The sequence below is a fragment of the Nicotiana tabacum genome, chromosome 10 (assembly GCF_000715075.1).
Source record: "Nicotiana tabacum cultivar K326 chromosome 10, ASM71507v2, whole genome shotgun sequence".
NCBI classification, from domain to species: Eukaryota; Viridiplantae; Streptophyta; class Magnoliopsida; order Solanales; family Solanaceae; genus Nicotiana; species Nicotiana tabacum.
The window spans coordinates 145,723,730-145,795,818 of NC_134089.1; the positions used below are offsets into that span (position 1 = coordinate 145,723,730).

The 72,089-nt window shown below is 37.5% G+C and overlaps 3 protein-coding genes and 1 pseudogene across 3 annotated transcripts; all 4 read right to left on the reverse strand.

Annotated features, from left to right (window-relative positions):
- Nucleotides 1–37,865: 37,865 nt before the first annotated feature.
- On the reverse strand, nt 37,866–39,966 carry LOC107791687 (septum-promoting GTP-binding protein 1-like). Its single transcript, XM_016613786.2, has 6 exons — nt 39,525–39,966; nt 39,316–39,436; nt 38,814–38,910; nt 38,665–38,704; nt 38,480–38,563; nt 37,866–38,216 (listed from the first exon to the last, which is right to left on the reverse strand). The coding sequence occupies exons 1-6, from the start codon at nt 39,870–39,872 to the stop codon at nt 38,052–38,054; spliced, it is 855 nt and encodes a 284-aa protein (XP_016469272.1). The 5' UTR covers nt 39,873–39,966; the 3' UTR covers nt 37,866–38,051.
- Nucleotides 39,967–41,810: 1,844 nt separating this feature from the next.
- On the reverse strand, nt 41,811–42,239 carry LOC142165441 (secreted RxLR effector protein 161-like). The gene is made up of 2 exons (XM_075223994.1): nt 42,151–42,239; nt 41,811–42,036 (listed from the first exon to the last, which is right to left on the reverse strand). The coding sequence occupies exons 1-2, from the start codon at nt 42,237–42,239 to the stop codon at nt 41,811–41,813; spliced, it is 315 nt and encodes a 104-aa protein (XP_075080095.1).
- Nucleotides 42,240–42,285: 46 nt separating this feature from the next.
- On the reverse strand, nt 42,286–48,241 carry LOC142165442 (uncharacterized). The gene is made up of 9 exons (XM_075223995.1): nt 47,822–48,241; nt 47,099–47,695; nt 46,801–47,004; nt 46,565–46,614; nt 45,671–45,852; nt 45,249–45,548; nt 44,890–45,055; nt 42,730–42,794; nt 42,286–42,542 (listed from the first exon to the last, which is right to left on the reverse strand). Exons 1-9 carry the CDS (start codon nt 48,239–48,241, stop codon nt 42,286–42,288), a joined length of 2,241 nt encoding a protein of 746 aa, XP_075080096.1.
- A 1,337-nt stretch (nt 48,242–49,578) lies between these two features.
- LOC107791686 (glutamate receptor 3.4-like) lies at nt 49,579–56,292 on the reverse strand (annotated as a pseudogene).
- Between the last annotated feature and the right edge of the window lie 15,797 nt (nt 56,293–72,089).

The window sequence follows — 72,089 nt, forward strand, 5'->3', positions numbered from 1 at the left end:
CATGTGCTTTGAGGTAAGGTCGTGTGTTTAGACTAACTAGAGTTTTGAATTCACTGTTAGGTTAGTTCTGAAAAATTGTTCGAACATGTTGAACTTTGTGATTAAAGAAATTTAGTTTAACTGTTTGTAAGTTAGTTTAATTGCATCAAGTTTAGATTAATTGGGATTAATTATTAAGTTTCATTGCATCATTATTCTTGTTCTTCATTTTGTTACTGTTTTTCTGCTATATTTGTATGTTTTGAATTCAATTTTGTTTAGGTTTTAATTAGACAATTACCTTGATTTAATGGTTAGCTAGACTATTTTGTTTAAGCTCTAGTTGTTTTTAAGTTTTAATCGGTTTAAAGAATGAAAAGATAATAATAAAGTTTTTAGGGGTACAATTGAAAAACAATTCATGGAATTCAAGGTTGGAATCACCTGGATGGTTCAAGGAGGTTCCAAAAGGTTTCTGAAATCAGAATTTAGGTCAGATTGGGTTAAAATTACAATAAGTAGAACTTAAAGGGGTAAAATTGGGAATTTAAAATGAGAAAAATATCAGAAAGTTCTAGTATTGGACATCTGCCCCCATTTTTAACATGAAAATGTTGAAATTGGGTAGAAAAAGAACAGGCCCTAATGTGCAATTTTGTTAATTTATCTTAATGTGAGGTTGTTAAATCAAATGAACTGATTTAGGCTCTTCTCTGAATGCATTTGTTGACCTAAGCATAAAAATTGGAAAAAAAAAATCAGAGTTGCTTCTGTTCCTAGGTCCTTTTAATTAAGTATGATTTAGGATTTGCCAACTCTATAATATGCTTTTTTTTGAGTGATTTGTTGCCACAGATCTGGCGGATGTTCATGGATTTGACCATCGATTGGTCAAATTTGTAAACCCCAAAGCCAAAAGATTGTTCCAGGAATGTTTGTAACAAGTTGTAGTTTAGAGTATACCCATGTAGAAAGCTATACATGTTTAGGACTTTAATGTAAATTCTGAGCTTGAATGCCTTGTATTATCTATTTTAATTAAACATGTTTTGAACTCACTTGTTGTAATTAATTTTGTTACTGTTGGGAAAATTAGTAATAATTTTTATTACTGTTACGATTAGAGTAATGGCCTGATATTGAAGGGGTTAGGCTATGGGCTAGACATTAAAGCCCAATCTTCTGTCCATGCAATTTTATTTTGGGCCAGACTTGTAAATTGACCCAATTGGAGAATTACCTGAACAAGTCTGGACTCAGGTAGTTGGGCCTGGGTATCAGGCCCAATAACTTGTCCCCAACTATGAACTCATTTTCTGAAGTTAATGTAATGCTAATTTTACTTAGGGTGTTAGAAATTATATTAGTATAGTTAATTCAGGAAACTTGAATGCAATAGTTTTTCTGATGAGATCTTACTTTTGTGCGAATCAAATTTGGGCTTGGACAATGTTTGATTAGCGATTCTTTTATTGCTGAAAACACAACCATGATAGGCCCAGTCAATTTAGAGTTGTGACTGGGCCAGTTTTACAAATGGTCAGTTGGGCCTATTTTCTCATATTTTAAGCCTATAACAATTAATGTTAGATTATCCTAAGTAGCTAAAATTCCCTACATGCTGCCACAGATCTTTTTCAGTAATCTCACAATAGTTTAAGAAATAATCTAAACATCGTAGTTTTGCTTTAGGCGCAATAATAAATCATCGTGACTATGGGTACGGTTTCCGTGACATAGTTATGATACATAATTCCCAAATTCGAGTGTGTATTTCATGTGACCCGATCATAACAACTTTGAATAATAATAAATAAATATGTCGCAAATTACGGGTGCATTTCATGTAGCGTAGTTTGTAATGTGTTCCAAAACGGCAGGTGTACAACAATCGTGGCTTGTTCCAAAATAACTCCAAATAATTAAAAGCGGTTATAAAGTTAAAAATGCAAAATAGGTTTAAAACATGTAATAAATCAAATAATTAGGCCAATTATTAATAGTTAAGCAACCGTGCTAGAACCACGGAACCCCGGGATGCCTAACACCTTCTCCCGAGTTAACAAAATTCCTTACCTATTTTTTTCTGGTTTTGTAGACTTTTAAATAAAGTCGATTTTCCTCGATTTGAGATTTTTAATAAATCGGTGACTTGGGACACCATAAATTATTTCAAGTGGTGACTTTAAATAAATAAAATAATCTCATTTCGATTTATGTCACTTTAATTTGAAAAACTCCCTTATATCCCCCTCGGTTAAAAAGGAGGTGTGATAGCTCTGGCAATTCTGCTGGGGATAAGAACCCAGAACTTCTGGTTCAGGGTTCAAAATTCGAGCTTAGAATAACTGTTATAGTTGGCTTTTATTTATTATCTTATTTTTACTGTTTGAGCCTAATGCGCTAAATGTCGCTTTTTATCGCTTTGATATTGCTTGAACTGTATATAAACTGTTACGAAACCCTCTTCTATCTGAATCTTCTAAATCATCTGGGAAGCGTTCACTTCGTGTGGCTTCTTTTCTGTTAGAGTCATATCCCAATTTTAGAATGAGGTTCGGATAAGTTGCAAAGCCGGTGAAGCTTCTGTATTCCCGGTATGCTCCCCCCCTCCCGGCTCGAGTTGTCCGCTTGGGTAAGCCGGGTCTAGAACAAATACACCCAAGTTTTAAACCTAAAATTACATAACCTCATGCTGGATCCCTAGTAGGAGCGGTCGTTTGCAACACGTGCATTTGACTTTGGGGACTCAACACAGGGGTTGGGTCCGTCTAGGACAGGTGCACCCAAAATAAAAGGACCATCCTGATGCATTTTTACGTGCTACTTGTACACTTATTGCTTCATATTGCATGTTGACCGGCTTCTAGAATAAGGAAGAAAAGTCGAGAAAAAACAAATTGAGGTAAGAGAGAGAAAATTACCCATTTTTCTAAATTCTGGTGTTCAAAATATCTTGAAACTCTGCCGAATTTTTTTTAAAATAAAAGAAAAATAAGAAAAAATTATTTTAAAATATTTCATATTTTTCTGTTGCATCAAAGCTTACCGAACTACGCAGGTTTGATTCTCACCGGATGTGAGATACGTAGGCAACCCTCATCAGGTCCAACCTCGCTTTTGCAAAAATAACCCAAAATTATGAAACATTGTCATTTTTTGTCATAAAATTTAGGTGATGTTGTTTTTGTCCAATTAGCCAGAAATGTCCCGAGGGGACACCGGAAGGCCGTTTTTGCAAGGATAGCCGCCTTTAGTCCTTTTTCTAACTTTTGGCCACTTAGCAAACACAACCCTAAAATCTTCCCTTCTGAAGTGCTGAAGGGACGTATTTGCAAAGGTGGCCTTGAGCTTTTGAGTTACATTTTGCAAAAATAATAACCTTCCTTTTGGGGTCAAAATAAATCACATGTTTTTAACCAGTCGCTTTAAATAAATGTGCAGGATGAGCACTATTGAAAATATACCTTTTCAAGTTGTAGAGGAAATTATGCTAGGACTCCATATGTGGTGGAACGACATGGGAGAGGTCAGCAAAAGTGATGTGACAAAGGCTTTAGGCGGGCTCACCGGTGTTTTGAAGGTTAAACCAAGGGCGAATATAATCGAAGTTTTAATACCATTTTGGGACCTGGCGCACAATGTGTTCCACTTCTCTGATTTTGAGTTGACCCCTACACTTGAGGAGATAGCAGGCTATGTTTGTCTTAACGGGAATCTCAAGCACCGATATCCAATAGCACCAACAAGTTTTTGGACCTTCTAAGGATTAGTTGGGAAGTCAAAGATGGAAATTTGGCTGAAGGATTCTGCACATTCCACTTCCTATACCACCGTTATGGGGACCCCCACGGTTTTGAGGCTCCGGATACCGGTTTAAGTCATCACGGAAATAAAGATAAATGGGAAGCACGCCGAGGATTGGCCTTCTTAATGGCATTTTTAGCACTCTAATCTGCCCAATGAGTGATAGACATATAGAGTTGGGACTTGCAGGAGTGGCTGACTTCATGATCAAAAAGGCCAATGGCACTATCATACCAATGATCCTAGCATAAATTTACCGAGATTTAACTGTTTGTCGAGCGGGGGCAAAGTTTTTTGAAGGTTGCAACTTGCTTTTGCAAATCTGGATGGTAGAACATCTTTGCCATCGCCCGGGTTACATGAACTATGGTCTGACTGGTCTCAGTTGCATTGAAGAATATGAAAACCGGGTAGACGGTCATGAGTTCCCGGAAGGTACTGAAGTATAGTTTTCACATTTGGGTTCCTTGACTGCAAACCGAATTGAGTGTACATTCGGTTGGCTCCCGGTCAATGAAGTTATTTATATGTCGGCTAGAGTGTGTTTTCTTTTATTAATGGATTCTCGGAGTATTCAGTCGTATGCTCCGCACCGGGTTCTACGCCAGCTGGGTAGATACCAAACTGTCCCTCATGATGAAGATTTGAGTCAACAAGTTATTGAACTATGCCCAAAAGTTGCATTCCTAGAAGAAAAGGTTCGCCAGATTTGGCACCAGTGTAGGTTTCTGGAGCCACGGACTCGAGTACGGGATTTGTCCAGGGGTAATGTAGAACCTAGCTACACAGCCCAGTATGGTAAACGGGTTCGAGTCGATCAAGAGCCAGAACGACCCGCCAAAAAGCCCTATGTACAATAGTTCAATGATGGAGCGCAAGAACAATGGAATTGGTTGGCAAAGGAGAAAGGTTATAGGGCAACTATAAGCAAATTAGAAGGACAAATCAGAGACATTAAATTTGATAGTGGTTTGCAGGCTGCTGCGGATGAAGGAGAGAAGAAAAAGTTGGCCCGAGAAAATGAAGCCCTCCGAGCTCAGATTCAAAGGATGAAAATAGCTGCTGAGAACCCGGGAAGAAGCAGAACAGATGAAAAACTCATAAACGGTCTTAGGCGAAAAGTGTGTGATTATGGGGCTGATTTGGAAAACGCCAAAGATGAATTGGCAAAAGCCCAAGCAAAGTTGGCAAAGAATGTAGAAGAACGGGCGAGGTTTGTTCAGCGGCTAAAAGAAAAGTATGATAAAGGAGTCACGAGCTTAAGGAAAAAGCTGACTACTCTTGAGAATGAAATGGCTCAGAAAACAGAGAACTTTAAAGTAGAAAGAGAGCATTGTTATGCATTTATGTCTCAACTGGAAGAGTACATGCAGCAGTTGCAAGAGCAAAACCATACGGCCACCCAGGTTCTGGAGGCTTGGTCTCAGCAAATTGGACGCCTACTCCAAGAAAAGGGCATCATTAGAGAAAGGATTAGAGAAATTGTTGATTATGTTGTCATGAAATGCCATGAGTGTGAGGATATGACAAGGTCAATGTTCTTCGCCGCTGTGATAATTTTTGTCCGTCAGATAATGGATGACCTACACCGCCTCCAAGAAGATATTGCAGAGTAGCATTGGAGGCGCTTATATATTCTTGACCTTTTTGGTTTTGGGTCTGTGTTCTACTTTTTCGAGTATGTTCGTCTTTTTCAAGTCTGCTTGTTTTTCTGTTTTGAGTCTGTATGTTTTTATTTAATCGTCAGTATTTCCAAGGCTTTGTAATAGAAAAACCCAAAAAGATCTTATTTAATGAAATATTGAAAAAACCCAAAAATTTTCTTTTCTTTTATTCCGCATTTATTTTCTGAACTACGTAATGATCTGATTCATGCGTCATCATGATATGTAGGTAATCCCTATCGGATTTGATCATAGATATAGACAACCCTAGTGAAAAAAAGAGAGAAAAAAATAAAATAGCGCAAAGAAAGAAAATATTTAGGATTTGGAAGTGGACAAAAAGAAAAAGTCGGGATGAGATACGCAGCTATTGCAAAACATTTAAAAAAAACGTTTAAATGTTTAGGTGTATTGCATTCCCCAACATGCGATTCCTTATGTCTTAAATGTTTCAAACTAACCGGTTTGTTGTGTATGCTATTTAAGAACAAGTTCTCTTTTTAGGTGGTTGGTTTTGTGGTAACCTGGCTTCGCACCCTTACTTCACAAGATCTAAAGGGAGTGTCGCAATGACATCAGAGAGTCACTTACATATAATTAACCCTTCAGAGGATATCCCGGTATTGGTTATCCCAGCCTCAGAGTCAGCAACTGCTGAAGAAAATAGAATATTGCATCTCCACATGTTAGAGATATGGGACGCTTGGTCTAACGGCAGAGAACCGCCCAGTGCAATCCCTGGATTTTCCGAATTGATTCCCAGGACAAGTGGAACCTCCAACGTCCCTATTCCCGTAACCAACCCATTCATCCCGTTTGGTTACCCCACTATGTCAGCTAATTTCACCGGTACGCCTTCTGAGATTCGCCCCCAAGCATTATTTTCAGGAGTATCTTCCACGATATTCACTGCACCACCAGTCTCTACTACGACACAGCCAACAATGCCTAGGCCATGTTTCGAACCGTCAGCCTTCACTTTCCAAGTACCATAATTTCAACTAGACACGGCTCATGTCACCCCAAATTCCTACCCTCAGTACCCTCGGTATGAGTCTCCCATGGAACAAAAAAGGACTGTGAAGAACCCTGAGAAAGAAGAGATAACTCAGAAGATGAAAAGCATCGAACAAAGTCTTAAGAACATGCAAGGCATGAGTGGCCAAAAAAGTGTCTCCTACGTTGATGTGTGCATGTTTCCTCACGTTCACCTGCCCATTGGTTTTAAAATGCCAAAATTTGAAAGATATGACGGGCATGGAGGCCCAATCGCCCATTTGAAAAGATATTACAATCAGCTAAGAGGGGCAAGCGGAAAGGAAGAACTTTTGATGGCCTATTTTGATAAGAGCTTAACCGGAATTGCATCAGAGTGGTACATGGACCAAGACATCTCCCATTGGCACATATGGGACGACCTAGCACGGGATTTTGTCAGACAATTCCAGTGCAATGTGGGCATAGCTCCGGATAGTAATTCTTTGTCCGACCTCAAAAAGAACTCTTCAGAAAGCTTCCGAGAATACGCTATCAAATGGCATGAACAAGCGGCCAGGGTAAAAACCCCAATAGATTAGGCCGAGATGGTCAGTGTCTTCTTATAGGCCCAATAGGCTAATTATTTCCAAAACATGATGTCTGCCATGGGCAAACCGTTCGCAGAAGCCATAAAGATTGGAGAGATGGTGGAAAATGGTTTGAAAATAGGTCGCATTATGAGGCAATCAGCTATAAGAGCCATTTCCCAAGCCATCCAGAGTTGTCGGGAGGTTTAGCAAACCAGAAAAAGAAAGAAGAGGGAGCCATGATGGCTTCAAGCTTGAAGAATTCCCGTCAACCCCGAGGTTACTTTGGTTCCCCTCCCAGGCCTCTGCAACATTACTACCCTCACTAGGATGCAACATATGTTGTGACCCCTCATCCTTATGCAGTAATGAATGCCCATCCATACACTCGGCCACAACAACATTACAATTAGAACCGAGCTCCACCCCCAAGAAACAACCCTCCTCACTAAGCCCCGTATAATCCACGTCCACCACAGAATAATTATCCATATAATGCCCGTCCCCGTGAACCACCAAGAAAAACTAACTTCACACCCATTGGTGAATTATATTCCAGTCTTTTCCCAAAATTAGTCCAAATGGACTTGTTACAGCCTGTACCTCCAAATAGGAAAAACCCAGAGTCACCGTCCTACTGACCAGGTACCAGATGTGCTTATCACTCAGGGGCAGAAGGGCATGACACCGAAGATTGTTGGTCCCTTAAGAGGGCAGTCGAAAATTTGATAGAACATAAATGGGTAGTGTTGAGGGATGAGGAAGTACCCAATGTAACTAATAACCCATTGCCGGCTTACAACAATGGGCTAGCCATTGGGATGATCTATGCGGACAAAGAATTTGACCTAGCTTTGAAAGTTATCATTGCTATAGCCGACTTAGAAAAGAAACCCAAAGCGATAGCAAAACAAACCAAAGATGAGAAGAAGATCAACTCTGCTCCCCAAAGCGCAGAAAAGGTTGTGGAAACTAAGACAGGGGCAGTACCTACTAAAGATGCCATTCTCTATCTTCTTAGGGACCCTAGAAAGGAACAGTTCGTGTTGAGTCCTCCCAAAAGGCTTGAGCAAAACAAGGTTACGCTGAAGGTACCAAAGATGTACGTACCAAAGGGGACTTATGTGGCACGGGGCCAATAATTTCACCCAGGATGATTGAGTCTGTGGTTATCAGCCATGCACCATAGAATCCCATGAAAGACCCCACTATCATCCCATAGAACTACAATAAAGCAGTGGTCACATACAAATGAAAAGAAATCACGGGGGAAGTAAATGAAATGAACCAATCTGGGAAGTACCTTGATAAGTTATGGTATCTTGTGTTTTGATGATTTGCCAAACAATCTTGAAGAACCAGTTGTGATCAATTCCTTTAGTTTGGTTCTCATGGGGAATATGGTTGATTTGCAGGGGGAACAATGTGGAGATCTGGTTCTTAGGGAGAATATCAATTCTAAGTTTGTCATCATCAAAAAGGGGGAAATTGATAAGTTATGCCTCCTTTGTTTTGATGATTTGACAAACTTCATGAGAGAAAAGGATAAGGAACCTGATACAATTAGTTCTCTTGCGTTCAGAGTAACCAATCATATGTCTGGTTCAATTCTCAACGAAATCAGATAAGGGAACAACAGAGGGGACATATATGGATTAGCTCCCCTGGTCGTCGTATAGTCAACTCTACAGCTTTAAACATTCTCAAGACTTTAAGATCACAATGTTCCAGTTTGGGATATGGCTCAACTCTTCAGAGTCGAAGGAACAGCTGAGGGAACATGTCCCTACCATTACCCGAGGTGACTGTACGAAGTCAATTCTCTAGTTGGAAAGTGCTACATGCACACGCTACAGTGCAGAAACAGTGCAGCAGTCACCTTTCTGCAGAAAGCTTTTTACCTACCTTACTTACATCATTATATGTGAGGTCACACATGTATTATTAATAACAAGGGAGGTAAAACACAATCACTTGAACACTTGCAAAATCAAAAGAAAATATTCTCTCAAGTGCTAGCCACCACATCTCTCAAGAACAAAGCTACTGCAACCTCAAGGACCAGATCCAAAGATTGAAGATATCTTAAGTCCTTAGGTTTGTTGAGTCTTTGTTATGTTGTTCTTCACTTGTAATTCCTACTTAGCTTAGTTAGAAGCATTGTGTAGGAAACCCTTTATACATCATAAACCCTTGTGTTTGTGTCTTGGCTAGAGTTAGTCGAATTGTGAAGTCTTTGTAATAGAGTTATTACAAAGTGGCTTGTAATGGTGTATTTACAAGTTAGTGAGGGATTAAGAGGTTAATTCCTAGGTTACAATAGGTTATAATCTAAAGTTTGCTCAGTAGTGAAGTTGGAATCCTACAAGGGTAGGTCGTGGTTTTTAATCCCGTGAGCTGGGAGTTTTCCACGTAAAATGCCTCTGTATTTTTTATTTACAGCCAATTTCCTATGGGAACAAATAGAGAACCTAGTTCCTTATATTGTTTGGTCTCACAGTCTGTTGCTTACGGTGGGAACCGATAGAGAACCCGGTTCTCTATATTGTTTGGTGGACACTTAGTTTCTATCAATTGGTATCAGAGCAGGTTCTTTCTAAAAGGTTAACACCTGGAAAGGATCTACGTGGCTGCTCGACCAAACTTCGAGGAAAGTTAATCAACCGAAAAACCACCAAGGTTTTAGAAAATGGTTCGTAGAAATAGAGGCATTCCCAAGAAGGGAAACAATAACAAAAATAGTAAAGGAGACGATTGTTGTCATAAGTGCTTAAAGCCAGGACATTTCATCAAAGATTGTCTTCTCCACAATCATGACCATTACAAACACAATGCTGACAAGATGGTTAAGAGTAACCCGGTCCCCGACAGAAAGTTCAAGAGAAGAGAGTGCGCTGATAATATTGTAAAGCAAGCTCTGGATGCCTGGGGAGATTTCTCTAGTGAATCTGAGGGTGATGATGAACAGGCAGACACCTCCGTGATGTCCGTTGAAAGCAAAGCTGCAAAATATGATTCCATATTTGCATTGATGGCAAAATCTGATGATGATGTAGATCACAACGATGATGATGAGATAAACCTTCTGGATGTTCAAAGAAATTTGAATTCCTATTCTCAAAAGAATCTTATATCTTTGGCAAATGTTTAAGTTGATGCTTATCACTGTCTCATTAATGATAAAAATGCACTAACCACATAACTAGGAGAAATAGAACACGAGAGAGATGATCTAGTGGTGGTTGTGGTTGATCTAAGAGAGACCATTGAGAGTTTAGAAAGGGAAAAGGATACCTTGAATGAGAGAATTTCAAACATAGAGCACGAGAGAGATGACCTATTGGTGGTAGTTGTAGACCTAAAGAAAATAGTTGAGGAACTAAGAAGGGAAAATAGGCATGAACACTCAAAAGGGAAAGGAAGTTGCAAGTAAGGCACACCTTAAGCTTGAAAATAAGTTAAAATTAGTGAAATCTAGTTTGTGTGCTGAGCTTGAGAAAAACAAACAACTTCAAGAAAAACTTGGAAGATTGAAGAGTGATATTGAAAAATCACTTAAGTGGACCTGGTCCTCTGATTCTATCGCTGCCTTGTACACAAATAATGGGGGAAATAGGCAGGGAATCGGGTTCCAAAGGAAAAAGACTCCCTACAACCCTCATAGCAAGTACGTTACTATACCTGACAATTGGCTTTGCACTCACTGTGGCAACACTGGGCACTTTAAAGAAAATTGTAAGGCCAAAATTCAGTCTCAACATAAAAACAAAGTTTTTGCTAAAAACATAACTGCTGCTACGGAACCTGGTCCTTCACATAAAAAACATATAATGCCTGTTTGGACCAAAAGAGCCCTCATTCACCCCTTTCCTCATTACAAGTGACCCAAACTTGTTTGGGTTCCTAAGTCTAACCCTTGATTTTCTTGTGCAGGGAACAATGAAAGAGAGCAGTCAACAGTGGTACATAGATAGCGGCTTCTCGAACCATATAACTGGAAGTACAAATGATTTCCTTTTATTGAAGGCTCTACAGGGAGGGTGTGTATCCTTAGAAAATGGCAAGAAGGGATACATTTTGGGAGTTGGAAGGATCGAGAAGTCTCTTTCCCACTCTATTGACAATGTGTACTATATGAAGGGGTTAAAGTATAGCTTTCTGAGTATTTCCCAAATCTATGACAAGGGGATCTCAGATGTCTGAGTGCTATTGATGATAATATTGAGCTATGGCACAGCAGGCTGGGTCATGCAAGTTTCACGTTGCTGAACAAATTGGTCAAGAAGGACCCGGTTCGTGGTCTGCCCAAGACAAGATTCAAGGATCATAGGGTGTGTGATGCATGTGTAAAAGGAAAGCAAGACAGATCCTCTTTCAAGCCCAAAAAGGAAGTTAGCATCTCAGGGCGACTTGATCTCCTCCATATGGATCTATGTGGATCTATGAGGGTTCCAAGTAGTTGAGGAAAGAGGTACATATTTTCATCATTGAGGATGACTACTCCAGATTTACATGGGCCTTGTTCCTCAGAACTAAAGATGAGAGTCCAGCCAACATAGAGGAACCTGGTCCCTTAATTAAAATATCTAAAGCAAAAAACAAAGTTGTGGATGTTGTACATGGAACTCCAGCTACTGAGGTGAGGAACATGACACATGGATCAAATCTAGAAGAACTTGGATCCTCTCTTAATAAGATTTAGGTATCCAACTGGAAGCACAAGAGCTCACACCCTCTTCAAAACATAATCACTCGTCTTGATTCAGGAATTCAAACCAGATCAAAAGACAAGAAACTCACTTGCCTTCTCAGCCTTTTTATCTCAAATAGAGCCCATGAATATCAAGAAAGCATTGAAATATGCAGATTGGATTACAGCTATGCAAGAAGAGCTCTATCAATATAAGAGGAATAGTGTGCGGAACCTGGTTCCACAACCTACTGACGGAACTGTTATAGGAACCAGGATAGTATTCAGAAACAAACTTGATGAGTTTGGAAGCACATTTTTAAACTCGACAAGGCTTTTGTATAGGTTAAAGCAGGCTCCCTGTGCTTGGTATGAAAGGTTGACAAAATTCCTTCTAGAAAAATAGCTTTACAAGAGGAAAAATTGACTACACTCTTTTTTTCTGAAGAAACTAGGAAGTAACCTGCTTATTGTGCAGATCTATGTTGATGACATCATATTTGGAGCAACAATTGACTTTCTATGTGAAGAATTTGCAAAACTCATGGGAAATGAGTTAGAAATGAGTATGATGGGGGAATTGAATTTCTTCTTAGATTTACAAGTGAAGCAAACTCCCAAGGGGACAATGATAATACAATAGATCAAGAAGTTGCTGAAGAGATTTGACATGGAGACATCAAAAATCATTGACACTCCCATCGCCATAGCTACTTGTCTAGACATGGATGAACCTGGTTCCCCTAAATCAAACCATGTATAGAGGTATCATAGGGTCACTTCTGTAGCATACCAGATATTATTTTTAGTGTGGGTCTGTGTGCTGAGTTTCAATCCAATCCAAAGGAATCTCATCTGAAAGCTGCCAAGAGAATCCTAAGATATCTCAAAGGGATGCAGGACCTGGTTCTCTACTATCCCTCAGGAGATAACCTTGACTTAATAGGATATGTTGATGCAGATTATGTTGAATATCTGCTGGATAGAAAAAAGCACATCTGGAACGGCACATTTTCTAGGGTTATGCTTGATCTCATGGGGTACAAAGAAACAAACTGGGTGGCTCTTTCTACTGCTGAAGCTGAATACGTGGTTGTTGCTTCTTGTTATGCTCAACTACTACAGATCAAGTAATATCTTGAAGACTTTGGTATATTTATAGCTTGAACCCGGTACAATACAAGAGGACAAAACGCATTGACGTACGCATCACTTTTTGAGGGATAATATTGAAAAGCTTCTAATTTGTCTGATGTTTTGGAAGACGGAGGACCAGGTAGTAGACATCTTCACCAAGGCACTGAGTAGTGAACACTTTAAAAGAAATCGTCTGGACTTGGGGTTGATCAAGCTTAACAGAGGGACCTGGTCCCTCAATGATTGGCTATGTTAAGAAGGAAAGATACAATGCTAAAAAGTATTTTTCGGCGACATCTAACTCAAATCTATATTGTTACAGGTATACACATATGGCAGTTTCAAGACAAAAGCAACTGAGAGTGACATTGCACTTCTAGGAGTCTTTGCTCAAATTTTCAAAAACCGTCAAGGAACCTGGTTCCTGTGACTCAGGTTAGTAGTCTCTTCAATACTTATATGCCTTTTTAAATAGCTGAAGTGTAATGTCATTAATTTATTCTCATCTCTCTCTAAATGTTTGAAATCCAAAATGTTAAACCTTTTCTAAACTGACCAGTTGCCCCGAAAAAACCATTTCCTTCTCTCACACCCAACCAAAACTGATTCTTTTCTTCAAAACCAAAATCAACCTTATCTCAAAAAGAATCCTTCTCCCCAAATATGTCAGAAGTGAACCCAACTCTGTCACCTTCCAATATCCTAACTCTATCTAAATCAAACCCCCAAGAAGTCTTTGGTAGATTTTGATGAGAGTTTAACTGAAAGGGAATGGGGTAGATCTAATATTCTAGAGCGTGAGGCTGAAATTATTGCTAGGTTTGTAGAAGCCTTAAAGGATGGAGGAATTGGTGAATGTGCTGAAAAAGGAGGGGAACTGAATGAGGCACCCGGTCCCTAAAAGCCTTCTTAGGATGTTAATTCTGATGATGATCTTTTTCTCTTGGGTTTTGTGCTTAAACGAACCTCTGATCCAGTAAAAGGGATTGAGAAAAGTAGGTTGATTGATGATGAAGTGGTGTAACCTACTGATGTGGTGATTGTGGAAGAGAGAATGAAGTGAAAAAATCTCCATTTGTGAGAAAGAATTCAAAAAAAATGGAGAAAAGAAAGTTGGCTGAGAAAGATGCAATATATGATAAGGGTGAATAGATTGAGAAGAAAAAGGGGGAGACATGGTTACCCAGGGATAAAAAGGGTAGTGTAAGTGAGGAACCTGGTTCCTTACAGAAGCAAAAGGTTGAATTATCAGGTTTGGAGAGGTAGAAGACTCTGAAGTCTCAAAAGGTGTTATTAGGCAGAGCGTTGACTCTAATATTGCTGAAAAATGGAGGAACTTCTTGACATTGTTGAGTCTAAAAATAGAATCACCTCTTTGTTCCTCCAAGTCCCAACATTTATGAAGAAGAAGTAAAAACTTCTATGTTTTATGTGATACTCTGATGCTATATGTACGTATGACTGAGTTTGTTCTTGATGAGAAGAAGCTTGGGGAGATTCTTGGTGATCTGATTGATGGTTCAGCCTACTTAGATAGGTTGAGAACCAAGTCCTCGTGGACCCTTGGCAGAATAGAATGCTAAGTTGAAGGGTGAGAATGAAATATTGAGGAAACAAGTGAAAGAACTGAGAGATCAGATGATCATTGATCAAAGGAGAGTGAATGAACGAATGGAGAAACTCATCAAGGCCTTAGCCCATTACCTTTCCTCCTACCCAGTGATACATATTTTTCACTCCTTCCAAATTCCCTCGAATTCCTATCTTTTTTTGATCCCTATATTTGATGTCATTGGTACTTAGTTGTTTAAATTGTCATATTCTTTATTGTTGAAACTACTATGCTTTTGTTATAATTAATCTATTATGGGCAATCACTCTATTTTGTGCAATGACATTCACTTGTTGTTCTTGTTATTGTTTATGTTGTGTTGCCCAAGTGACATGAGTTAATGTTGATGAACTTCTTTTTGGTTGTGTTTCTTCTGTTATTCTTTTCAATGATGCCAAAAGGGGGAAGTTACATAAGTGTCAACAGGGGGAGGAACATAATCGAATTGATATGTTATGTTGTGAATGAAAGATAGCACTGCTTTGCAGGGGGAATGTTGCTGATAGCATATTGATTATATGTCTGATCCGCATGGGAACATGTGAGGAATCTGGTTCTCAAGGAGAACATCAATTTTGGGTTTGTCATTATCAAAAAGGGGGAAATTGCTCTAAGTTATGATGTTTCATGTTTTGATTAATTGCCAAACATTCTCAAGGAACCAAGTACGAACCAAATATGATCAGTACATGTAAGGAATCTGATTCTCAGAGAGAATATCAATTTGGGGTTTGTCATCATCAAAAAGGGGGAAATTGATAAGTTATGGTATCTTGTGTTTTGATGATTTGCCAAGCAATCTTGAAGAACTAGTTGTGATCAATTACTTTGGTTTGGTTCTCATGGGGCATATGGATGATTCGCAGGGGGAATAATGTGGAGATCTGGTTCTCAGATGAAATATCAATTCTAAGTTTGTCATCATCAAAAAGGGGAAAATTGATAAGTTATGCATCCTTTGTTTTGATGATTTGACAAACTTCATGAGAGAAATGGATAAGGAACCTGATACAATTAGTAAGTTACAATAGGTTGTAATCTAAAGTTTGCTCAGTAGTGAAGTTGAAATCCTATAAGGGTAGGTCGTGATTTTTAATCCCGTGAGTTGGGAGTTTTCCACGTAAAATTCCTCTGTGTTTTTTATTTACTGCCAATTTACTATGGGAACAAATAGAGAACCTAGTTCCCTAGATTATTTGGTCTCACAGTCTGTTGCTTACGGTAGGAACTGATAGAGAACCCGATTCTTTAAATAGTTTGGTGGATGCTTAGTTTCTATCATACCTCAACCGAGAAGAATTAAACAAAACAAAGTAGAAGCGTTTTCCGCTTAAAAATCCAATCAGTGCTGAAGAAGCAGAAGAATTTTCTGAAAGATGAAAACCTCGGACTATGCTGTAATTGATCAACTTAGAAAGACTCCCTCCCAGGTCTCACTTTTGTCCCTGCTAATAAGCTCGAATGAGCATTAGAAAGTGTTGTTAAAGACGTTGAATGAGGCATATGTTCCGGTTGAGACCACGGTTGAACAGTTGGAAAGAATGGCGGAGCAATTTTTCGAAGTCAACCGAATCTCCTTCAGCCGAAATGACTTGCCTCCAAAAGGAGCTGCCCACAACAAAGCCCTTCATTTGACTGTCAAGTATAAAGGATATTATGTGAAAAGGGTTATGTTGGACGGTGGATCTGAAGTCGACATTTGCCCTCTATCAACCTTACAAAGGATGGAAATTGGGACTGAAAGGATTAGACCCAACAATGTTTGTGTACGTGCTTTCGATGGAATCAAGCGGGATACGATAGGGGAGATCGATTTAGTCCTAACTATTGGCCCTGTAGATTTTGAAGTCACATTTCAAGTTTTGGACATGGACACTTCCTATAACTTTCTCCTAGGAAGGCCCTGGATCCATGCTGCGGGAGCCGTACCCTCTACTCTCCACCAAATGGTTAAGTTCGAACATGAAAACCAAGAAATAGTGGTCCACGGAGAAGACGAGCAATCAATCTTCAGAGACCCGTTAGTCCTATGTTTGGAGGCTAGAGAGGGTAGTGAACACATAGTCTACCAAGCTTTTAAGATCGTGGTCGCAGACCAGTGTGAGGAAGGAAACTCATGTCCTCAGCCCTGCTTATCAAACGCATCAATCATGGTCGCTAGTGAAATGATCAAACATGGGTACAAACCCGGAAAAGGGCTCGGGGTATCTTTGCAAGGCATTATAAAGCCCATCACTTTGACTGCCAGTGAGAAGTTCTTTGGTGTAGGCTTCCGAGCTACAAAGGCCGACGTAAAATGGGCTAATGAACATAAGAACAATAGGTAGGTTCTGCCTCAGCCGGTCTCGCATCTCGCCAGGACGTTTGTTAAGCCAAGGTATATAGAAGAAGAGGCCTTCACGGCCGAAGAAATTGAGGACATCTGTGGGGCAATGAGGCAAATGTTGTATGAGGTTCACATGGTCCAACCGGGTGAAGGCTCAAGCACTGCTGAGGTGCAATATATGGGGGCAAATGCTAAGCTTCAAAATTTGAAGGCTACTCCATTCCTAGTCAGGCAGGATCCTGGTAGTTCAATCTTGCCATCTTTTCTACATTCCAAGTTATTTCAGGATGTAACTCAAATGTTTTTAGTTTATTGTTTTTTAAATTCTAATGTAAACCCTCCTTCTTCAAATTCAATGAAATGAAATCAATATTTCATCGTCTATGAATCTCTTTTCATTATTCTTTCTGATTTTGTTATTTTTCTTCTCTCTCTCTTTTCAGTTCTAATAATGCAGACTTAAATAATATGACATGCTTGCAGACTTCATGCCCAGATCCTAAACGCTGTCTAACTGTGAAATAATGAATCAAGAACCAAAATATGATGAAGATGAGGCTTTTAGGGAAATAAATCGAGAACTGGAACAATTTGAGAATAAACCTAATCCAAACTTAAATGAAACCGAGCCAGTTAATTTGGGTAGTTCGAAAGAGGTCCAAGAAACCATGATAAGCGTTCACGCTGATGAAAGAACTAGGGATGCATTGATCCAACTTTTGTTCGAATTCAAAGACGTGTTTGCCTGGTCCTATGATGATATGCCAGGATTGAGTGTTGATTTAGTAGTGCACAAATTGCCAACTTATCCCGGTTATCCCCTTGTCCAACAAAAGTAGAGAAAGTTTAAAACAGACATCAGTGACAAGATCAAAGAAGAAGTCACCAAACAGTTGAAAGCCGATGTGATCCGAGTAGTCCGATACACCACATGGTTGGCTAATATGGTCCCAATGCCAAAGAACGATGGGAAAAACCGAGTGTGTGTTGATTATTGGGATTTGAACAAAGCAAGCCCCAAGGACAACTTTCCATTACCAAACATCCACATTCTTGTTGACAACTATGCCAAACATGAGATACAGTCTTTCGTGGATTGTTATGCTGGGTATCACCAGGTTCTGATGGATGAAGAAAACGCAGAAAAGATGGTTTCACCACACCTTGGGGCACTTACTGTTACAGGGCCATGCCATTTGGTTTGAAGAACACCGAGGCGACCTACATGAGAGCTATGACTGCCATCTTTCACGACATGATACACTAGGAAATTGAGGTGTATGTGGATGATGTGATCATTAAATCCAGAACGTAGGACGACCATGTGCGAGATCTGAGAAAGTTCTTTGAGCGTCTGCGTAAGTATGACTTGAAGTTAAATCCAGCTAAATGTGCATTTGGAGTTCCATTTGGGAAACTTTTGGGGTTTATAGTCAGTCGGAGGGGCATCGAGCTAGATCTAACAAAGATAAAGTCTATTCGGTATTTTCCCCCTCCGAGAACCAAGAAAGAGGTTATGAGTCTATTGGGAAGGTTGAATTACATCAACAGATTCATTGCGCAGCTGACTACCACCTACGAGCCCATATTTAAGCTATTGAATAAAGATGCGGCAATTAGATGGACATATGAGTGTCAAGAAGCTTTCGACAAAATCAAAAAATATTTGTCGAATCCGCCAGTATTTGTCCCAACCGAGCCTGGAAGACCTTTGTTCTTGTACTTGACAGTGTTGGAGAATTCTTTTGGATGTGTTCTCGGGCAACATGATGTTACCGTGAAGAAAGAACAAGCCATATACTATTTGAGCAAGAAGTTCACTAGTTATGAAGCCAAGTACACTTTGTTGGAAAGAACTTGGTGCACCCTAACTTGGGTCGCCCAGAAACTTAGGCATTACTTGTTGGATTATACCACCTATCTCATAACCAGACTGGACCCTTTGAAGTACATATTCCAAAAACCGATGCCCACAGAAAGGCTAGCAAAATGGCAAATCCTGCTTATCGAGTTTGACATTGTCTATGTCACCTGCATGACAATGAAAGCTCAAGCTTTGGCAGATCACCTAGCTGAGAATCCTATTGAGGATGAATATCATCCCTTGAATACTTACTTTCCGTACGAAGAAATAAATTCAATTGAGGTAATTCCGGAAGACACCAGTGCTTGGAAAATATTCTTAGACAGAGCTGCAAATGCAAAAGGTGTCGGGATTGGGGCAATTTTGATTTCGCCCATTGGTCAGCATTATCCGGCCACTTTTCTTCTGTATGAACAACAATGTCGAGTATGAAGCTTGCATTATGGGCATGAACATGGCAGTTGATCTGGATGTAGAAGAATTGTTAATTATGGGAGATTCTAACTTGATTATTCGACAAGCTCAAGGTGAATAGGAAACTCGAGATATCAAGCTTATCCCATACCGGCAACATGTAGAAGATCTTAGCAAACGGTTCAAATCCATCGAGTTCAGGTATATCCCTCGGTTCCACAATGAGTTAGTTGATGCACTAGCTACTTTGGCCTTAATGTTGCCCTATCCGGGCAATGTCCACATTGACCCGCTGGAAATCCAAATCCGAGAAAGATATGGTTATTACAATACAGGTGAAATAGAACCAGATATTCAGCCATGGTATCATTATATCAAAATATTCTTGAAAACAAAGAGACAAAAAGAGAACCATTAGAAGGCTCGCCAGTAGTTTCTTCTTGAGCGGAGAGGTCATGTAAAAAAGAACTCTAGACCTGAACCTTTTAAGATGGGTGGATGCCCAAGAGGCTGGAAAAATCATGAATATGTGGACCCCATATGATCGGATATATCCTTGCAAAGAAAATCCTTCGGGCAGGTTATTACTGGATGACCATGGAATTGCTTCAGTTTTGTCCGAAAGGATCATCAGTGTCAGGTACACGGTGACCTGATTCATGCACCGCCTTTAGAATTACATCCTATGTCAGCATCGTGGTCATTCGTTGCTTGGGGTACGGATGTCATTGGGCCAATCGAGCCAAAAGATTCAAATGGGCATAGATTCATCTTATTTTCCATTGACTATTTCACAAAGTAGGTTGAAGCAGTCACTTTCAAAGTCGTCACCAAGAAAGCAGTGGTGGACTTCGTGCATTCCAACATTATCTGTCGTTTTGGTATTCCTAAGACTATCATTATGGACAATGCTACAAAATTGAACAGTCATTTGATGAGGGAGGTATGCGAACAATTTAAGATCACACATCGGAATTCTACCCCTTATCGTCCCAAAGCTAATGGTGTTGTTGAAGCAGCAAACAAAAATATCAAGAAGATCCTCAGGAAAATGATTCAAAGTTCTAGAAAATGGCATGAAAAGTTGCCTTTTGCATTATTGGGATACCGCATAACCGTGCACAAATCAGTTGGGGTAATATCCTATCTATTGGTTTATGGCACTGAAGCTGTAATACCTGCAGAAGTTGAAATTCCATCTCTTCAAATAATTGTTGAAGCTAAGATTGAGGACAATGAATGGGTCAAGACCCATCTAGAACAGTTAAACATGATTGATGAAAAGCAAATAGCCGCAGTCTGTGACGGGCAGCTGTATCAACAAAGAATGGCATGTGCCTACAATAAGAAAGTGCGGCCTAGAAACTTTGAAGTGAGCCAGCTTGTTCTAAGGCGTATTCTCCCACATCATGAGGAAGCAAAAGGAAAGTTCGCTCCAAATTGGAAGGTTCCGTACATTATAAAAAAATTATTGCCAAAAGGGACATTGTACTTGGGAGACATTAAAGGAAATGACCCCAAAAATGTTGTCAATGCGAATGCGGTCAAAAGGTATTATGTTTAACCATTTTGCAGTACTAATATTATATGATTGGGATGACGAAGGCTTTCATTCTTGCTACCCAAACCTTTGCAAACCCTCTAAGCCAGTTACCTTCTTTGATTACCCTCTTTGGAACCCGAAAATGTTAAAAAAATCAAAAACAAAATTCCCTGAACTACGTTCGACTTGATTCCAAAAGGATACATAGGCATCCTCTCTTTGGTGTTCAGTCACACCAAAACAAAAATCCATATTTCCCCAAAGAGTGAAACTGGGGCAGAAGTTACAATGATCCGGCAATAGTTTTTGTTTGAAAGGTTCCAAAGTTGTAATTCAGTCCAAATTCTTTTACCCTAAATCCCGTTCAAGTCCTTACGATCATCGTTAAAGATATTCAAAATTGGAGGATGTGGTTACTTGGATCTGATACATAAAGATGAGAGAAATAAAATGAGAGAGTCTTATCGGTAAAACCCCGCACGGGCACCATAGGGCGATGGTAAGTAGAGAAATTGAGAATGAGAGAGTCTTGTTAGTGAAAACTCACAAAGAGCACTATAAGGCGACGGTGAGCAGAGAAATAAGAGAGGTCAGTTGGTGAAAACCCGCAAAGGGCGCCACTGATCGAAAAGGGATCCCTTACAACCATCAATATTGATAGAGTCCTGGCAAGGTTTCTCGATTTTTAAGGTATGGGTTATGATGGGTTTATGAGAGTTGGCTGGTTTACACAGATCGGGTATCCAGTCCAAGAAGCATGTCATGTTCATTGAAGTCTGCATGCACTCCAGATAAGTCCTTATTTCCTTTCCCCGAAAGGTACACCTCTTGTTTAGATTGATTATCCTGTCCGTTATTTACTTTTCTTTGAATCCCTTTCAATCTAATTCTGCTCTGAAACTAATACAAATAAAATATGAAAAGATGGGTTTACAGGATTTTGTTTGACAAAAAGTCAATGTTCAAGAAAGGCACCTAGCCTCAGCAAGAGCATCAAGTTGACCTCGACTGGCCATGATGGCCGATGCTTCGGAGTCAAAAACTCTTGAAAAGAAAAGAGATCAACGTCAAATGCCCATAAAGGCAAAATAGGGCGAAAAAGGCCAAGTCCCATACGGGTTAATCATCATATGAAGTTTGAGAAAAGTCAAGACCCCCGGGGTTTAGAAATGGAACCGACTCCCAAAGAACAAACAAGCAATGAAGATCTTTATTGAAAGAGCATGGCCAAGATCAAGTGATTGAAACAATCAAGGCCACAAAACCAACCACCATTTCAAACTGAAAAACTATTCTTTGTTTGAAAATAGGGGAAAACAGGTGCAATTCAAAGCAACCTTGCAAAAGCAGGTGCGATAAAATCAAAGTGCGCAGAAACCAAAATGGTTCTACAACAAAAGTCAACCCAAAAGGGAAGTCCCATCCAAGTTCTTTATTCATTCTCCTAAACAAGATCAAAAGAAAGAAAAAGAAGAAAAATTCAAAATCATGGTAGTATAGGGTCTCCAACCCTAAGCTGCGCCTTTTCCAACATAGGGTCTCACTCCCTAGTTGATGTCGGCATAACCCGATGACTTTTCTAATATAGGGTCCCACTCCCTAGTTGATGTCGGCATAATCTAATGACTTTTCCAACATAGGGTCCCACTCCCTAGTTGATGCCGGCATAACCTGATGACCTTTTCCAACATAGGGTCACACTCCCTAGTTGATGCCGGCATAACACAATGACTTTTCCAACATAGGGTCCCACTCCCTAGTTGATGCTGGCATAATCCGATGACTTTTCCAATATAGGGTCCCACTCCTTAGTTGATGCCAGCATAACCCGATGACTTTTCCAATATAGGGTCCCACTCCTTAGTTGATGCCGGCATAAACTGATGTCCTTTTTCAATATAGGGTCTCACTCCTTAGTTGATGCCAGCATAATCCGATGACTTTTTCAACATAGGGTCCCACTCCCTAGTTGATGCTGGCATAACCCGATGACTTTTCCAATAGGGTCTCCACTCCCCAGTTAATTTCATTTTAGATACAGGGTCTCCACTCCCTAATCTCTTTTTCTCAAGGATACACAATCCTGATTTTATTTCTTTCAATAGTAAAGTAGTTGAGAATTTTGTTACAATAACTCACGAAATTTTCCTAGTGAAAACTGGGGTAGATAAATTTTGTTCGTTCGTTTGTTTTGGTGTCTGAGCAGGTTATACCTCAAGACACACGGTTCGAGACAAAAAAGAAGAAAAAGAAAAGAAGTGAACTCAAAATGTAGAAGTGGAGAAAAGATGTAGACTGCTCAAGATATGATTGAAGTCACAAGCTTTGCATGCCCTGCCTTGATCCAAAAAGTTGAATAAAGAATGAACCAGCGTTTGCAGCTAACAAGCGTCAAGATTCAGATCAGAGTCTGCAGGAAGAACCAGTCGATACTCAAGATCAAGCTTCAGAAGGTTTATAGATAAGAATCTTATAACCCGTAACTGATAGGTTTAGTTAGTTTAGTTTTTCATTTTTGATTTTGGTGTAATAAGGAGCTCAACAAGCAGCAACAGCAGCAACAGTAGTGAAATCACAGCTTCTCGGTAGTCCCACCTACCAAAATTTCCAGAACTACATTGACCTGATTTCTTTATAGCCAAGGATATGTAGGAAACCTCCGAAGCAAGGTTCGGTCAAACTTTTAAAAATACTTCCCAGAGAGTATCCAAATGGGCAAAAATCGCTCATAGTTGCTCATTTTATATTTGCCCGAAAACTCTTTGTGTTTTCGAGCAAAGAGGGAAATTTGTGAGCATGTGATTATTGCCCTACTAGAAATACTCCTACAAAAATTAAAGAAATAGATTTTTCTAAATTGTTTTTAGTTTCATAGGATTTTTGTAGGATTTTATTAATTGTCTGCATTTTGTGCACATTTAATTTTGTTAAAATCATGAAAAGTACTACAAAAACGTCAAAAGTTCTTGCATTGCATATTAGGTTTGTGTTCGTATTTTAGGTTAATTAATTGTTTTATTAAAATGAAAATCACAAAAAAATATTGTTCATTTTACATTTTTAGCTTTTAATATTAGACTAGTAATTTTCTCTTCATCAATTTAGGATTAATTTTGTAAATATTATAAATAGATAATTAGTCCGATTTTACAGATTAGATTAATTTAGGATTTAATTTAGGACTTTATTTAATTTAGTTAAGTGTTTAAAATTAAAGAAAAAGAAAAGAAAAAAACAAAGAAAGGGAAAATTGGGAAAACATAATTTGGTCTCTGATTTTTGGGTCGCCCAAAGAACAAAATCAGTGGCCCAATTACATTTTTTTGTCCAATTACGCCCAAACCTCCCGATGCCCGATCCAATTCCTCCCCAACGAAATGACACCGTTTTCCCCTTTCAATCCTAACTGTTGGACCATTTTGATCCAACGGCTCGCAACTCACCTCCTCTTAATTATTTAAGTGTCCGAACCCCCCTCCTCCCCCCCAAAAAAAACCCTAAAAACCGTCTTTATTCTCTCATCTCCCACCTTAGAGACCCAAACCCTAGCCGCCCTAAGATTCCCACCGGCTCAACCCTTCTTCACCGCCCGGAAATCGCACTACGGCAGCGGAACACCTCCAAACCACCCCAAATTCACACCCTACACTCCTTTAAACGTTAATCCATCAACGTTTTCACCAAAATCCTCGCCGATTTCCATCAATCTCATATCTTAGATTTCAACCAAACCCTAAGCCGCCCTGAAACCCCCCAAAATCACGCTCCACAATCCCAAGCCTCCCTTCATCACTATCCTACCATCTATGTCCCTAAATTCCCCGTTGATTTCTTTGAATCCCAAATCTAAGAAACAGAAACCCTAGTTTTCCCCCTTTTCGATTTTCTTCGAGTTTTCAAGACTCGATTTGGATTAAGACCTACATTAATTGATCGTTCACAACAAGAATGATTGATTAACGTATTTTTTGGATCTATTTCGAAGTTGTTCTGATTCGCTAGAGTTCTTTCTTTAGGTATATTTCCTGATCTTTCTCCGTCTCTTTCTTTTTGCTTTGATGATTTTGCATGTGTTTTCAGTTAAGGTCGTGTGTTTAGACTAATTAGTGTTTTGAATTCACTGTTAGGTTAGTTCTAAAAAATTGTTCGAACATGCTAAACTTTGTGATTAAAGAAATTTAGTTTAACTGTTTGTTAGTTAGTTTAATTGCATCAAGTTTAGATTAATTAGGATTAATTATTAAGTTTTATTGCATCATTATTCTTGTTCTTCATTTTGTTACTGTTTTTCTGCTATGTTTGTGTGTTTTGAATTCAGTTTTGTTTAGGTTTTAATTAGACAAATACCTTGATTCAATGGTTAGCTAGACTATTTTGTTTAAGCTCCCGTTGTTTTAAAGTTTTAATCAGTTTAAAGAATGAAAAGATAATAACAAAGTTCTTAGTGCTACAATTGAAAAACAATTCATGGAATTCAAGGCTGGAATCACCTGGATGATTCTAGGAGGTTCCAAAAGGTATCTAAAATCAGAATTTTAGGTCAGATTGGGTTAAGATTGCAATAAGTAGAACTTAAAAGGGTAAAATTGGGAATTTAAAATGAGAAAAATATCAGAAAGTTCTAGTATTGGACAGATGTCCCCATTTTTAGCATGAAAATGCTGAAATTGGGTAGAACAACTCTAGGAGAAAATTTATCAGTTCTCTTTACTTCTGACACATACCTTAGGCATCCAAACACTCTCAAATGAGTGAGAGAAGCAGGAGCACCATATAATACTTCATATGGTGTTTTACCTTTGAGTATTGAAGTAGGCAGCCTGTTTATAAGATAAATTGCAGTAGTAAAACACTCTCCCCAGAATCTGAGTGGAACTGAAGCTTGGAATCTGAGTGTCCTTGCTACATTGAGTATATGCTTGTGTCTTCTCTCAGCCATTCCATTCTATTGTGGAGTGTAAACACAAGAGCTTTGATGAGTGATGCCTAGTGACTTGAGCAGTTCTGTCATTTGAGTATTAAAAAAATCACAACCACTGCCTGTTCTTAGAACTTTAACAGTAGAGGAATGAATAGTTTTAACCATTAAGAAAACGTTCCTAAGAACAAAAATTACTTTAGTTTTTGAGGGTAACAGATAATCCAGGTGAATCTGGAATGATCATCAACTATGGTTAAAAAAATACTTCTTCCCATCATAAGTAGGAACCATGTACGGACCCCACATATCAGCATGAATAATATTAAAGATGAAATGAGCAATTGAAGTACTTAAAAGAAAGGTAATCTTGTTTGCTTAGCAACTGGGCAAACAGTACAATATTTTTCGGTATTATCAAATTTCACAGACTATCCAAAGGTACATGACCTAGCCTCATATGCCATATGGCAACATTTATTCTAGTATACTCAGTGGTATTTACATTGATAGATCTTGGAACAGAACTTGAGTTTCTTGTTGTAGGTGCATCATCAATTGCTTGTATTATACTCCTAGAGGTGAGCACATACAAGCCACAGTCTTCCTTAAAAATCCACTTCACTTGTCTACTGAAAAGATCCTGAAATATACAAAAGTCAGGAAAGAACATAGCTACACACTCCAACTCCTTTATAATCTTTGAGACATATGACATATTGTATCTGAACTCAGGTATATGTATTACATTAGTTATTTTGTGTCCAGGAAGTATGTATGTGGAGCCTAGGCATCTTACAGTTGCTAAATTTTCTATAGGCAGACACACTTTCGCTGCTTTACATTGTCCCAAGTGTTTTAAATCAAACAACATGTCAGTCCTATGCACCATATTATTAGAAGTGCCACTATCAATTATCCACTTAGGCTTATCTTCAGGAAGGATTGTGTGCCATACTTGCTGCCATGGCTAAGCCACTATTCTCACTTCTTTTTCCAAGCATTTGTATAATTTAGTTGTACTGCACCTGTATAAATTGAGGATTCCACTTGCTGCAACCTGAGCAAACTGGTTGTTAGTGAGATTGACTACCTGTGAAAGTGCCATATGTTCCTCCAACATGATTGTTGAAAAACTGAATCTCTCTAGTGTAAGCAACTGAGTTTGCTGAAGGATACTTATTTTTAGATTTGAAATCTGAGGGGTAGCCATTAAGTTTATAGCATGTTTTCCTAGTGTGGCCTTTGAAATTGCAATAATCACAATACAACTGATTCTTCCTCTGCTTGAAGTTATTAGTAGGAAATAAACCTCCTTTATTATTGAACAACACTTGATTATGATTTTGAGGGCTAGGGTCCCACTCCCTAGTTGATTCCGACATAACCCAATGACTTTTCCAACATAGGGTCCCACTCTCTAGTTGATGCCGGTATAACCCAATGACTTTTCAAATATAGGGTCCCACTACCTAGTTGATGCCGGCATAACCCGATGACTTTTTCAACATAGGGTCCCACTCCTTAGTTGATGCTGGCATAACCCGATGACTTTTCCAACAGGGTCTCCACTCTCTAGTTAATTTTATTTTAGATACAGGATCTCCACTCCTTAATCTCTTTTTCCCAAGGATACACAATCCTAATTTTATTTCTTTCAATAGTGAAGTAGTTTAGAACTTTGTTACACTAACTCACGAAATTTTCCTAGTGAAAACTGGGGCAGATACATTTCGTTTGTTTGTTTGTTTTGGTGTCTGGGCGGGTTATACCTCAAGACACATGGTTCGAGACGACCAAAAGAAGAAGTCTCAATCCAGAATAAAAGAAAAGAAGAAAAAGAAAAGAAGTGAACTCAAAATGTAGAAGCGGAGAAAAGATGTGGACTGCTCAAGATATGATTGAAGTCACAAGCTTTGCATGTCCTGCCTTGATCCAAAAAGCTGAATAAGAATGAACTAGCGTTTGCAGCTAACAAGTGTCAAGATTCAGATCAGAGTCTGCAGGAAGAACCAGCCGAGATTCAAGATCAAGCTTTGGAAAGTTTATTGATATGAATCTTATAACCCGTAGCTGATAGGTTTAGTTAGTTTAGTTTTTCATTTTTGATTTTGGTGTAATAAGGAGCTCAACAAGCAGGAACAGCAGCAGCAGTAGTGAAATCACAGCTTCTCGGTAGTCCCAGCTACCAAAATTTCCAGAACTACACTGACCTGATTCCTTTATAGCCAAGGATATGTAGGAAACCTCCGAAGCAAGGTTCGGTCAAACTTTTAAAAATACTTCCCAGAGAGTATCCAAATGGGCAAAAATCGCTCATAGTTGCTCATTTTATATTTGCCCGAAAACTCTTTGTGTTTTCGAGCAAAGAGGAAAAGTTGTGAGCATGTGATTATTGCCCTACTAGAAATACTCCTACAAAAATTAAAGAAATAGATTTTTCTAAATTGTTTTTAATTTCATAGGATTTTTGTAGGATTTATTAATTGTCTGCATTTTGTGCACATTTAATTTTGTTAATATCATGAAAAGTACTACAAAAATGTCAAAAGTTCATGCATTGCATATTAGGTTTTTGTGTTCGTATTTTAAGTTAATTAATTGCTTTATTAAAACGAAAATCTCAAAAAAATATTGTTCATTTTACATTTTTAGCTTTTAATATTAGACTCGTAATTTTCTCTTCATCAATTTAGGATTAATTTTGTAAATATTATAAATAGATAATTAGTCCGATTTTACAGATTAGATTAATTTAGGATTTAATTTAGGACTTTAATTAATTTAGTTAAGTATTTAAAATTAAAGAAAAAGAAAGGAAAAAACAAAGAAAAGGAAAATTGGGAAAAAATAATTTGGTCTCTGATTTTTGGGCCGCCCAAAGAACAAAATCAGTGGCCCAATTACATTTTTTTTTTCCGATTACGCCCAAGCGCAAACCTCCTCATGCCCGATCCAATTCCTCCCCAACAAAACGACACCGCTTTCCCCTTTCAATCCCAGCCGTTGGACCATTTTGATCCAACGGCTCGCAACTCACCTCCTCTTAATTATTTAAGTGTCCGAACCCCCCTCCTCCCCCCCAAAAAAAACCCTAAAAACCATCTTTATTCTCTTATCTCCCACCTTAGAGACCCAAACCCTAGCCGCCTTAGGATCCCCACCGGCTCCGCCCTTGTTCGCCGCCCGAAAATCGCACTACGGCGGCGGAACACCTCCAAACCACCCCAAATTCATACCCCACACTCCTTCAAACGTTAATCCATCAACGTTTTCACCAAAATCCCCGCCGATTTCCATCAATCTCTATCTTAGATTTCAACCAAACCCTAAGCCGCCCAGAAAAACCCCAAAACCACACTCCACAATCCCAAGCCTCCCCTCATCACTATCCTACCATCTATGTCCCTAAATTCCCCGTTGATTTCTTCGAATCCCAAATCTAAGAAACAGAAACCCTAGTTTTTCCCCCTTTTCGATTTTCTTCGAGTTTTCAAGACTCGATTTGGATTGAAACCTACATTAATTGATCGTTCACAACAAGAACGATTGATTAACGTATTTTTTGGATCTATTTCGAAGTTGTTCTGATTCGCCAGAGTTCTTTCTTTAGGTATATTTCCTGATATTTTTCCGTCTCTTTCTTTTTGCTTTGATGATTTTGCATGTGTTTTCAGTTAAGGTCGTGTGTTTAGACTAATTAGTATTTTGAATTCACTATTAGGTTAGTTCTAAAAAATTGTTCGAACATGTTGAACTTTGTGATTAAAGAAATTTAGTTTAACTGTTTGTCAGTTAGTTTAATTGTACCAAGTTCAGATTAATTAGGATTAATTATTAAGTTTTATTGCATCATTATTCTTGTTCTTCATTTTGTTACTGTTTTTCTGCTATGTTTGTGTGTTTTGAATTCAGTTTTGTTTAGGTTTTAATTAGACAAATACCTTGATTCAATGGTTAGCTAGACTCTTTTGTGTTTAAGCTCCAGTTATTTTTAAGTTTTAATCGGTTTAAAGAATGAAAAGATAATAACAAAGTTTTTAGTGGTACAATTGAAAAACAATTCATGGAATTCAAGGCTGGAATCACTTGGATGGTTCTAGGAGGTTCCAAAAGGTATCTAAAATCAAAATTTAGGTCAGATTGGGTTAAAATTGCAATAAGTAGAACTTAAAAGGGTAAAATTGGAAATTTAAAATGAAAAAAATATCAGAAAGTTCTAGTACTGGACAGCTGTCCCCATTTTTAGCATGAAAATGCTAAAATTGGGTAGGAAAAGGACAGACAGCCCTTAAAAGATGTTGTACTATCTGGCATTTCAGAATTCTAGGATAGAATATTCCTTTTTTATACTATCTTTGTATACTCTATAAAAGGAGTAGACTTTCACTCACACAAACACATCTATCACCCTATTCACCTTAAGATTTATCTGAAAACACACAGAAAAAGCTACTGCATTTTCCTTCTTTGGCATTCTTAATAGAAAAGCAAAAAAGATAGTTCCTAAAAATCCCTAGGAAGTTCTGTTTTCTCTTCATTTCTGCTTCTTCTTGAAGATGATTTTGGATTAGATTTTGAAACTTATTATGGGATCATTCATTGTTGCTGTACCTATTTGATTTGCTGTTGTTTTGAGTTTACTGAATTCATTTCTGAATTTCTGCCTTTATTTGGCATTTATTATCTCTCATAGAAGGTATGTGAGATTATCTCCTTTTAACCCTTTTTGAATCTGGAAATATAGAACAAGCATGTTAATAGTGTACTTATGGTTTGTTTCATGTGTTCTTGATATTTATAAGACTGAAATTGTCCATCTTTATTCTATCTGATTTGTTTTGCATAGTTCTAAGTTGAAAACACATGCTATGTTGGCTCATTAACTAGGCTAATGTGCAATTTTGTTCACTTATCTTAATGTGAGGTTGTTAAATCAAATGAACTGATTTAGGCTCTTCTCTGAATACATTTGTTGACCTAAGCATAAAAATTTTAAAAAAAAATTAGAATTGCTTCTGTTAGCTTCTGTTCCTAGGTCCCTTTAATTAAGTATGATTTAGGATTTGCCAACTCTATAATATGCTATTTTTTTTAGTAATTTGTTGCCACAGATCTAGCGAATGTTGATGGATTTGACCATCGATTGGTCAAATTTGTAAATCCCAAAGCCAAAAATTGTTCCAGGAATGTTTGTAACAAGTTGTAGTTTAGAGTGTACCCATGTAGAAAGCTATACATGTTTAGGATTTTAATGTAAATTCTGAGCTTGAATGCCTTGTATTATCTATTGTAATTAAACAGGTTTTGAACTCACTTGTTGTAATTAATTTTGTTACTGTTGGAAAAATCAGTAATAATTTTTATTACTGCTGCGATTAGAGTAATGGCCTGATATTGAAGGGGTTAGGCTATGGGCTAGACATTAAAGCCCAGTCTTCTGTCCCTGCGATTTTGTTTTGGACCAGACTTGTAAATTGACCCAATTAGGGAATTACCTGAACAAGTCTGGACCCATGTAGTTGGGCCTGGGTATCAGGCCCAATAACTTATCCCCAACTATGAACTCATTTTCTGAAGTTAATGTAATGCTAATTTTACTTAGGGTGTTAGAAATTCTATTAGTATAGTTAACTCAGAAAACTTGAATGCAATAACTTTTCTGATGCGATCTTACTCTTGTGCGAATCAGATTGAGCTTGGACAATGTCTGATTAGCGATTCTTTTATTGCTAAAAACACAACCACGACAGGCCCAATCAATTTAGAGTTGCGGCTGGGCCAATTTAACAAATGGTCAGTTGGGCCTATTTTCTCATATTTTAAGCCCATAACAGTTAATGTTAGATTACCCTAAGTAACTAAAATTCCCTACATGCTTCCATGGATATTTTCAGTAATCTAAACATCGTAGTTTTGCTTTAGGCGCAATAATAAATCATTGTGACTATGGGTACGGTTCCGGTGACATAGTTATGATACATAATTCCCAAATTCGGGTGTGCATTTCATGTGACCCGATCATAACAACTTTGAATAATAATAAAATAAACATGTCGCAAATCACGGGTGCATTTCATGTAGCGTGGTTTGCAATGTGTTCCAAAGCGGCAAGTGTATGACAATCGTGACTTGTTCCAAAATAACTCCATAAATAATTAAAAGCGGTTATAAAGTTAAAAATGCAAAATATGTTTAAAACATGTAATAAATCATATAATTAGACCAATTATTAATAGTTAAGCGACCGTGCTAGAACCACGGAACCCGGGAATGCCTAATACCTTCTCCCGGGTTAACAAAATTCCTTACCTTTTTTTCTGGTTTCGCAGACTTTTAAATAATGTCGATTTTCCTCAATTTGGAATTTTTAATAAATCGGTGACTTGGGACACCATAAATTATTCCAAGCGGCGACTCTAAATAAATAAAATAATCCGATTTCAATTTATGTCACTTTAATTGAAACAACTCCCTTATATCCCCCCCCCTCCCCCGGGTAAAAAAGAGGCGTGGCATATGGATTCTTTTCTTTTTTATCCTTCTTGTTCTTCTTCATCTTATCTTTTCCATCACTTTCCTTGGTTTTTTCGTCCTTGTCTTTCTTCTTTCTATCTTTTTCTTCCTTCTTATCTTTATCTTCTTTTCCATCTTCATCTGAATGCTTATCATCATGATGTCCATTTGTTAAAGATCCAATTTGTATTGAAATTGGAGAATATTTTGCTTAATTGGTGAAGAAACCCAGATGAGACGGGTTCAACAATTTTCACCGCCACTACCTGTTACCGTCGCCGTCGTCTCAGTAATTTCCACCGCCACCACCTGCAAGTGATTTGCACCCTAATTTATCGTTATCGTTTAAGAATTATTTCTCAAGATCTTGAATCTGATTCATCTTTTCTTCAAAAATTTTGGACAAAATTTTCCTTTTAATAACCACTCAATTAAAAATTAGAGTTGAAGAAAAATACATGTAATAATTATGGGAGAAGCCCACTTGAAATGTTTAGGCTTTATGTTAAAGATAAAGAAAAGCTCTTATTGGGTACATGTAGAAGAAAAATATTGAGAGAAGAAATGGAGAAAAATCAAAAATTAAAATGGGGGTGGGGATACAGCTGTATTGTGGTCCGACCCCGGGCCTAAATGGGCTAAACGGGCCGGTCCAAACGGTCCCGGGCTCTGACGGACCGGGCCCAAGTGGTCACGGGCTTAACGGTCCTAGAGGGTGGAATCGGCTCACTGTGGGCCTAAGCCCACATGGTCCCGGGCTAAATGGGCCGAGCCTAAGTGTTCCGGGCTATTTTTTTTGATTTTTTTATCTAATGTAATTTCTTGTAAATTATATTATATAATTGTGACTTAAATCTTCTAATTCAAATTTAAACACAAAAAAATTGTAAAGAAATATTCAAGGGAATGACTTATAATTTTTATTATTACGACATTAACAAAAAATGACAATATCTTTCTTAGTCTTCCTCCCCCAATGGAATGAGCACAACAAGGTTCTAATACCACCATTAAAAGGAAAAACACTAAAGAAGATGTGCCAAAATACAAATTACATATTAGTCTACGTATTATCTCTAACCAATTTCATAAATCCTTCAAGGTTCGGAGGAATTTCCATTGGTGGTGGTGGAAAAGAAGCTTCTTCATCACCGCTTCCGGGCGAAACAGCATCCTCCGCAAGTTCCGCTAGCATTTCTTCATTTGCTTCGTCTATCTCCGGTTGTGATTCAGCAAGTCCAAAATTTCTTCTTTCTGAACGGATCCAATCTCTTAAGAGTACTGATTTTTCCAAGCTCTCCCTCATAGACGCTTTATGATCACCGATTTGAAGTCTCGCTTGACTGAAAGTGCTCTCCGATGCCACTGTTGAAGCTTGAATACTTAAAATATCTCGAGCTGTCCTTAAAAGAACCGGATAGTATTTTTCTTTGTCCTTCCACTATTCCAAAACATCAAAGGAGCCGTCGGGATTCTCTTATTCAAGTCCCTGCGACAAATAAACTTGAAGCTCATTTAGTTGTGAACTATCACCAATATTATCACCTTGAGAACCTCTGAACTCCGTCCAAGAACTAAGTGCTTTTAGGCCCGCAGTTCTTTTAGATGATTGCGAACTAGACGAAGTAGGAGTTGGAACATTTGGTCAAGCATGATCTAAGGCAAGTTGATAAGCATTATAAATTGTTTGAGCATTTATTTTAATTGAGGCTTTTGCATCTGCAAGTGTAGCAAATTCCTCATCTGAAAGTGATAAAGCCTTATAAATATTTGTATACCAAAAGTGAGGACCTCCTAATTTCATGGTAAGATTTAACATGACAGCAACACCAAAAATAAGGGGGATAGGGAAAAAAATATTTTTTAAACTTATCTTTCATAGAATTAATAGCAAGTTGATAAATTACCCCACCCTCTGAAAATTGAGTAAACAAATCTGCAAGTGCTGCAATATAAACTAAACAGTTAGAAATAATAGGATAATATTACCCAGATAATTCATTTGTAGCAACATAAAATTGTTCTAAAAAGTCTACAAAAATTTTAACATTAGTCCAATCCTAATTTGTTAGGGAAAAAATGTAATTATAAAAAGTTTGGGGGGGGGGGATGACTATTTTTTAAAAAGCCAAACGACTAAATTGGCAGCCCAATGACTAGTTTTTAAACTTCCAACCGTTGGCCAATTTAAAAAAAAAACTTTTTCTTTTGAAAATAGTCGTTGGGCCCGGTTGAACCGGCCCAGGCCCGCCAGCGGACCGGGCTCGCGGTCTCTACATGCAGGACCGGCCCACAGTGGGCTCTTAGGACCGCTTGGGATCGGACCATACGGACCGGCCCGTTTAGCCCAAAACCCATGTGGGGCTCGCAGTCCCGGGCAGGTCCCGGGTTGAGCCCGGACCACAATACAGCCTTAGGTGGGGAAGAGGATGATCTATTGAACTTTTTGTAAAAAAAGGGAAAGGGAAATTGATTTTTAGTTTTTTCCTGGTTTTTTAATTATATGTGATGATTTTATTGTTTAAAATTATATGTGTCATTAGTTGATTGGCTCATTTGACATGTCAACAATAAGTAGATCACACGCGAGGTGGGTTGACTAAGTCGGTGTTTATATGATACACTTAATAGCCACTTAAAGTGTTTAATTGAAAATAAACTCAGTTAAAGTGGTCATCTGATTGTTGGTGACAACTTAAGGAGCGACTTATGTATTTCGCCAAAATAAAAATTTGTTATGTCCAAATGGGCTCTTAGTGGACTGAGCCCGACCCGAAATACTCAGATTCAAGAGGAAAGACAAAGACAGTCGTAAATTTTCCAAGGTTGGCTGAAACTTGAAAGATACGTTAGAGAGAGTAGAGAAGGAAGATGAGTGAGAGAACAGTGCCCCGAAGAGAGAGTCCATGGGGTTTGCCTGAAGGTGCCAGACAACCTAAGGCCCATCGATGCAACGACCGCGTCGAGGATGTTGTTCAGGTCATCTTTCTAAACCCCTCCCTTTTAACCCCCTTTCTCTATTTTACCCTTCCAAGTCTGTATTTCGCCCTGCAGTTTTTATTGAATTATTGCTGTTGTGTTTGATTATTTGATATCAATACTGATTCATGAATCTTTATGCGTATTCTGGTGAATGTTAGCATTTCGGTCTAATTGATTAACTGTTTCCCGATTAGATTCTAAAAAGACACATATTAACTTGGATTTGTGGTTAGCCTGGAGTTTGAGCAGTGAAAGTTGTTTCGACGCATTTTGTTAGTTTCTAAAAATGAGAAAAAAAACTGATGTTGGGTTTGTTACATCCACATGCCTAAGGCTGGCTCTTGCTCTGATATTATCTTAAAATGGACTTTGGACCAAACTCAAATCTTAAAACATTGCTCAAGTGATGCGTATTATTCAGGAGCATATAAGGAGACTACAATCCATACACTTAACTGATTTGGGGATTTTGCTAAAAGATGAGGTCATCTAAGAACCATTTAGCTCCACTTTCTAACTGTAAAATCCGTGATGCGAAACCTAGATGCAAAAATAATGTTTCATTAGTCTAAAAGCAGGTAAAGGAAGAGTAATAATGCTTAGGGAAGAATCCTGGATATGTTTTGTGGCATTAACAGCAGAGTACTTCTGGGCTTGTGCATGGGAATATGATGGTTCAGAGGGCCGAAGAAGTAGTAAAGGATGAAAGATGACACTTGTGCGATTCAAGAGTTGTTCTTTTGAGTGAGAACAAATCGGGAATCCCACCTAGAATTTCTTCCCTAAGATTAGGTCGCGTAAAAGTTTCACCAAAAGGTCGTAGATGTCAACTTCTACTTCCGATTTTGTTTGCTTTAATGAATGGTTAGTTGCTAAATATTATCTACTGCTACAACAAGTGGTCCAAATAAAAAGAAAGACTTTAAGCATCCATAGTAATGGGCCATTGTCTACTTTTTGGTTCACTGCAAAACATTGAACCACTAGAAGGAACTCAGCTCTGGAAAAATCCGTATCTGTTCCAACTTCCCGCTTCTAGACCAAATTACACTTGCATCTAAAAAGAAAAAGAAAACCTTTAATCCGTTGGGAGAGCTCACTGAATTAAAAAAAATTAGGGTTTGGGGGGGGGGGGGGCTGCTATAAGTTCGATGTACCAGTATCTATTCATTGGTTGCATTCTGCCCCTATTTCCAAAATCAGATATTCAACTCTTTTGAATGTTCTGAGTTCGCCACTGCTGTTGCAGATTCTGTAGTATTACCAGTGCACATGTACAACATAGCATTTTGTGCTTGTTTATCTTTGCCTTTTCAGCTGAAGTATTTCTAATATTATGCAGGCGTGTTTTGAGGGCAATCCATTTAAAACGATACCAGGGCCTTTCAAGCTATTCTGGCGGTGCATGCGTTCGAAGCCTGGGTAAGCTTTAATTCATTGTTCCATAGACTACTGTGACATAGTTGTGGTGTTATGTCATTATATGTCATCTAACACATAACAATCATCTTCTTATAAATATTGAATTTCAAATTAAATATTGGCTTACTTTTTTATTTTATTTTTTTATTTATCTATAAAGAGATCCTGGATTATAGTTGAAAATCTTGAACAATTATTCTATATAAAATCTGAAAAAATTGTCATTTGCATCAATAAAATATATACTTGTGAAGATTGTTAATATTTAATACAAATAGGCCAAACTTTATGTACAGAAGTTACTAAAGCACTAAAATCTTTGGAGCAAAGTGTCAAGTTTTGACAATCATGAACTAGGTTGTTTGGTACCTAAGCTTAGATGTTGAAAGGAACAACTCGTGATAGCAACGACCTTCAGTATCAACATCTTTGAAAGTGGTAAGAAAAATCATGTAGAAGGAAGATTTTTTTCTGGGGTTGGAGAGGGAAACGGGTAAACTTGAAGAGAGAAACTAAGAGAAGGCGAGAAATGGGGGAAAAATATAGTAGATATTGAAGAATACTTTGAGGGTATGTCAAATAGCTTTTAGATCCTCAAAAGACCACTTGTTAAATATTTTGTGATTGAGGCTAAAGCGATAATTTTCCAACAACTGAAACAAAAAAACAAGTAGGAATCGTATAAAAAAGAAAAAGAAACAAAGAAATACAGTATGGATGAAGTGCCAATTTTACTCTAAGCAATAAATTGAAAGTTCTGCTTATTGCTTTCAGTTGGCATAAATTTATGTTCCTATCATGATAAAAAGAAGGCTTATGTAACTTTCTATGCCACATGGTTGTGCAGGGAAGAGCCCACTGAGCCATTCTATTACTTGCAGTTGGAGCCCCCCAAGAGAGAAGTGCACCTCGAATAGAGCCTTGCTTTTGCTATAATCTAAACCTTTAATAAGGTTGTTTACGATCCTGTCTCTCTAGGTGTTACTTGACGATAGGAATCTGCACTTTGGAAGGTTGTTCACACCAAAATATTCCCCCGATGAAGATTGAAAGTTTATGTTCTATTTTTTTCCTGTGTTCTAATAAGGGGAAATATCTAATTTAAAATGATGATATAGATAGAACTTCGAGATACTACACTATTTTGCTCGTTATGTTTGTTGGCGACTACTAAATGGACTCTGATTGCAACTTCTATCTTTCTTCTAGGAATGAATGATTTCCTGGGAGTTTCTGGTATGGTGGAAATTTCATCTTTTTTTAGAAAACCTTGGCCATGGTTGATTTCACTACTTAGTTTTTTTCCGGCTTTGTTATTATAGCTGTTGCACCTTCTGTGGGTTTTAGTTCGTGCTGCAGCTGCTTGTTATGCTCCATAATTAACTTTATCCACCCTGGTATATCAGTACCTACAGCAAGAACGAAATAAGAAGGAAAATTTTCTCCTTTGCATAAGATGTCATATGAAGACAACCCGAATATTCACTGGTTGTAGCAATACAAACAAAATCCAGTGACCGGTTGGTTGAGAACCAATTTCTTTTTCTGGATTTTGTCATATCTACAGTCACTGCTTTTTTTTTTCTCTTTTAAAATACAAAATGGAAGTAAATTAGAAGTCAATGATTGGTTCTCCAATGGTGAGGTTACGTTCCAACGTCCAGGGCAAGTTGAAGAGCTTGGCTGTGATGAACTTGAAGATCTTATTCACATTTATGTTGTATGTTGCACTTGAGAAGAATAGGGTCGCATTCAGTGCTTTTGCATATGCTCTTGCCTGTTCAAAATCACATTGAAATGCTGTAAATATCAGTTTCCTTTCATTATCTAACCAAAATCAATAAAGATATGGTCCATAGTACATATGCTCAAACTATCAATTTCAATTCATTTTTCCATGTGTTACATCTGATCTGCGTATGACTTTTATCTTTGAACCCAACACACATTCCTTCTACAAGGTGATGATATCAAATTTATCCATCTTTTCTAACCACAATTACTATGTTTAGAGGTATCATTAGAGAATGAGGCAGATACCTGACTTGCGATGGTCCATTGCATATCTAATGGCAATTGCACAAAATCATCAAACTTTGTTCCTATTATTACTGGAATTGCCATCTGAAATGAACAAAGCTATTTCAGACATATAGACCCTTAAGCAGTTTACTTTAGAAGAGCAATTTAACAATAAGAAAATCCAAATCAAGAGATTGCTCTACCTGATTCCACTGTCGTGCTTGTTGATACCAGCTAATAACACTGTAATTGATCAGCAAAACAATTTAGACAAGAAAAGATGTTCATAAACTAATTTATAATACTCTCGCTTGTTTTCCTTCAAATTAAGAAGGCATAAAAAATATCATACCTTTTCAGTGTACACCGACTTGTTAGATCAAACATGAACAGCATTGCTACAGAGTCTTTACAAGCTACTGGAATTTGAGTAGATGCAGACACATCACCTGCATTATTGTTATCATGGATTCAGAAAATTTCTTAACTTCTCCTTTGGCCATAGAATTTCGGAGTTCTTTTTCAAATATCTGTTTGGTAATAGATTTTAACCATTTTTGGCAGATTTTGAAAATAAAATCTTCAAATCTCAAAAATAGTTCTGGACTAGTTTTTGAAGTTTTCTACTCACAAAACTTCAAATTATTTTCCAGTAAAATGCATGTCCAAACACAATTTCAACTTTCAAAATATATTTTGCATTTCATCTTCAAAAACTCATTTTTCAAGTTTCAACTAAATTTATGTGCAAACGCTAGCAAAAACGTTTCAGTCAAATTCATATATTTTCCCTCCCTATTTTTTCGCTACCCTTTTCACAACTGAACCAAAAAAATTGTTGGATGCATATTTACCTTGGACTTCCCAGATGCTATAGGAGATCCTCGCCCCTTTAACACACAGAATTTTATCCATTTGATTTAATCCTGTTGTTGAAAAACTTTCTTCTCCTTTTTCCTTTCCTACGTACTTTGTCTTTAATCAAAATAGAAAAAGAAAAAAAGAATTAAAACCATCCAATAAAAAAAAGGAAAAACATTATTATTATTACTATAACACTAACCAAGAAACTTGTCTTGCCAATTTGGTTATCACCCAAGAGACATATCTTCAAGGCAACCAAATCCTCCAAAGATTCCTTAGAGTGATCACAATAGCACTTCCCATTAAAGCCACCGTCGGGGACAGCCCCGCGGGACGGCGAAGATGGCGGCGCGGCAGTGGTGGTGGAGGAGGAATGTTGTCGTGATAATTTCCTATACTTGATGGATTTGCCTATACAGCAACCAACAAGTTGGTTCCAAAGTGACTTCACATACTTTTGAAGTATTGAAACTTTGCAAATTATTATTTTCCTTTTCTTGTTCAGCTTAAACATTCTTCTATAACAAAGCAGTAAATGCTTCACCATTTTATGCTAGTGGTTTTTGAATGAGTTTAAGTGGTGGACGGCTTCTGCTCTAGGCCAAGAAAGTGAAAGCAAGACTCTTTTACACACTCATATTTCTTTCCTTATACTACTACTAATAAATTATTTAATTTTGATTTTTTAATATTTATTATGGGGTTAAGGACAATTGGATGAGTAACGGTTGCCGGCGTTACGGGGGAAGAGTTGACTGATTTTGTGGGTCGAAAAAGTCAGAATATGTTCAGATTGTCCTTGTCTTTATCTGTTCTGCCGCGGTTTGATCCTTAAGAGGAGTTTTTTTTAATAATAATTTATGGTAGATTAATTGGTAGTTATTGCAATAAGGAAAACTGTTTGTGGATCTAAGTTTTTCTTTTTCCCATTGTTTGTGGATCTACTTGGTCACTGCAAATTTTTTGACTTTGATTAATGCACTTTTCCTTGAAAAATTATACTGTATTATTGATATAGTTTAATAGAAACAAATTATTTTCTCCCTTTTATAAATTACCAATTCAAGAAAATTGTTTGATTTGCTTATTTTCTGGAATAAAGTAGCCGTGGCTGAGCTAGAAACTTTGATAAGGGGATTCAAAAAATCCAAGGACGTCACGCCTGGATATTTAAATATGTATTTCTCTTATGTTAATAAAATACAAGATTTTATCCCTCCCCAACTACAAAAAAAATTAAAAAAATCTAGGAACAATCTTATTATCAAATAATCCTATAGCTAAGACAGAGCTATCTACTAGTCTTTCGTTTTATTTATTGCATTTCAATGTTCATATATTTCACTTCCTGCTTAGGTTGAGAGGAAAATAAAATGTAAATCTAGATAATATAATATACTAGTGAATGAACGCAAAGTCACACATTAATTCACTATTTCCATTCATCTCACCGACTTAAAAATCGAGTAAATAAAGAATGAGAAATTACTAAACGATCGACCTACAATTACATGATAGAAAAGCCAGTTCATGTGCCAACAAATCATGCAACCATTAAATGGAAAAGGGTATTTTTTTTCCCCTTCTTTTTTTAATTTAAAAAGGGAGGAAAAACAATTCGACCCTTACTTTAATTTTTCAAATATGATCATCAATCACGTAATGTTTTTTGATTCTCCGTGGTCCCCTACGAACCTAATGAGGAGACATTGAACTGATTAAATTAATTAATCTATTGGAGGACATAAATTAATCTAGTATACTCATTGACATTAGATAATTTAATAGGTTTAAAAAAGAAAAATAAATTTTAAAGTGCATGCGAGTGGCATTTATTCTCTAATGCTTCGCCTTTCTCTTTTTCTTTACGCCCATCCACTAATTTGGAATTTTATTATGAGGTGCCATGAGCGTGCACACATGTTTATGTTTCGTGGGGAGCTATACTTTTGGATACATAGTGTTTCTCAAATCGAATTATAAGGACGAGACGAAGGGGAGATTTAGAACAACAGCAAAATTATTTTCGTGTGATTTATAGGTCATGGATTCGAGTCGTGAAAGCAAGTCACTTGTTAAGATCTAGAACCAGTTGATCAAGTTTGGAAGCACAAATGAGAGGTTGAGTTGAGCAGAGAATTAACTCATTTCATTCATTGAAATCAAACATATGTCTATCTTTGTACAATAGCTATGTATATAAATGTACAATCAACTAACTTTCACTAACTACCTCTATTAACTTAGCTGGTGACAGCTGTCACCTAAAGACTTTAACTACCTAACAGAATGAACTAAAGAGTTGCTTGACAACTATGACTCATACTAGATACTTCAACACCCTCCCTCAAGCTGGTGGTTAAAATACATCTTTCAACCACAGCTTGGATAGTAGATAATCATGTTGTGGCTTTCCCAAATTCTTAGTCAGTTTAGTTATGTGTCTTTACTATTCCTTGAATATTTTTTTCTCTAATAAGACAATCTATGTCAATGTGTTTTGTGCGTTCATGGAATATGGAATTGGCTGCAATTGAACCTCCACTCCTAGTTCTTTGTATAGACCTGTTAACCAGGTTAATTCAGCCACTACTGAAGTCATGCTTCTGAACTCTTCTTCTGCAGAATTCCTCGCCACAATGTCTTGCTTCTTTGACTTCCAAAAGACTAAGGCATTTCCAAACTTCACCAGATAACCTGTAATAGACTTTCTAGTTTGCAAGCAGCCTCTTCAATCTGAGTCACAGTAGGCTTTTAGTTTCCTAGAGCTTTCAGAGGGCATCAACAATCCCAGACCAGGTGCATTCTTGATGTACCTTACTAACCTTAGTGCAACTTCCATATGAGATTGTTTGGGCTTATGCATAAACTGGCTAAGGACCTGAACAGCAAATGCAATGTCTGCCCTAGTCATTGTCAGAAACAAAAGTCTCCCTACTAGCCTTTGATATTGGCTAGCATCAGGTAGCGGGTGATCTGTCGTAGTCTGCAGAGGTGAGTTTTTGATTGTGCTCTAATGGAGCACTAGCAGGTTTAGCTCCTCCAAGTCCTAGCTCAGCAATTAGCTCTAGAGCATATTTTCTACGATTCATGACAATATCCTCCCTTGATCTAGCAAACTCAATGCTCAAGAAGAACTTGAGCTCACCAAGATCTTTCATCTTGAACTTGAGTTGCAGATCACATCTAGTTTTCAAAATAAGTTGAGGACAACTCCCTATAACCAAAAGGTCATCAACATACACTAAGACAAGCACTAGTCTGTCCTGTACTTTCTTAGTAAATAATGAGTAATCAAAATGACTTTGGGTGAAATCAAGATATAGCAAAGCATCAGCCAGCTTATTGTTCCACTACCTTGGTACCTATTTGAGGCCATATAATGGCTTGTGTAACCTACAGACCTTGCATGTCCTTCCCTGAGTAGAAAACACTTGTGGAATGTCCATATACACTTCTTCTAACAAATCTGAAAGTACAAGGGGGGGGGGGGATTGTAGCCTTTTTAAATTTTTAGTCGACTACTCTTCAGACCTAGTCGACTAATGCAGAGACAACCTGCACTAAAACTATTAGTACTTCAAGTTAAACAAATACTACTCACAACAAACACTAAAGGGGTATAATCAAATATGAGAACAATAAAATAAACGACACAAGAAATTTTATACTGGTTCGGAACCAATGTGGTATTCTAATCTAGTCTCCTTGGGTTGCAAAGGATGTTATCTCTTGAGCTCTTTGTAATTTGAGTTAAGTACAACTTTTATGATTTTCAACGTTCACCACCAACATTTACAGGGTTGGTTTTCACTCGCTCACCAATAACAAACAAGTGTTGATTTTCACTCGCTCACCAACAACGACCCATTGGTTTTCACTCGCTCACCAAAGAAACAAACAATGACACAACTTCTCAAGACACACTGCCCTTCCAATATTTTTTTTGTCTTTCCTCTTTTGTGTACACAATAAATCTACTAAAAGTGAATTACAATGCTTGTTAAGAGTAGAATAAAAAACTTTTAGTTGGATAGACAATTATATAGAAGGTTACATAAATTTTTCTTCTTCAGTTTCTCGTACTTATAGTGTTGGCTCCATATTGACCTTTTGTTATCACATTCTTGAGTCTTGATTTCCTGTCTGTTGCTAAAATCACGGCGATAATTTTCTTGGATATCTCTTGGTGGATTATGTAGAATCTTCTTCTATTCAGCAGATGTCGACTTTCCTTTTGAAGCTTGGTTGTATTGCTTGACTTCGTGATTGTAGAAAATCCCAATTAGCTGCAGGCTTCTTTAATTTCAAACCTCTCTTCAGATAGAAGTGTGTGCATATTTCTTAGTATATTCCGTCATATTGGTTTAATTGATTCTTCTAATTGCAATATCATCTTTAGAATCTTTTCCAACCAAATCCATCTATCAATCGTGTCTTATATTGGAGGGAACAGATTAATTCCTTTAATAGTCCATTATGAATATGAATTTCTTTGTGTCTTGGATGATTCTCGACAGATGCTTCATTAGGGAATGAGTTATGGAGTGATTGTAGGATCTATCTTCCATCCATAGGTGAAGTGATTCCACTCCTCATGAGATTCCAATATGCTAGGATCCTTTACATTTATTTCCTTGCACCAATCTTGTATATAGTTATGTATTCAATGAATATTGTTTCTTGCTTATATCTTTTCCTTTTGCAGATTACTCTTGGTTACGATCTTGCTTTTTCAAAGATTCTACTTGATTTATCTCCATAACCATGAAATGCTTAGGGAATTCTCAATCATATAATAACAGTGGGAATTTCTTTCCTACTTAGGGAATCAAATATTGTCCCTATATAAATTATTCTTTTTTCATAATATAGATTGTATTATACCCATAATATATTTTCTTTCCAATTGAAAGTATTCCTTTCTTTATCTTAGAAAATAGTAACTTTCCATAATATAGATTGCACTACATTCATAATATATTTTCTTTCCATAGAAAATATATTCTTCCTTGGCCGTGTAGTATCTTTCTTATACAAAATAATAGACCTTCTCCGAAATTTTAGCAATCTTCCTTTCAAGATATTTAAGAATTTTCCTTCCATAATTTCCGTAGAGTCTTCTTCTGATATTGTGGTAAACCATTCAATATTCGAAATATGACTTTCAAATATTATTCCTTCCATGATGCTTGGAGATTAAATCTCTGAAAATAATCTTCCTTGATAAATTCATTACATGATACTCTCTTTCCCATATTTGGTTGAATCTTTACCAACATTATCTTTCTTGAATAAACTTTCTTTATTAAATCTTCCACATCTCCTTCATTCTTCTGCAAATCCTCTATATATCGTCTTTGATCATTCTTTATTTAGCAACTCTGTATGAAAATAAATTTACCACAAGTAAATATATTTTTACTAAGAGTTATGTTGATTTGGTATCATCAAAATTAATAAGTGAAACCCTTGGGGATAATAAAATCTCTTGGAAAAAGGCATTGTACACATCCATTTGAAAGATATGTCAATGCTTAGCTGCTGCAACTGCTATAACTGACCTGACTGTGACCATCTTGGCCAAAGGAGAGAAGGTTTCTATATATTCCAACCCTTCTTGCTGGCTGTAACCTTGAGCTACTAGCCTTGCTTTATATCTTTCTACTGCTCCTGAGGTTGTGTACTTAATTTTAAAAACCCATTTGTATCCAATGGGAACCTTGCCATCTGGCAAGTCAACAATGCTCTAAGTCTTGTTCTAGTGCTGTGATTTCTGACTTTATCGCAACAATCCATTAAGGATTCTGAACTGCTTCATTGTAAGAATGTGGTTCAATGATAGATGAGTAGGAACTGAGTGCAGAACTATATGCAGAAGAGATGTTGGTATAGCAGACATGATCTGATATGGGATAACTACAGTTGGACTTCCCATGAGTTGGAAGCACATAATCCTTCATCCACAATGGTGGTTTGGACATTCTTAGAGATTTTCTACTAGGTTTAGATACTTTATTATGTGACACTGGTGCTGAAGCTTCAGTAGAAAGCTCTACATCTGATGGTGTACTGGTGTCTGAAGCATTTGATGAGTTTGAAACCTCAACAGATACTAAGGGATCATCAGGTAGTTCAGTAGGTAACTCTGTAGTAGGTGAGTAAGAGGCATTTTGAAAAGGTACTATTATATTGCTTTCAGAGTTAGTGTTAAGGGAAAATTCTAAAATAGGGAACATTGATGATATAGAGAGGTAGTGTGTTTGAAGGGATAGACATCCTCCTTGAACACCACATCTCTACTGACTGTAAACTCCCTGGAGGCTAGTATATACATCTTATAACCCTTTTGAACCACATAATACCCAAGGAAAACTGCAGGAACAGCTCTAGGAGAAAATTTATCAGTTCTCCTTACTTCTGACACATACCTTAGGCATCCAAACACTCTCAGATGAGTGAGAGAAGCAGGAGCACCATGTAGTACTTCATATGGTGTTTTACCTTTGAGTATTAAAGTAGGCAGCCTATTTATAAGATAAACTGCAGTAGTAAAACACTCTCCCTAGAATCTGAGTGGAACTAAAGCTTGGAATCTGAGTGTCCTTGCTACGTTGAGTATATGTTTGTGTCTTCTCTCAGCCACTCCATTCTATTGTAGAGTGTAAACACAAGAGCTTTGATGAGTGATGCCTAGTGACTTGAGCAGTTCTGTCATTTGAGTATTAAAAAAATCACAACCACTGTCTGTTCTTAGAACTTTAACAGTAGAGGAATGAATAGTTTTAACCATTAAGAAGAAGTTCCTAAGAACAAAAATTACTTTAGCTTTTGAGGGTAACAAATAATCCAGGTGAATCTGGAATGATCATCAAATATGGTTAAAAAGATACTTCTTCCCATCATAAGTAGGAACCATGTACGGACCCCACATATCAGCATGAATAATATTAAAGCTGAAATGAGCAATTGAAGTACTTAAAGGAAAGGGTAATCTTGTTTGCTTAGCAACTGGGCAGACAGTACAATATTGTTCGGTATCATCAAATTTCACAGACTAAAATTCACTTACTTTCTTCAGTATATCCAAAGGTACATGACCTAGCCTCATATGCCATATGGCAATATTTATTCTAGTATTTGGTATTTATATTGATAGATCTTGGAACAGAACTTGAGTTTCTTGTTGTAGGTGCATCATCAATTGCTTGTATTATACTCCTAGAGGTGAGCACATACAAGCCACAGTCTTCCTTAAAAATCCACTTCACTTGTCTACTGAAAAGATCCTGAAATATACAAAAGTCAGGAAAGAACATAGCTACACACTCCAACTCCTTTATAATCTTTGAGATAGATAACATATTGTATCTGAACTCAGGTATATGTATTACATTAGTTATTTTGTATCCAGGAAGTATGTATGTGGAGCCTAGGCATCTTACAGTTGCTAAATCTCATGTAGGTAGACACACTTTCGCTGCTTTAGATTGTCCCAAGTGTTTTAAATCAAACAACATGTCAGTCTTATGCACCATATTATTAGAAGTACCACTATCAATTATCCACTTAGGCCTATCTTCAGGAAGGATTGCATTGTGTGACATACTTGTTGTCATGGCTGAGCCACTATTCTCACTTCCTTTTCCAAGCATTTGTATAATTTGGTTGTACTGCACCTGTATAAATTGAGCAATTCCACTTGCTGCAACCTAAGCAAACTGGTTGTTAGTGAGATTGGCTACCTGTGAAAGTGTCATATGTTCCTCCAACATGATTGTTGAAAAACTGAATCTCTCCAGTGTAAGCAACTGAGTTTGCTGAAGGATACTTCTTTTTGGATTTGAAATCTGAGGGGTAGCCATTAAGTTTATAGCAGGTTTTCCTAGTGTGGCCTTTGAAATTGCAATAATCACAATACAACTGATTCTTCCTCTGCTTGAAGTTATTAGTAGGATATGAGCCTCTTTTATTATTGAACAACACTTGATTATGATTCTGAGGTCTAGGGGAATAAGAGGCAGGACTAGAAGAGTAAGGAGTATGGCCAGATTTATTGGCAAACTGAGATGAATTAAGATGACCTTTACTAGTGAACAAGGTTGTTCCCTCATGATTTTTTGCTATATTTGAGGAATGATTAGCCAAAGACCTTCTATTTTCTTCTGAAATGATCATAGAATAGGCTTTGTTTATAGAGGGAATAAGGGGCATATTCAGGATTTGGTTACTAGACTGTGCGTAAGACTCATTCAATCCCATTAAAAACTGTAACAGCCTTTGATACTCGAAATATTCTACATAGCTCTTTGATTCTTCACAGTCACAACCAGAACAAGGCATAAGAGCATCAAATTCGGCCCAAAAATCCTTCAATTTAGAGAAATAGGAGGACACTGATGAGATTCCATGTGACAGAGTAGTAATCTGCTTATGCAGGTACAAGACTCTCGAGCCATTCACCTTTTCAAAGCTTTCTCTAAGGTCACTTCACACCTTGTGAGCACTTGTGGCATACACAACTCCACTTAATAACTTAGTGCTCACATAGTTCATTATCCATAAAAGTACAATAGCACTACATTTTCCCCACAAATCATGAAGAGAAGGATCAAATTTTTCCTTAGAATATCCTCCATCTACAAACCCTAGTTTGCTCTTATTGAGTAGACTAATACGCATAGAACTACTCCACATAGCATAGTTTTCATCTCCAGTTAGCTTAATTGAGATTAGAGAGCTACCTGGAGTATCAAAAGGTTGGAGAAATAATGGATGATGTTGATCTACAACTATAACACCCACACGACTTGGATCTGCCATTGGAGTTGTACTGTTGGATCGAAATTGTGTTGTATCAGTAGTTGTATCTTCAATTTCTGTGTCTGTGCTAGTACCAACAACTCTGATCACCATTGAAGATAAAAACCCGAGAGCTCAAAACATAGAGAAACAAAAAAATTCATAATTGCTCAAAGACGACTCAATCTAAGAGGACGTGAATCGAAGCAATTAAATAGACAACCAAAGTTCTAGATACAGAAATCAATTGCGAGCAATCTGCATGAATCGATAGTCTTCACGGGCTATGATACCATGTTAAGATCTAGAACTAGTTGATCAAGTTTGGAAGCAAAAATGAGAGGTTGAGCTGAGCAGAGAATTGACTTATTTCATTCATTGAAATCAACCATATGTCTATCTGTATAGAGGTGGATCCAAGAATTGAAGTTTATGGGTTCCTATCGCAATCTCAGACTAATATACAATAATAACTGGGTTCATAAATAGATATTTAATAAAAAATTTAACAAAAATACAGGGTCTACGCAAAAGTTACTGGGTTCCCGGGAACCCATATATTATACTCTAGATCCGCCCCTGGCTTCGTCCATGGGCATGAGAGCTATTGGTGGCCAATTATTATATATACACACACACACACAAAATCAACTAACTTTAACTAACTTCCACTAACTATCTCTATTAACTTAGCTGGTGACAGATGTCACCTAAGGACATTAACTACCTAACAGAATGAATTAAAGAAGCTGCTTGACAACTATGACTCATACTCGATCCTTCAACACCACTATTGCTTGCAATATCACATCCCTTGGGGTGTGGCCTTTCCTTGAATCCTGAGCGAACATAGAATGACCATTCAGTTATTATGTATTAACGTTACGATATATAGCTAATGATTAATTATTAGGAGTACATTTATATATGTAATGCGTGAAATAATCTGAACATTTAATTCAAAACAGTGTTGAGTTGAATAGTCCACGATTAGTGGTGGCAAAATGGATAAAAAACAGTTATTCATCTATATTATCCACTAAAAATGGACTGGATAATGAACTTTTAAAAAAATGGTCAAATATGGATAAGAACCATATTTGTAAAGACTCAAATTAGGGGTTCCTCAAGCTTGGGAGACTAGTAATTCTCCCAAAAGTGATCATATTCAAAAAGCAATGGATAATATGATTACCCATATTATCCGCCGATTAATCCATTTTTTATTCGTATTAAATAAGGGTTGGGTTGGATAATTTATCCGCTTTACATTACCCGTTTTTAATCGGCCCATATTCGACCCGACCCGACCGTTTTCCACCCCTACCCACAATCACTATAGGTTCCTTTGAAACTTCTAAAACAACAATGCAAAGAGAGGGGAAGAACTTAAAGTCGTAATATACTGAACATCAGATGAACTTGCTCAACTTACTGAAAAGCAAGCAAACTGATCAAAATGTTAATAATTATCATTTTATGACACTCATTAGTATAAATGTACCCATGTTTTTCCATCTATTCTTTCTTTCCTACTAGTATACAAAACCATTTTTTTTCTTTTCTAATATACCTAGCCTTCTGTGTGTCAAATGAGGTAATTCAACAATAAAATTGTACATGCATCATTTACATATCAACCTTAGGTGCATTGCGTAAGAGATAACCAAGGCAGCCCGGGACACAAAGCATCCCACATTCACGGTCCGTGGAAGGGCCGCACTCCAAGGGGAACCTGATGACAAATCTCTTATTCAAACAGGCGAGCTCGGCTGCCCATCTGAGCTCTGAGTTTGATGTCTCTTGTTATCACTACTCTTACGCTTGAGTATTTCCTTAATTTCACTTTCTCTTCTATCGACAAAGTCTATCAAGTCCTTAAAGCTAACGGAGCGGAGGGTACGCCTACTAGGTCGTGCAGATTCTGGTTCACTGATCTCCGGCTCCTCTGGCTCGGGGTCATACCTCCGGAATTGACAGTATACCCTGCAGAAAAACACTATAAGAGCAAGGACGCAAGCAATGGCGCATATGAGAAATAGGCCCCAGAAGCTCTTGAGAGAAAGATGAGTATCATCAACTTGGTTGCTTTGTGAAGAGCATCCATTGTTCGTTAGCCATTTGTCATGGATCCTTTGGAGTTCACCGGTTCTCTGACAGTTGAAGAATTGCAGTTGACAGATCAACAGCCAGCGGAGAGTCCCTTTGAAATGCCTGGCCATCGATAGTAAAGTCAGCTAATGTAGATTGGATTGCTTGCACATCAATCCTTGCATAATATGATTATATACGTGCAATAATATTTCGTAAAGCCCGGTGCACTAAGTCTATGGAAGGGCCAGTCCACAAGGGACTATTGTAAGCAGCCTTATCCCTGCATTTCTGCAAGAGCTTGTTTCCACGGCTTGAACCCGTGACCTCCTGGTCACAACTCACATGGCAACAACTTTACCACTTACGCCAAGGCTCCCCTTCATACGTGCAATAATATGTTGCGACATATAGTAATGCGAAGGAAAAGAAAAACTTACAAAGCCCCATCCGCCCTTAGTGAACTCCTGCCCTACTGTCCTGAATATGCATTTGTTGTTGGATAAGAAGAGCTCAACATAAGGGAGCTCATCGACAATGCCAGCAACACCGCCACCTTGTGGGCCTTTCTCGAGGGCGCTGACATATTCCTCTTCAGTTTTCAATATACGAAGCCGTGATTCTGAAACACCTAGCTCTTCAATGAGGTAATTATATGCAAATGACCCATCCTGGACTCCTATTGGATCACTACTTGAAATTAAACTGTCAATTCCTTGAATTCCTGAAGACAGCTGCTGCACCGTCAGGATAGATGTCAAGCTAGCTGTATAGCTCGAATTGATAATTAGAACGACAAAGAGCCAGAAGATGAGCACTAAGCGTCCCAAGGTGCTCATTGTGTTTTCTCCTATTATAATTCATAGAAGAGTGTCAGATATGCTAGGAATAGCGCCCTGTCCAAATATGTTCGGAAGATCTTAAAATTAAATCAAAGAGGATGTACGTACTGTGTGCGAAAAACATTGTTGAGAAACTAAACCTGAAAGAATAAAAAGGATCTTAGCACCAGTGTCAGTACATCCTATTAGTACAATGATTCAAGTAAAACGATGATTTTTCACTGCATTGATGATGCCATCAGGAGTTTAACTTTTTTGGCTAAAGAAAGAGTCATTGTTTTTTGAACAAATGCAAACTGTTCTCAATAATACAGTAATAATACAGTATCTGTATTTATCTCCAACCAAGGCATTTGTTTAGATTTGTATATCCACATCAATGCACGGACAATTAAATTCATGTCAGAACATTCAGAGAAGAAAAGTTTTTCACACAAAGCATCTATAAAAAGAGGTTATAAGACCGAGCTACTAACCAAAAAACTGTAACAAGTTGCTGCCTTGGCGGACCACGGAATTCAGGATTATGTCGATGCTCAAGAATCCAAACGACAGTTCCAACGAAGAGAAAGAAAATCCCAGTTACGGACCACATTTGGAGGGTAAATGGCTTAAGGAATGCCCAAGGGCTGGATTTGATCTCTTTGATAGGAGCAACTACGACAAGCCCAGATTCCATGTAAGGTTGTGTGAAGTCCACAATCCTTGTGCGATTTGTAGTAATCGTGACATCCCCAACAGCTGCATCATATTTCTAAGAAGAAAAATGTATCCTTATAAATAACCATGAAAAATGTCTCAGCACTGCATTTTGCATCGAGCTCTAATACAAAATCAGGGACAAATATCCCTGATTTAGGAACAGATTAGAGACTGATCTTGGAGCATTGTTTACAAAACCCTATCCAACAAGATGTTAAAATCGGTAAGGGAACTCGTTAACTGATTAACTTTCTTTGAAGAGTCTTCTTAACCAACTCTAAGAATCTCACTGAATTTGTTCTCTTAACAACAGAATGCACCACATCATAATTGCAACTTGCAAGCGGACAAGTAACTCGTTCTGCTGGATAACTTCTATCTGAACTCGCTGACGCAACAAACAACATTTATAATCACAGTAGGTTTAAGATTCCATGAACAGAAGGCATCAATATTAGTATGGAATCCCCCTACCGACAGTAACTCTTTCAATCAGAAAACCGAACATCTACGTCATATATTATAGATGTTAAATTGTTAATTAACAAGCATTCACACTTCAAAATTAATATTCGTATTGAAGTAACTAGTAATTTATAGAGATCTCAAGTCAGTCTCATCAAAATATTTCATCAGAATCAGTCAATGGTTAAAAATTCAACAACACAATCAAAGAACTCACATTTGTTAAGACGTCGTTCACCAGGTTCTTGAACGAGGGATTTCTCTTGCCATCTCCATACAGAATATAGACATGAGGAACAGGGTAAGGCAACAAATCTATTGCAGCCTCAAAAACATCGATGCAATATCCTTTTACCCCGGAAGGTCCTTTATCTTTATGCACAAACTCTTTAAAAGTAACACGAAACGGCACAGCAATTCGCAGAGGCTTTCCATTATGCGGAAACACCCATCCTCGAGGTCGAGTAACAGTTTCTCCTGGCCATATGACATTGTAAAGATGTTGGGTACTGGTTGAAGTGTTTGGAGGTTTTGAGTATAAAACCTCTGGAGGTACAACTGATAGACCAGAATAGTTTGACCAATAACCTACCGTGCGTAATCCAGTTCCACCAATGTTAAGAACATCATACGCTGGATGAATCAAATTCTTCTCAGAATCAAACTGAATCTGGCCAGTTAAACCTGTGACATTCATGCCAACGAGTATCTGAAATAATTTCTGTCCTTGGTCAAAAACTTGCATGGACGACAAATGCAAAGCACTTCCATTTGTATCACGTAATCTGGGGTCATTAGAGAAGGTAACATTTCCACCTTCCTTGAAGAAAAGGTCGAGAGCTCGAGCAAGTAGCCAAATGGTATCGTAAGCGTAGAGTGCATAAGAATTAAAACCTGAAGTTTCAACATCCTTAAAGTTTTTCCATTGTGATGCAAACATCTTTTTCTGATTAGAATCTGGGGTGTGATGGCGAAGTGCAACAACTCCCTGTATAAGGTCCATAGTTTCTGGATTAACGGAATCTGAAGAATCCAAAAAGGATGGAAGCCAATCAGTAGTGATCCAAACATAGCCACCGGTCATCATTCCCAGATTCTTTGCCTTTGAGAAAATGGATATCCCAGTATCAGGATTTACATGAACAACATATACTCGTGCCTCCATAAGGTTTACACTAACTAACAAATCATCAATCTCACTACTACTGGCTCCAGGAGAAAAGGCAGCTTTGTAAGAGACCTTGGCACGCTTCTTTGCAAGGGCATCACCCAACACAGATATCCCATTTCTACCATTATCATCATCAACAAATATGGCTATAACCTCTTTCCATCCAAAATAATCAACCACATCAGCTATAGCATACATTTGGAAGTAATCGTTTGGAACAGTTCTAAGGAAATAGGAGTATTGCAGAGCGGATAGAGTAGGATCTGTTGCAAAAGACAAAAGAGGGACCTGAAGTTCATTCATAATATGGGAAATGACATGTGCTATGCCCGAGGATTGTGGACCGATTATAGCAACTACTTCTTTCTCCATCAGCTGCAAAGCTACAAGGCAGAATTGCCTGTCATATACTAAGAGGGGCAAGAAAAAGAAGGAAATAGACATTTTGACAGGAAAGCTCGCCTCAGTTATGGTTTAAAACAAGGTATTTCGTCTAAAAAAGAGCATCCTCGTACACAAGGCATCCCACGTTCACGCGGGGTTCGGAGAAGGGCCGCACCCCAAGGGATGTGATTAAGACAGCTTACCCTCAAGCATTAGTGGCCACTTCCACGACTCGAACCCTTAACCTATAGGTCACATGGAGACAACTTTACCGTTGCTCCAAGGCTCCCCTTCAAACAAGGTATCTCATCTGCGAAACAATATTGGTACTGAGACATTGAACTATTCTCGAATTCAAGAACAGGTCATGAACTAAAACATGCTTCTGTAATTCCTAAAAGTAGTACAGCATCATCCATTTCCAATCTAAAGTGCACTGCTTTTTGTGATTTTTCTTTTTAGACTTCCAAAACACTTCCTCAATCCTCTACCACAACCCATTAAGTTCTCAAATTAAGCTACTGAATGATAAAAATTCCCTCACTCCACATCTCCACATGAGAAATTTTACCAATATGCAAAAGGAACCAAATGACCATGTCTTAATCTAAACTTAATGAATGCATATTAATCAATCAACTACACCTCAATCACAATTTAGTTGGGCAAGCTATAAAAATTAATGGATACTATGCTGAAGCTATAAGATATCATGTTAAGTATAAGATGCCCATATTCCTGGGAATGAAGTATGGTACTACTTAATTTACAACAATAACAATAATAAACCCAGTGTAATCCCACAAGTGGTGTTTGTGGAGGTTAGTGCGTACACAGTCTTACTCCTACCTTGAGGAGGTATAGAGGTTGTTTCCGATAGACCCTCGACTCAAGGAAAGATGAAAAGAAGCAGTGGAACTACTTAATTTGGTAATTAAAAACAAAAAAAGGATCATAGAAGAGAAAAGCTTTTACCATCAACAGTTCCAACAAATCCACTGCAATTTGTATCCTGAATAATGAGGTTCAATTTGGTTCCACTGAGAATGGTAGAATCTGAGTTAACATCATTAACTGCAGCTACAAGGGCTGGCTCTGCAGACTTTCCAATAACAGAATTAGCTGTGAATAAAGCTCCAATATTCACAAACTTTGGCCTAGAAGAAGAAGATGGAGATAAAGGAGCAGTAGCATTTCCTGTGTTATTATTCCCAGTCCCTCCAAGAACTGCCATAGGCACCCAAATCCATGTAACCAACAAAAGAAATGCTCTCTTCCTTTGTAAATTGGCCTCCATCCCCAAAATGGCCAAAAGTGGCTACTTTTGAAAATCAATTCACATCACCATTTCTTCAAGAAACAAAGATAAAATGTTAGAACTCAACATTTGAAGGTGAAAGATTCAAGATTTTCAACAAGGGGTCCTAAAGATAACAACTTTACAAGCTGAAGCCACATCACAACAAGAAAGAGGAAGCTTCATTCCAAGAAAACAACAAAAGTTCATTAAATTTGTACCCCAAAAAATGGCAACTTGCACAAGTATGATTTTGACTCCCACTTGGGAAATGCGACAAAAAATTCAGTAAACTTGTAAAAACCCAACTAATAATAGAATCTTTAATGAACTATGTATAAACTGATGCATGCTAGTCACATGTAATTAAAGAACAAAAAGGTCAATAAAATGAGAACAAGTTGGAGGAAAATATATACCCATTTTTTTTCTTGGAATTCAAATAGACAGTTTGATAAAGAAAGGTAGAGAAATGATACATGTATGGTAGAGAATCTTGGCAGTTGGATGTGGTGGGAGTTGCCACGTTGGGATTACCTAAATGGCTAAAATTCCTACATGGCTACAACCTTGAATAATTATAAGCATTAAATTAAGAACCTTAAACCAATAGGGTTGGTTAGCATACAAAGGAAACAATTTACATCATTTCCAGCTACACAATATATGACAGTACATACAATTTGAATAACAATGCTAAACATTATCAAATCTGGTGGAAAGAAAGAGATTATGATAAAGAGGTCAGGCTAAGGCTATAATAGTATAATACCTTGTTGAAATAGCAACCTTACACACTATGGTTTATTTGCACACATTTATATTAGTAGTGGATGCAAAACTAAGAATATTCAACAAGAAGATTAAGAGCTTAACAATGCATAACATTAAAAGGACTGCTTGATGCACTAAGCTCCCGCTATGCGCGGGGTCAGAAGAAAAGGCGGACTATAAGAGATCTATTATACGCAGCTTGACCTACATTTCTGCAAGAAATTATTTTTACAACTTAAACTCATAACCTTCTGATCACATTATAATAACTTTATTAATTAATTACGTCAAAGCTCCCGTTCTAACACTAACACTATCGAGGTATATTTTCTAATAATTAGAATTTGACACACAAAGTTATGGTCTAGTAGTTGTACCTCTATTCGCTAGTATTATTTCACTATTCACTATTCACGAGCTCACATAAGACAACACCTCAAATAAAAAAAAAAACAGGTATGACTCCACTCATTTAAATAACACACTAAGGAATAATCACTAAGTAGCAGTGCTTAGTTTATGTATTATTCGTTTGCATTTATCATGTTCTAAAGAGCATATTACAAATTGGAACAGTCTTGAAAGCTCGGAAAAGAATGATTCTTTCCCTAGTTGTCTACCGTCTTTTCATTTCACTTTACAGCAACTGATTCTTCTAGGAAAATTTTATTTTGTGTCTCGTATAACTGACACTAGTTATATGAGACAATTTTTTTGTCTCACAGTTTTGTGGACTCAAAAGTGTAAAAGTGAGGTCAACAAATTTGTAAGACAAAAAAAAATTCATACAACTAGTGTAAATTGTACGAGATACAAAATAAAACTTGTCGAATCTTCTCCTTTGTGTATTATAAGAGTTTGCATAATAATTTATTGAAAAAACTAAGGAAACATATCAGATGGTACAGATGAGTGGGATAAGAGCAAACTAGTGGACAAGACATAACTTTCATCAGATAGTGTCTGTGGAGTGGGACCTACTAATTTTCTCGTGAAACACGTGGGGTTCTTTCTTTTGCCTTCTGTCCAGTTTTACTTTTACTTGTGAGAGTTACTAATCTTTGAAACTAAATTAGATTAACTTTTTTTATTATTTTAAAATTTAAATTTAAATATTTGAAAACTATACAAAAAGTATTATAAATTTAAACTATACAAAAAATGTTATAATTTGTAATTCGTCTCATATTATGGTGAAAATATACATGTTAAAATGTTAGCTAAAGTATATATTGCTTGACACTCTAAAAGTAAAATATGACAAATAAAAGTAAACAGAAGAGGTAATTATGTAAATTACTTAGGTAGTCCATTAGGAAAGGCTATGAAAAATCTTTAGGGGTCTAGGATCTATAGGTAGGTGAAATTAAATGTATTTAGTACACGAAAAAAATACTTTAAGAAATAAAGGAAAATAATAAAGGTGCTACTTATATGGAGAAAAGAAAAGAATTTTCCTAGTTGAGGAAAGGGGTATCGTGATCAATTTGGGACCCATACCCTAAAATATCTTATTAAAGTTGATATTAACGTCCTAGTCTATCAATATCCTATATTTGAACTTGGTATCTAGCCTTGAGCATTAGTGATTAATCTAGTATTTTTCTGTTATGTAAAAGTCAACTGTGCATTGACTCGTTTAGCCATTAATTTTTAGCTAAACATAATTAGTGATATTATTTTGTGATCTCCTTTTCAGTCTATTTTTTTTCTTATGAAGCTATTGGTCCGATCTCTTAGGATCGTTTGGTACGAGGGATAAGACGTAGATTAAATTTATATCGTTTTTGGTTGGTGGTATAAATTTATCCCAAAATAAATTTGGATAAATTTATATCGTCAACCAAATAAGATATAAATATAATCTCATACTTAATATAAAATATCTTATCTTATCCCACTTTATCTCATCAAATTTGGGATTATTATATCCCATCTCCCTTGTAATATAAATTAGTCATGAAATTATAATCTCTAAATTATAATTTCAGAATAATTTGGTTCGCGTACCAAACAAACCCTTAATGTTTACTCGGGAAAGAAAGGTCTCTGACGTACAATGTGGCTTTTGCCGGACTTGCAAGTAAGTAAATATTCAAATATTTTGATTGAAGTTGAAAAGAAAAAGAACTTTTAAAGTTGAGGTTTAAAAAGAGTATGTGTTTGTACATAAATTTTATTTGGAAACAAATTTAAAAATTTGTGAGTAAACTCATTATTTCACTTGAAATAACTTTCAAACAAGTTTTTTAATATTTTATTAATATATGAAAAACAGAAGTTCAATATTTACAAATACTAATTATCAAATATATTTGCAAGTACTGAAATATTTATTATTTGTCGTCTTTCGTGGTTTCTTTTGAATTTATTGTAGGTTGTTAATGTATCATTAATAGAGGCGGACCTAGAGCATTAAATGCGGGTTTTCGAGAACCCAGTAATTATTGCATAGACGTTGTATTTATATTAAGAAACTCATCAAATATTTGTAAATATCTAACTGTGAACTCAATTATTATTGCCTATTAATTTGAAATTACAGTAGGAATCCATAAGCCTCAAATCCTGAATCCGCCTATCATTAACTTGAAGTATCTTTCAAGCAAAAATCTTTCCTAATTTATGTTTCCAATTTTTCTCTATTCCCCCGCCCCGCTCTCCCCTTCCCCCTTCCTTGTACTAATGTTACGGTACAGTGGCAGACATATTGAAAGAGTGGTATTCAGCCTCATATTTCTCCTTTGGCTGAAGGGCTAACCAACTAATCTGTGAGACACTAGTTTTATTCTATTTAATAAATATCTTTAAAACAACAATATGGTGCCTAGAAATAATAAGATGTCCCTGCTGATTCCAACAGAGTCCCAGTTACAGATCCAGTCGATACTAACTCGCAGGTGGACATCAACGTCAACCTACCTATCAACCCCGAGAACAATGTTCGCGGAGGAGCCCGACCAATGGCTCGAGAAGCGCCCGAAGGCGAAGGCAACAGAGTCGGTCTACGATTGATATTCGAAATATTGCAGGCTCAACAGATGGCGATAGCGCAGCTGCAAAATCAAAAGGGCGCCCTCAGCAGAGTCGAGCCCGAGTTGTCCCGCGAAAACACCCGAAGAAATAAGCAGATCACCGAAAGGCCAGGTGAATCTGAGCCCGGTGTCGGCCCCGAAGTAATGAAAATGCTCGAAGCATTGACGAAATAGGTGGAATCAGGTGAAAAGAAAATTGAGACAAACGACAAGAAGGTGGAAACATATAATTCCCGAGTCGATCAAATCCCAAGAGCTCCCCCCAATATTGAAAGGCCCGGATGATCCACGTCCAATCCGCACTCAATAGTGAGTGGAAATTGTCGTTGAAATAATAGTACCCAACAATAGTCGGAATCGATTTCCACGGGGAGTTTAATATGGGTGTTAGGGTATACACTTGATGAGAGAAAATGGAATAACTAAATTGTGCTTCCAAACAAAGGATTTTATTTTCTACTTCTAAATTAACTCTAATAATTATAAACTAAAGAGAAGAAACTAGAAAATGAGTGATTGTTTTTGTTGTTTTCACCAAATGGTTGAAAAGCCTAGGGGTGTGACATTCACCTAGGTGTTTGCCTAATGGGTTAAATAAGTTAACATTGTTTTATTGATAGGGGTGTATTATAGCTCTCAACTCTTAGTTACCCACTAAATACCTCTCGGTCATAGAGTAATTTTGCCCAATTTGGCTTTCTCAAGTATAAATATGTATCAAGCTAAATAGTTTATATGAGCTCAAGTCGGGTTTTCCCTATCTCTAGTTCAAACTCTTTAATTAGGCTAATCAAATCCTTAATTATCCTAATTTCTTGTTAGTCAAGCTTTCCTAGACCAGGTTCCTCTTTTTAAGTAAAGACCAGGTCAAAGGGCATGAATCAATGTTTGCAACCATTAATTCAAGATTTAAAGCATAAAAAAGTCTAAATAATCAACACCCAATCGTAAACAAGCATTAAATTAAATACCATTAAGGTTTATATACTAGGGTTGGATCACAACCCTAGTAAGAGTCTAGCAACTCGTAGTAAAAAATGAAGAAAACAAAGAAAAAATACTAATTAAACTCATATTGTAAGATTAAAATGATAAACTATGACGTTTTAATCCCAAAATGATCAGAAAATTTCCTAAAATGGAGGCAGCCCCGGGTTGTCCCATAATGGAAGGTTCAACGAGTAATGGTTCACCATCGTCCCATTCCAGCGGCCTAAGTTTGATCGTCTTAGGAAAACTTGCGAAGAAAAGAGAAAAGGTCAGTGTTACTTAAGTATGGGGTGTAATAGTAACTATTTGAGAAAAGCCTTATCAAAAGCTTGTGCCACGCGCTCGAAGTATGACATCTGCTCGCAGATGCCTTCGATCTACTTCTTGAGCCGGGGGACTGCATTGGGAACCTGAGCAATAGCTGCACAACCACAAATACTGATGGTGAGAAAGTAAACAAAGGAGACTTGAGACTTATGGAAATAATACACTCACGAGATGTATTCCACTTCTCGGGAAATGTCAAAAACTCGGGAGGGATCAAATCTTTAGTTTTTACCTGAATAAAATGCTCCTGCCAGCCTCTGTCTCGATCCTCGTCAGTGCTCGAAAAGGGAGCCTTGCTGGCCCGGCGAACGAGCTTGATTAGTCCCCCTCAAAATATCGAGGACTGTACATACGGAGTAGGTGGTCGAGGGTGAATTGAGGAGATTCGGTATTGTTCATAAAATAACATAGGAGAATCACGGTCCTCCAAAGAGACGGGTGGATTTGCCGAAGGCACACCTCACATCTTTTGCAAAAGGCCAAAACTACTTGGTCTATCGGGCCCAACATGAAGGGGTAAGTGTAAACACTTAAATACTCCTCCACATGAGTAGTAATATCGTCCTCAGACTCGAGGAATACCATGTCCTTACCTCCCCATTTACAATCCTCTCGGACTATGGGAATGGTGTCTTCGGTAATAGAGCATATATATCTCGATACCCCTTCACCCCGGTCTTTTTTGGATGAGGCCTTCTCGACTTTAAAGTAGTCTGCGATTGAACAACCCTACGGAATAAAGCTTTTCATGGGGGACTCTGGAGCGGCTTCGGTAGCAATTACTTTGGGAGCAACCACCTCGGGAGTAGCCGTGTCGAGAGCAACCACCTCAGGAGCTGTCATCTCGGTACATGTGCCTGCATGGGAAGATGAAGAGGCAGCCTGCTGAGAAACTGATTTAGAAGTCTTAGCCATCATGATCTGGAAAATAAGAAGATTTGAAGGGAATATATGAAGGTTTGAAGAAAGGTATAAAGATTTGAAGGAAAACGTATGAAGGTTTGAAGGTAGGATGAAAATCTGGGTAGAAACCTAAGAACAATTATGAAGATTTGAAGATCAAAGATAAAGAGATGAAGATTTGAAAGAGTTGATAGCCGCTAGAGAATTCGAAGATAAAAGCCAAGATCGAAAAATGGAAAAAGTACAAAAGGTCGAAGCTTTTATAGGAGAAAATGTATTTAATACGCGGCGTTTCACATTTGGAGGAGACCAACCGATGATTGACACGTGTCCGAAGTTAGAACGATGCAACTGATGGGACGTTTCAACTTTTTAGTCATCTCGATTGTAGCGTACGAAGGAAGGAACGAGATTCATCTATCGTTTTCCATCGTTTCGGTGAACCTACTCTCTTAGAAACGAGAGGACTATCTGTTAGGGATGGACATAAAATCCGAAAAACCAAATTCTGAACCGAACCGAATTAATTTTGTATTTCGATTTTAATTTTTTCGGTATTTCGATACAAAAATTACGGTATTTTAGTACGGTATACAGTATTGAGTTTTTGATATTTCAGTATATCGAAATACCGAAATATAGAAATATTTAAGTCCAAGCCCAACTATATTTTTGTTTTCCAGCCCAATAACTAGCCTTAGCCCAACACCCCAAGCCCCTAATTCCCTAATCCCTTAGCGCTCAAGCAGACTAATGGGCCGTACCTGCTTACCCATTTTCCCCTTTCTATTTTTCTAACCCTAGACTGCTTTGCTGTTGCTGATTCACGACTACAATAGCAGAGGGCGACAACGACTTCACGACCTCGGCGAGCGGCAACGACGGCTCCTCTCCTCGGCATTGTTGACCTTCATTCAGGTTCATAACTTCTTCATTCTTCAATGTTGAGGTTTTATGTAATTCTTCAACTGCTTCTTTTATCCTTTTTCACCTTATGATTTCATTGGGTGGTTGGGTGGGTAAAGATACTTGTTTTATGATTTGGAGCTATAATTTTTTGGATTTAAACCCAAGCTACCCTACTTAGTGAACACTGCTCGGCTATAATCTGTTCTAGAAAGGGTTAACTTGTTTGTAAAATTAAGTGTTCAGTTTTTCTATATGGTAAAATTAATTGGGTTAAGTGTTCTGTTTTCTGTTCTTTTCAATAGTACTCGAAGGCATATTTTTGACCAACTTTGTTACTTACTAGTACTAAGTTATGTTTTTAATTGGTGTTGTTCTATTTTTAGCGGGTTGGCCATTGGAGGGGTTTTGTTTTTAATTGGTTTTGTTTTAGTACTAAGTGTTCTATTTATTTTTAATTGGTCTTGTTCATTAAATTAAGTCTTAAATTTAACGATGGTAGATTGACTGATGAATATAGTAGTTCTATGATTTCTGCATTGCTTCAAAAACTGAGAAGTGAGAAACATTCATATTGTTTAACTTTCTGTTAAATTACATGCTTATTTAAGTGGGAGTTCTTCATTGTTATGTGCAAATTAAGTGTTCTGTGCATCTAGTGGGACAGTGGGAGTGTTATAACTTATAATTGCATCATTAATAGGGATGGTGTAATACCGAAATCGTATCGAATCGTACCGAACCAAATAAGAAAATACAGAACTGTACCGAACTACTTTGGTACGGTATTTGATATGCACAATTGATATACCGAATGCCGAAGTACCAAACCGTAATTCATAAATATCGTACCGAATTCCCACCCCTACTATCTGTATACGGGTAACCTCGGGGTCAACATATACCTCGAGTTCTCGATGAGTCAAACGAAGTAAGAAGTATGAATGTATGAGATAGAGACTGCATTTGAGAATTCTTTGAATCGAGGCCGGAATGAGGTGCTCGCCGCCTGGCCTAACAAGACAACACCCCCGAACGAGCTCAAGACCTCAGAAAGCACTACAAACGGTTGCACACGACTAACAGAGGGCCGTGATCGCACTCAACCGAGTATTACGGCGTGGATCTCACCCGACGTCGATAGCTTATCAGTGATTGATGTACAAGGAGGATTTTTACCTTTTTTAGAATTGTACTAGGGGTAAATTTCCCCTACTATATAAAGGGGAAGTTTCTTATTCAATAGACACATTGTAACATGTATATCAAGGTAATATAAACTTATTTCTCTACTTTCTAACTATTGAAAGGTTCTTATTTTAATCACAACTGGTTTGGTTATTTATTTTATCTTTAATTCGTTTATCTAATATTTTTAATTATTTGTGTTGAATCAGTCCACATATCCTTAAAACCGTATACAAAATTTAATTGTTATTCGTTTTAAGGGTAAACAAATATAATTAAGATGTATCTTATATATATATATATTATTTGTGTTATAATGCTATATTATCAATTCATAAATTTAAAAAATTAAAAATCTGTCTCGAGGCTTTCGCATGACCCCGTATTAAGTAAAACAACCCGCCTCAACGGTCCATCATATAAAATGTTAGGCACTCATTATGCGAGGTTGAACTATTTTTATTAATTACCCACGTTTGTCAAATTCTAAATAATTATTACCTCTGACATAACATAAACCGAACTCAGTTAATAATTACTACTCCTATCATTTAGGTAGATTGACTTATTAAATAGACAATCATTCTTTCATTAAATTTTATTAGTGGGATCTTTTTTACATATCTTGATTTGAATTTTTTATTATTTTTTGTTAAATGTTAATACTGTATTTGTTTTTTAGAATACTTACATAGCAAACAACAACAACTTGTAAAGCAAATACTCCAGTAGAGAAAACACTAATATATCAATTGATCAATGCCAATGAGACATCATTCAGTAATATAAAAGATCAAGTTGACCAAGTTATAATTTATTCCAGTAGTACCAGCGCGAAATTTCTACACAATATTTGTGGATTCAATTTTCACGGTTGTAGCTATTGGGAATATAACTAATGACCTTACAAAAGTTTTGAATTCCCTTGACCATTAAGCTATGCTTTGGTTATGTCAAAGATATTCAAAACATAATATATAAAGGTAAAAAACAGATTTTGCCTTACATATACAGTGTAATTTTTTGACGAACGGGGTTCGGGTGAACACCCTTCCGCCCCCTTAATCCGCCCCTGCTTTCCTCCCATGTAATAAGAAAAAATTGAAGAGAATGCTAATTTAAAGATAATATGGTCAATTTCATTGTTAATTAATGTTAAAAGATGGATTCTTCTGAACCGGAGGAAGTTTCACAACTATCCAGTATTTAATAACTAGTTAAGGTAACCCGTGCTACGCACGTGCCCAATAATACTACTAAATGTTGAAGTCAAAATAGCAGGGCTTAGCAACTTTTCAGACGGATAATTAAAAAATAGTTGGCATTTACAAAGAAAAATAACCACTATTTTATGCGAAGATAAACTCCTAATAAAAATACCTTAACTGAAATACGACAAGTTCCAGCATAATATGCTCCAACATAATATGCTAGATTTTGGAGCTCTTGCGTATAAACTTATAGCATATTATGTTGAAATTTCAGCATTCTCATATGTAAAAAAATTTGAACTCCTACATATTATGTGACAAAAATTTAATTAGCAATTGAATGATTTTTTTTCTCAACGTTGAAGTGTAATTTCAGTCTCATTATTAAAAAAAAAGACTCTTATATTAGAGTTCATCGACGACCAGTAAATATTCCAAAATCACTCAAAATCATTCATAAAATAGAAATATCATAATTTTACTTGAATATGAACGGTAGAATGTCATTGTTAGTTAAAAGGTAATTATTGTATATTACTGTAAGATATTTGAACCCCTTTTTCCTCATTCAGTAAAATTTTGTAAAAGAATTCCCCCCTAAATTACTTCTAATTATTTTGACTCTAACTTCTATAATACGAAGTATAGTTTTGTTTCAAAATATGTTGACCTCATTTTATTTTTTGTATAAGTTATTGTTCCTATTCTACTTGTAATGTGTATATCAATATAAGAAAACTTATACAAAAAAATTATTTGCAATTCTTTTAGATCTACCAAGTGTAAATTATTTTACCAAAGTTTGCTAATTTATGATTCGGAATAGAAAAGGTATATAATATTTCACTCCAAAGTATTTTTCTTGTTCATAAAAGATCCTTTTAATGATAGTTGTTTATGGTTTCTCAAACACAACTACACAAGTTATCCACCAATTAGTGTCATCAATATTTCTTAAAATAATGAACGGTTTACTTTCTTCAATTTTTTTATACCATTTACCTATATAAAGAATTCCACGTTCTAATTAGATCATTCTAATAGTTATAGCTTATGCACTTAGAAGTTTATTTTATTGATTTGTCTATTCATATTATAGGATCACCTTTTTTGTTCATTGAACTTATGATATTAACTTAATATAATTATAGAATTTTACTCTAGAAATAAAAAATAGATAATTGGTGCAATTTAGTTTAGATTTATAGCTACCAGCAAAATAATCACTTTGTATTTGCAAGTATTTTATTGTACTCAAGGGGAAGTTGTAGTACATTACAAATGTTATATAATCTTTGATAGGAGGTTCACAAAAATAATACTATGAATCTTGTAAAAATAACACTAAAGGATTTTTGTAGAATCAATTTTGTTTATAAGAGGGTCATTTGCTCAGTCAAAGAGGAAATAGGTTAATTTAGTAGCAATTATTTATAAACTAAGGGAGTTAATGGAATTTTACAATTAATCTAAGATACATGTGTAACAAACAATTAAGGAAAATGAGGTCCAAAGAAGAGTATAGGGTTGTGTAGGGTAGGGGCTCATTGTTTGGGAAGGGAATCTATTTTGTCATATGTGATAAAAACGGATGCTGACAACATAAGTTGAGGGATAAATTGGTCACTACAATCATAAATTCTACCGTAAATCCTTTTTTAAGCTAATTACAGAATTACCCTCCTGGGCCAAGGCCAGCTTTTAAGCTAACAGCTGAAGCTGAAGCACACATGTTGGTTGACCTCAAGCTACTCAAACTGTGGCTTATATATAAGTAGAAAACATTACAAAATATTAATAGCATTAATGAATTAACAAAAGCAGCAACAAAATATTTACATTCCAATCCATAATGGAATCGTAGACCGTAAATCACGCTTGTACCAATCCTTTCCTATTTTATAGCTAATAAAAAAATATTGCTCCAATTTTGGCCAAATGACTTATTCTTAATTTGTTGTAACGATTCCTTCCATACATGGACTGATCTTTAATTTTCTACCATCAAAATCTAGTAAAAATAATATTTTTTGGTATTAAATCTACAACTTTGTCTCTATTATACAACTTATTTATTTTTTTGTTTACCTTATACATCCTGTATATCATGAAAATTTATATAGTCCAAGTAGAGGCGGACCCATGTGTATGGGTGAGGGGTCATCGGACCCCGTAAACTACAGATGAAATCTTGTATATATACACGTATATACCTTGAAAATAGTAAATTTAAAGCAGTTGGCACCCTGAATACTAGAAGCATTTAGGGGGCACTGGTTGAACAGAATAATATGTCTCCGTGGCGTAAAAATTCTGTGTCCGCCTCTGAGCACATGAAATGTAATGTTATATATGTGGTATATGTACATTGTAAACCATGCATGCTTATTCACTCACATATGATATAATTTACCATAAACCATGTATGGTATAATAAAAAATCTTAGGAATATCATTATGTATAATTAACAATAACGTATAATTTTAGGATAAATTAGGTATGTTATTTGTAATACGTTATATATTGACTTATTCTGTGCTTCATGTATATTTATTTTATATATGTAGGATAAATAATACCACATATATATTTACTAGCAGGTTAGCCCGGGCCCAATAGTTGTTTAAAGATGTTACAAAAAGCAACAATAAGCAAAATAAAAGAAGTAACAACATTCCACAATAACCAAATATGAGCTAAGTTAAGCTGTTGAGCTTGAACATTTATTCTATAGGAACATCCGTAGTAGTCCTAAGTGACAGATATTTGATAAACTCTTACTGAAAGATAGTATCAAAATATAATAATTGTTTTCGTACACAATTAAAAAAATAGCATGGAAGTTCAACTATTGGGTCATCACTTATTTTAAAAGTAAATTCTGCGTTTTGAGACCTTAAAAACCACTTTCGGCATCACCTCGATTTGCGTGTGCAGTCGGGCGCGTAGCCGGAAAGCCATTTTGTGAAAATCTGTGAAAAATGATGAATTTTGCATTTAAAATGAGTTTAAGTTGACTTTAGTCAATATTTTGGGTAAACGGACCCGGACCCGTAATTGGACGGTCCCGGAGGGTCCGTAGGAAAATATGGGACTTGGGCGTATGCCCGGAATCGAATTTCGAGGTCCCAAGCCCGAGAAATGAATTTTTAAAGAAAATTATTTTCTGAAATTATTTATGAGTTGGAGAAATGAATTGTGATTAAAACTTAATGGTATCGGGCTCGTATTTTGGTTCCGGCGCCCGGTACAAGTCTTATATGTGATTTAAGGTAAGTCTGTGAAATTTGGTAAGAAACGGACTTGAAACGACGTGAATCGGACCGTTTTTGAGAAAATTGAAAATTTGAAGTTCTTAAGAAAATTTCATGATTTGACGCTAAATTCATAGTTGTTGATGTTATTTTAGTGATTTGAACACACGAACGAGTCTGTATGATGTTTTTAGGTTGGTGTGCATGTTTGGTTTGGTGCCCCGAGGGCTCGAGTGAGTTTTGGATAGGCCACGAGGTGGACTCTGGACTTGGTAAATTGCAGTTTTTTTGGCTGTGCGAAGCCTGGCTCGCAAATGCGAAGGCTGAGTCGCAAATGCGAAACAACCCAGGCCAGCTCTTCCTCGTAAATGCGAGATTTGCTTCGCAAATGCGATACGCCCCTTTTGGGCCTGTTATCGCAAATGCGATCCTTTGTTCGCATTTCCCAACTCGCAAATGCGAGAACCATTTCGCAAATGCGAACATAGTAGAGGATTGCGAACCCTGATCGCAATTCACCTATCTGTAACCTGCAATTTTATAACTCAACCGAAAATCTCCCATTTTTCACACTCTTTCAAAACCAAAACGCTCTTGGGCGATTTTTCAAAGACAACTCTTCTTCCAAATCGATTGTAAGTCAACTTTAACTCGTTTCCTTCAATTATTAACATCTTTTCACATGATTTCAACTCAAAATCAATGATTTTCATGGGGAAATTGAGCGTTTTGGGTAGAACCTAGATTTTTCAAAAAATTAGGGATTTGGACCCCGATTTGAGGTCCGATTTCAAAACAAATTATATATTTGGATTCGCGGGGGAATGGGTAATCGGATTTTGGTTCGAACCTCGAGTTTTGACCATGTGGGCCCGAGGGCGATTTTTGACTTATTGGGCAAAACTTTGGAAAACTCATTTTCATGCATTGGAATTGATTCATTTAGCGTTTATTGATGTAATTAAGTAAGTTGTGGCTAGATACGAGTGAGTTGGTGGTAGAATCAAGGGGTAAAGTGATAGTTGAGACGTGAATTGTGTTCGTGGCATCGAGGTAAATGTTTGGTCTAACCTTAGTTTGAGGGATTAGGAGTCGAGTCCTATCTGCTATGTGGTATTTGTCGAGTACGACGTATAGGCATGGTGACGAGTATCTATACGTTGGTGTCAAGCATGCCCATGAGTATTATATTGTGATTATTATGGCTTCGTTGTATTATTCATGCTTTGATGATGATTTCTATTGTTGGGCAAAGTTGTGGAAGTAATTGTGACATTTGAACATTGAGGAGCGTTGACTCGAGTTGTACAATAAAATGTGAAAGTATAAGTGGAAATAAATTTTTTTAGAGCATTGGTTCAAAATTGTGAAGTGAGTTATGAAGTAAAAGTGGAAAAGAGAAGAGAATCATTATATTAACTCCCTTGCCGGGATATTGTTGTTTTTCATGTTATCTCCCTTACCGGGATGTTGAGGTTTCTTTTGATGTTATTCCTTTGCCGGGACTTGATTGTTGAACTATTGTTCCCTTGCCGAGATTCTTATTGTAATTTCATTTATTCCGATGCCCTATTATTTGTGATTGTTGTTTGGATGAGGAAGAGTGTTAAAGCACAAAGGGTGATGCCGTAAATTATTTTGGTGAGAGAGTGTTAAAGCACGAACGGTAATGCCGTGTATGATTTGTGAGGAAAAAGTGTAAAACACGAAGGGTGATGTCGTGCCGCATGATATACCATTCCATGCCGATTATATTGATTATATGGTGAGGACAAGAGTAAAAGCATGAAGGGTGATGCCGTGCACATTTTCATTACTTGATTGCTTTGGTGAGGACGAGAGTAAAAGCACGAAGGGTGATGTCGTGCACTTATTGAATTCTGATTCTTTGTTGGTATATGAGACATGTTGTTTCTTTCAATTTCCTGTTGTCTTTCTATTCTAAATTGATAGTTCTCCCTCCCATACTTGACCGTATATTTCTGTTCTTCTTTTCCGCTGTATATAGTTAAATTGCTTAGGTTTATTTGGTAGTCTAGTCCTAGCCTCGACATTACTTCGCCGAGGTTAGGCTAGGCACTTACTAGCACATGGGGTCGATTGTGCTCATACTACACTCTACACTATGTGCAGATCCCGGAGCAGCAACATTTGGACCGTAGATTGGGTGGCTGCCTTTAGTCCACGCGGAGATCCAAGGTAGACCTGTAGGCGTCCACAGGCCCTGGCGTCTCCCTCTATCCCTTTATTCTCGTTTTATTTCCTTAATTCAGAAACAATGTAACGTTTATTTTTCAGACTTTGTATGTAGCATTCTTAGATCGTCTATGAACTGTGACACCAATTCTGGGTAGTAGAGGTTCAAATAATTGTATTGGATTCGTGTTCAGACAGTTTATTGCGTTTTCTCCCGCTTATGTTAAATTCCGCTGTTTAAATGTTATTGCTTCACAATTGTTAAGGAATATAAAATAGGTAAAAAGGTAATTTGTTCAATTGTCGACTTGCCTAGCTCACATCAGTAGGCGCCATCACGACTCCCGAGGGTAGGAAATCCGGATCGTGACAAATTGGTATCAGAGCTCTAGGTTACATGAGTCTCACAGTTCACAGACAAGCTTAGTAGAGTCTGAGGGATCGGTACGGAGACGTCTGTATTTATCCCCCAGAGGCTACAGAGTTAGGAAAAACTTCACATTTATTCTTTCCTGTCGTGCGGTTTGGTTTCTCAATGCTAATTGAATTTTTGGTGGGCCCAGCTTAGGTCCTAGAGGGGTTTATTGCTACCCTAGTACTCTAGGATGCTCTGGTCCGTGTGATGGGCATTATGGAGTGTGTCACCCGGGCAAGCTTGCTTCCTGTAGCACCATCCGTCTCTCAGGCTAGAGGAGGAGCCCAGATTCCTGCTACTCGCACTCCAGAGCAGGTAGCTCCCCAGTTCCAGACTCCAGTAGTTCAACCAGTTGGATTAGTTCAGTCGGGTGTGGTAGCTCAGACCGGTGATAGAGCAGCTATGTTTGCCTATGCTTTGTGGAGATTGGACAGGTTCACCAAGCTCTTCACTACTACTTTCAGCGGTGCATCTTCTGAGGATCCCCAGGATTATCTAGACAGCTGTCATGAGGTTCTCAGGAACATGGGGATAGTAGAGACCAATGTGGTCGGTTTTGCTACTTTTTGCTTGTCTAGATCCGCCAAGACTTGGTGGAGAGATTATTGCTTGGCTAGACCAGCCGGATCGTCAGCTTTGACTTGGGAGCAGTTTACTCAACTATTTCTGGAGAAGTTTCTCCCTATTACTTAGAGAGAGATCTATCGGAGGCAGTTTGAGCGTCTCCAGCAGGGTTCCATGACAGTTACTCAGTATGAGACCAGATTCATCGACTTGGCCCGTCATGCTCTTATCATACTTCCCACCGAGAGAAAGAGAGGGTGAGGAGGTTCATTGAGGGACTTATTCAGTCGATTCGATTTCAGATGGCCAGGGAGACTGGGAGTGAGATTTCTTTCTAGGAGGCGGCCAATATGGCCAGGAGAGTTGAGATGGTTCTATCGCAGGGAGGTGGTTAGGGGTCTGACAAGAGGCCTCGTCATTCAGGCCAATTCAGTGGTGCATTCGTCTGGAGGCAAAGATTCGTATGGTAGAGGTCATCCTCCTAGGCCTTTTCAGTCAGCACTTCAGGTTTCTCATGGTGCTTCAGGTGGTCGTGGTTCCCATATGTGTATTCTGATCAGCAGCCCTATAGTGCACCACCAGCTCCTATTAGTGCACCGCCGCTTCAGAGTTTTCGGGGTGGTCATTCAGGTCGTCAGGGTCAGTAGTCTCAGCAGCCGAAGGCTTGTTACACTTGTGGTGATATGGGTCACATGGCTAGGTTTTTCCCTCGAGCACCGAGCAACTCTCAGCATCAGGGTTCCCGTGCCATAGTTCAGGCACCGAGTGTTCCACAGCCCGTCCAGCCAGCTAGAGGTGGGGGTAGAGGTGCTAAAGGTGGAGGTAGAAGTATTAGAGGTGGAGCTCAGGCTGCTAGAGGTGGAGGCCAGCCAGCAACAGGCCGTCCCAGAGATGTAGTTCAAGGTGGTGGGGGCCAACCCCAATGTTATGCTCTTCCAGCTAGGCCCGAGGCTGAGGCTTTCGATGCAGTTATCACACGTACTGTTCTGGTTTGTAGCAGAGATGCTTCAGTTTTATTTGATCCGGTATCTACGTACTCCTATGTGTCATCTTATTTGCACCGTATCTGGTCATGCCTAATGATTCTTTGAGTGCTCCTGTTTATGTGTCTACACTGGTGGGTGATTCTATTGTAGTAGATCGAGTCCATAGTTTATGTGTAGTTGCGATTGAGGGTCTTGAGACTCGTGTAGATTTACTTCTTATGGACATGGTTGATTTCGATGTCATATTGGGGATGGACTGG

What these genes read in the sequence shown, in the direction of transcription:
- LOC107791687 (XM_016613786.2), bottom strand. Translation starts at nt 39,872, where the DNA reads ATGGTGAAGCATTTACTGCTTTGTTATAGAAGAATGTTTAAGCTGAAC. An exon ending in TAGCATCTGGGAAGTCCAAG is followed by an intron (nt 38,911 to 39,315) that starts GTAAATATGCAT and finishes ACAATAATGCAG; the next exon opens with GTGATGTGTCTGCATCTACT. An exon ending in AGTCGGTGTACACTGAAAAG is followed by an intron (nt 38,705 to 38,813) that starts GTATGATATTTT and finishes GATCAATTACAG; the next exon opens with TGTTATTAGCTGGTATCAAC.
- LOC142165441 (XM_075223994.1), bottom strand. Translation starts at nt 42,239, where the DNA reads ATGACTAGGGCAGACATTGCATTTGCTGTTCAGGTCCTTAGCCAGTTT. An exon ending in CATATGGAAGTTGCACTAAG is followed by an intron (nt 42,037 to 42,150) that starts GTTAGTAAGGTA and finishes CTTGCAAACTAG; the next exon opens with AAAGTCTATTACAGGTTATC.
- LOC142165442 (XM_075223995.1), bottom strand. Translation starts at nt 48,241, where the DNA reads ATGGTGATCAGAGTTGTTGGTACTAGCACAGACACAGAAATTGAAGAT. An exon ending in ATGCCACAAGTGCTCACAAG is followed by an intron (nt 47,696 to 47,821) that starts GTGTGAAGTGAC and finishes TCTAAATTGAAG; the next exon opens with GATTTTTGGGCCGAATTTGA. An exon ending in GTATTATGTGGTTCAAAAGG is followed by an intron (nt 45,549 to 45,670) that starts GTTATAAGATGT and finishes TCCCTATTTTAG; the next exon opens with AATTTTCCCTTAACACTAAC.